The sequence below is a fragment of the Saccopteryx bilineata genome, chromosome 6 (genome assembly GCF_036850765.1).
Source record: "Saccopteryx bilineata isolate mSacBil1 chromosome 6, mSacBil1_pri_phased_curated, whole genome shotgun sequence".
Taxonomy (NCBI): Eukaryota; Metazoa; Chordata; class Mammalia; order Chiroptera; family Emballonuridae; genus Saccopteryx; species Saccopteryx bilineata.
In genome coordinates, this window is record NC_089495.1 from 89,244,294 (window position 1) to 89,316,382 (window position 72,089).

Genomic DNA, 72,089 nt, shown 5'->3' on the forward strand with positions numbered 1-72,089 from the left:
CTTTTTCGTCTGATTTTTGCTTAACTCATCTTGGCTTGTAAAACAATAACTGGCCCACCCGGCGTCTAGATGTTTGCCCAGGCTCCTTGAAGAAGCCGCAGGCATCCGGTGTTTGATTAGGGGCTTATCGGAAAGGCAAGGCCGCAAGCATCTGAGGCAATCAATTGTTGCACTCACCGGGTAAAATAGACACTGGAGACGTTTAGAGAGTTTAAACAGTTTTATGAAAAAGAAAAAGCCAAACCTGTGCAGGGGGTGAGCTCAGGTGACAGTCACCAGTCACACCGAGCGCCTACAATTTAGGGGTTTTTATAGCGTAGCAAGCAAGCGGTTCATACAGAAGTGAATTTTGCGTTTAGCACTTGGCTCCCCCAAATTAAATTTTAGTCAGACGTGCCTGCCTTAGTAACCAGTCATACAGTTGAAAGCCCTCAGCTGGAAAAGTCCCTATCTATCCTCCAGGATTGGGTTGCACTAATTATCCTGGGAGTTTACGACTTTCCTATCTCAAGGACTCATCTATTCCTAGCCATCCTGGGAGTCTAACAACTTCCATCTGTTCCTAGTCATCCTGGGAGTCTAACATCTTCCTTACCTCAAAGACCGGGAATAGGTTATGTCACATCAATCACCCTGAGAACTGTTACAACTCCCCTCCTCTCTGAAAATAGGTATAAAACTTGCCTGCTGAAGTGGCTCAGGGCTCTTGGCCATTTCCTTGCCTTGGGCCCGCTCGCAAGTGTAATAAACTTTTCTTTGTTTTACCCTGAGTCTAGAATTCAGTTGGTCCGTCCTTGATCAACATCTTTATACCTAACAATAACCCCATTTTATTTTCACCTCCTCTCTGTCCAAAGAATACAGTCAGTCTTTCTCTTTCTATTGCAAACACTTGTTTGCTCTCTCACTTAGGTCCTGGCCAGGTAGTTCATATGGTTAGAGCATCACCCCCACTTGCTGAGGTTGCAGGTTTCATCCCAAATCAAGTCATGTACAGGAAGCAGTGACAGCATGAACATCAAACAAAGTCGATGCTTCTCTGTCACTGTCTCCCTTCCTCTCTCTCAGAAATTTTTTTAAAGTGCTTACACTTGTAATCTAGAAAGCACTTATTGATATTTTCAGGAGTTAAAGGAATCAAAATTTTAAGAACAGAAAACTCTGACAACCTTCCAGAAAGAGAGAAAATATCTTTCATTTTGATACCATACTCATTTTAATGTGAATATGCTTTAGAAAGTACATATGCTTTAGGAAGTATAGTATATTATATGACTAGCTACTGCTGTTAAAACATGAATAAAATAAATTCTTAGAGTAGCAAAGCTGAAGCAAAATAAACAAGAATGCAAATTAAGCCTTAGTAAGTCACCCTTCCAGTCAAGATATTGGCTTGATATTCTACTACATATAAACTGAAATAATAATGCATATTTCATGTATTTGAGAAGTCAATTAAATAATATACTAATGTATGCAATACCTATAGAGCAGCTTATGTCTCATGATGCTACCTTGTAAATGGTAGGTGTTATTGCTATATAAACACAGTTTTAGAAAAAGTTGTTGCTGTATAAATACAAGTTTGAAAAAAAATAGTCTTGACAGAAGTTAATCCATGAGGAAAGATTAAGTGATAAATTTCCAACTAAGGAACTATTTTACTGGAGTAACTTTTTATAATAATTTTTTTTTCTTTCCTAAAATATGTGGCTAGATTGCTATATTTATGCCACATCAAACTGGGTCTGGATTTAGGTATCTTTGTTTTTTTAATTCCTTTTTGTAATTTATTAACTATATACCTTTAGAAAATTTCCTTAAGCTCTACTTAATTTTAAAATAAAAATAGTGAAAGTTTATATCTCACATAGTAGTTTTTACTAGGATCTAGTTGGTTAAAGTATGGCAAGAGTCCCCCATACTATGTCTGGCATGGAGGGAATGCTAAAATCTCTCAGCAGCTTCCTTTTCCTCCTCTCCTCACCCCCCCCATCCGCTTCTGCTCCTTTCTCTTAGTTTTCTTTTTTACTATTGATTCTATTGTTCTAACAGATGCTGAGTATTATTTCCACTAGGATTAATCTAACTATATTTTAGAGGAAAAGGATGTAGCATTGTTGAATGGTATTTGTCCCTGTGGTATCCATGTATTTAATTGCTGTAGTAGGAAGTGATTGTCATTTAGCTTGTTTTATTTTATGGGTTTTCCTTGTAATTTAACTAGCTACAAAAATAAGAACCTTCCTTGTACTGTCATTAGAATAATACTGTTTTATACAATTAGAGATATTTTGTTGGTGGTAATAGTGGTGTTAATGTTGATGATACTAGTGATCACCATGATGGCAGTTGTGGTGATGATGGCCTGGTAGTAATGGGAATTGAAAGATATGGTAATAAGTATTTTTCTAGCAACTCCAAGATTTGATTTGTAAAATGTTGAGTCAAACAGAATTTTTTTTGGTCCCAATAGTTGATTTCATTGCTTTAGAATAATTGTTATTAATAAACACATTTACTATTACAGTGATACTATTGCTCATTTAACAAAAAGAATGCTCCTTTTTAGACTTTGTAGATAACTTCACAAAATTAAAAGACTGCACGAAATTGCATAGAGTTATTGTAATTGCAAATGTATCACATTTCAGTCTCATATAATCAGTGGAGAATATAGCATGATGATACTGGGGGCATCCTGAGATTGTATTCTGAGTCCAAATGTTTTATTGTACATGAAAGACGGTTTCTACAATAATATAATTTAAAATGATTGTATATAATGTAAAATGTGATAGATTAAGGCTTTCTAGTTGTACTCTCTACCTTCAAATGATATGCTGAGTCATAGTTCTCTACATCACATTGTTATTTAGAAGAGAGGCACCCCTACAAGGGCAACGTGGTTGGAAATAGATTTGAAGAATATCCTTCCTCTGACTATAGTGTGTTCTCTATGAGGAATTAGGGAGATTCCAGAAGTCAAGTCCTTCTGAGTCTGATGCTTCCTGATATTTTTCCTTGAAAATGTATTTTTTTTTGTTAGTGTGATAAACTCTCATATTTATGTTGTTTATATCACAGAGTTTTCAACTGTTAAAGCTTGCGATCATTTTCTCTGTGGTTCTACTTTGTGATGCAGTTTCTCACTTATTCCTTGCTCGGGTCTCTTCACGTGATCTAATATACTTCCACTGCAACACCTCAACTGACTATTCCTTCTTAAAGCAGGTTTCACCAGATACAGGAACTGCCATAATCCACCTGCCTTTCTCTGTGTCTGAGACATTCTATTTCTCTTATTTCCTTAGCTCTTCAACCCACTGGTCAGATTTAGTCACTCAAGGTACCCTATCTGCAAATTGCCAAAGAACTTTGGTTTGAGAGCCTGGAATCTGCTAGCACAGAATGCATCACTACTCTTATCACTTCTCTTCATTAAACTACAAACAGTACTGTATTCACAGTCAGTCTGTATCATCCCTTCAGCTAGGCAAGTTGATGTTCTTTCCTTCACTAGTATTCTTTCCTATGAGTGAAAAAATCAGATATCTTTAAAATACATAGTTGTGTTCATACAAAATATACATAAGAATCATTTTTCATTGATTCCTTCTTCTGTATTTCCTTCAGGAAATTCATTTTGGAAATGATCTAAGTCAATTAACACAGCCCTGGCCAGTTAGCTCAATGGTAGAGTATCAGCCTGGTATGTGGAAGTCCTGGGTTCAATTCCCAGTCAGGGCACACAGGAGAAGTGCCCATCTGCTTCTCCAACCTTCCCCCTCTACTTTCTATCTCTCTCTTTTCCTCCCACAACAAAGGCTCCATTGGAGCAAAGTTGGCCTTGGCACTGAGGATGGCTCCATGGCCTCCGCCTCAGGTGCAAGAATGGCTCTAGTAGCAACGCCTCCTGGTGGGCTTGTCTGGTGGATGCCAGTCAGGTGCATGCGTTAGTCTGTCTCTCTGCCTCCCGGCTTCTCACTTCAGAAAAAAAAAAACATATGAAAGAACACAAATACAATAGATCAAGGTTTTCTAGATATAAAATGTGGAATCACAGTTCTCTACATCACATTGTCCTCTGAGGAAGAGGCATCACTTATTGCTGTTTATAATGAAAACCTTGTCATGTTTACATGAATAATTTAGAACCAAAGGGGGATATTTGCTTAGTTTCATTTAGCTTTATGCTTTGATTAGGGTTTAGCAAAACACCAAACCACAGTTGATAATATCTTTTTAACCCTGCATGTAACTTTTGCATAACACTAAATGTAATGTTCCTTTTAATTTTAAAAAAATATCTCCATTGTCTATGGGATACTATAACTTTACAATACTTTACCAAGTTAGAAGTATATCCATATCTAAAGAATCAACCAGACAGATATATAAAAGTCATTACTCTTAGTAGCTCCTACTAGGTTTTGCTGAGTCCTTTAAGTTTCATTTATTTTGTTTCATATAATCTTTGGCTATCCAAGATTCCTGGTTATAGATAATGTGTCTAATCCAGGAGGAATTCTCATATGTTATGCTAAATTAGAGAAGACTTTAGTTCCTTTTGGCTTCCCAAAATTACAGTTTTTCAAGAGATAGAAAATGTATTTGTGCTACTGTAATTTATCAGAAAATAAAACCTAATAATCTGGTTTTGCCAACAGAATCTCTGGATCAAACACATTGTTTTCTTGCTTATATTGACTTCCTCTCATAGAATAATGTTTAAATTTTTTTTATGAAAATAGGATCTCAGTCCAAAACAAACCCTTTCTTTTCAACAGCTAGCTACAGGTCTCTATAGTGAAAATTTGATGAAGTACTATACTAACAGAACTGTTTTCTCCATTTTTGCAAACATTTATTCCCAGGATGGTGAAAAAACGAGAAGGAAATAAAAGGTTTTGTAAATGTTGAAGAAAAATATATCCTACTAAATTTGTTAATAGGAAAAAATAGAACTATAAATGAGTCAAGAAAATAACTTACTTAAATTCATGTTAGCAGACCTTAGAACTTAAGACCTATACCATGTTTAATGATGACCTTTAGGCATATGTATATTTATTTGAAATTTGCTTATACTATCATGTTTTCAAAGGTAACAAGATTTAAAAAATAAAAAAACTCCATAATATTCTTGGGAGACTTCTCAGCAATGAATTTTTCAGCAAGGATATAAAAAGGCAGGCTTACTTCCCAATGGAAACGATTAAGTTTCCCTAAACTTGGGTTTATTTTCCTGTAATATAAGCCGTTGCATGTGTAGGAGTCACGTGTATCACTTTGTGTTATTCCGTGGGAATTAGCACTTTAAGAACCATACTGAATCCTGATATCCTAGTCATCGCTATTATGTGTAACGAGTTGTACTTGTTTCTGATTCAGATATCTCATGTTTTCTGCCAGAATTCAGGAAACTGAAGCAGGCTAACTTTTCAGCTTGTAAGCAGATAGAGTACAGTCTCAGACTCTTCTTTGTTCTTGATAAATATCTAAGGTTTAACTTATCAATTTAACTTATCAATTATTTATAATGATATATCCAGGAAATAGAAATAAAATATAGTTGACATAAAGTGACTATCATTTATTATATTTCTGTGTATTTGTGGAACAGTAAATTCAAAACTATCTCTTTGCAACCTGTGAGAAGCATTTTAAAATTATAATAAGATTCTTCCTTTTTTACTACTAAAGTACAGAATCACAGGCATATTCTGATGTAGTCAGAGGAATGGAATCTGATTTTTTTACATTCTCTTTTAGTAGTATATGACAGATATTATTAGCAGAGTGTTAGGTGGTATGCAGTTCATTCTTCCTAACTTGGTGATGCCAGGGAAGAGACAAAAATAAGAGAGAGAAACAACTGACCTGGTTAAAACTCTTTATAAACACATTTATTAAACTTCTTAATACTACTTATAAAACCATATTTACAGTTTATGGATTTATGGAACATGATCTTATGGAAAATAGTAGTGTCAGCTAAATAATTGTCAGACAATAACGTCAATACACTTTATGACTAAAAGAGTTTCTTTGAGAACCTGATGTATTATACACATGTAGGGCCAGTAGCCACGGCCACCATCACAGCTGCATTACCCATGCAGGTTGGCATTTAATTCGGACAGACAATAATGAATCAACGGAGCCAAGAACTGGTGGGAGCATACTTTATTCTAGACTCGTACTGACCAACGAGTAAAAAACAAACACATGGACACAAAAACCCACTCGTTTAGCATTCACAAAGCTACTGACACATTCGGGTTTTCAAAAGCCCCACCAGCCTTATTCACTTCTGTTCCCCATCTCCTTTTCTCTGCACAAACTTGCTTCTCCTTCAGCTCCCCGCCATCTTCCTGTCTGCCTCCTCTGCCACCATGTGGTCTCTCTGCCCTGCAACAGCCTGATCTCCTCTAAAATGTTGGAATCCATGGGAGTCCGAAAGACTAGAGTAACAGGCTTTATTGAAAGGAAGAAAGGAACCCTGCCGGGCACTCCTCCTGGGGGAGAAGAGCACCGGTTACAGACTAGGGGCGAGTTATATAGTGTTTGGGAGAGCCTGAGGGGATACTGAGGCAAAAGTCCTGGTATGTCCGGAATGCTCCTCCTTGGGGGGCTTCGAGCATGTGGGTGTTGAACCAAAAGTCCTGGTATGTCCTGAGCCCCTCCTTGGGGTGGGTTGTCAACTTTTTGGAATTCCTCTGTCTCAGGGTCAATAGTCCAGTAAGGGTGAGGTCTGACAGATAAGCGGAACATCAAGAGGGCAGTTTGGAATTCACGTATCTATCATAAAATGGCCTCCTAGCTCCTCCTTTTAAAATTTTTCAGTGTGAAAGCCCTTTTCCAGCACACATTAGCATAACCAAACCCCTTCCCAAGCATAAAGGCAATTAGCCCTATCACCTGGGCAATAGCTATTCATGTGGGCAGCACCATTTTTAACAATAAAAGTGAGCAAAACCAGAAAATACATATTTTACAAACTTATTTGCTCAACACTTCATTATTTAGAAACTTTATCTGTTATATCTGAAACAGGGCACATATTTCTGTGAGGAAAACAGAACTAAGGAGCTGTGATGGAAATCCGAAACTTCTGAATGCTTTGCCTATGATTCATAGTTATCTGTATCTTTTGATTGTTAGTATAGTTTGATACTGGGTGAAATTCTGGATATTTGTAAGTCTGACTAAAAATATCTCCTCAATACCCACTTTTTTTTTCTCATCAAATACCTGTAAGGTCGGTGGATAGAGGGCTAGTCACGTGGGAACTTAGGCTCCGGGAACTTTGGCTAGGACCACCCACAGTCAAGCGTGCCAAAAAGAAACTTCCTAGGACTCCTTGGAAACAAAGGCGATTGACTGTCAGCCAGTAAGATTTCTCTACGTCATATTAGCCCGACTGCCCTAGAGGGACTCTTTTTTTTAAATATACCCGCGCGGTCTCTCCATGTGTGATTTTTTCCTGACCTCCATCTTGCATGCCAGTGAGTATCGTCCAGGGAACGCTTTGTACTGAATAAAGCCTTTTGAAATTACCACACTTGGTGGCTCCGAGACCTGTTCCTTCCTTCTCGGTGGGTAAAAATACCTTACAATACCATTTTGTTTTCTTTCCTTCTCACCAAACCTCAATTTTATTTAGACAAAAAAAAGAAAAGAAAAATCTTTTTTCTGAACTTCCTTACCACCAGGTGTAGCCATGTAAAACTTAGCTGCCCAATAAGATCTCTTTAGAAGTCTGCTAAAGGTTCCTTAAAAAAAAACTTCCCCTACCCACACCCCTTTCTATATTGAATTAATGTAGTCAAACATCTGGAACTTTGGCTTCTATACTGCTACCCAGAGGCTGAAGCCAAGAAAGTTATTAATATTCTGGTTATGACAGATTTGTTATTTCACACTGTAAAGCCAGTAGCCATGGCCACCATCAACCACCTGGCCCATGTAGATTCGCATTTGATTCAGACAGACGGTAATGAAACAACAGAGCCAAGAACTGGTGGGCCATTAGCTTTAATCCTAGTTTGCACCTGGCAGGCAAGTAAAAACACACACTGGGCACCAAAACCCACTCATTCAATGCTCACAAAGCTACTGACTTATCCGAATTTCTTAGAATCAAAGTTGTCTACCTCACCAGCCTTATTCACCTCTGTTCCCCATCTCCTTCTCTCTGCACAAACTCTGCACTAACTGGCTTATCCTTCAGCACTCCACCATCTTGGCTGCTTCTCCTCTCCTCCACGTGGTCTTTCTCTGCTCTCTCTTCTAATGCTAATCTCAGGAACCTAGAGAAAGCTAGCTCCTGGTCTGCCCCATTTTATAGTATAGAAATCAAAACCTTTAATCCAATATACAAACAAGGAAGTCTCTGATACAAAGTCACTTAGGGTGGGAAAGGCTTAGTCTTAAAACTAAGCCTTAGACCAGGGGTCTCAAACTCACGGCCCGCCCACCAATTTTGTACGTCCCGCAGACTGGCCCGCAGTCTAATCCACGAAGTTTGATTAGTCTGCGGGCCACACAAAATTGGTGGGCGGGCCGCGAGTTTGAGACCCCTGCCTTAGACTATAAGGACCCTGCCTGCTTACAGCCTGTCCCCCAAACCCAGTGCAAACTATAAGCGAGCAAACCTATATATTATATTTACAAACTTATTTGACCAACACACACCATCAGCAAATGATATCAAAGTTTGTTTTAAGTTGAAAGAATAAATCCTTATTTGTTTAAAGTTCTACGAATAAGATTTCTGATCCTTAGGTCCGAATTCCTCCAGTCAGAGGTATGCATTTAGCTAATGTTGGATTCAGTTTTACTGAGAATATTGAAACAGGAGGGAATTTCCACTAATTCTCAACAACATTTATGTAGGGAATCACCCACCTAAATTTGAATCCTCTATGACTTGGATTGGGGAACTTTAGTTAAAAGCCTGAGTGAATGTCTCTTGTATGCAAACATCAAGAAAGTGTGAATGGATGACCTTTGTGCAAAAAGGAATGCATGTGAACAGGCTTTAGAAAATTAGCCTAAAGGTTCTGGATTGCCCCTTCCTTTGTGCTTGTCAATTAGCATAATAAAAGAATGTTTTGATCAATTTAGCCCTTTCTCCATGTCAGCAAATCAGCCATTAATCATTCTTCTCCTTGTCACCTGATCACCCTCCCTTGTAATCCTGTTGCCTCTGTTCTGCTTCCTGAAGGAATTATTCAATGTATTGACGAGGAAATGAGAGTTTGCCTTTCAAATATATGCCCAAACATTGAATAATCCACTAGGACATATCAGGCTCATGTTTCTCATAAATACAAGAATGAAAAACTTAACACATTTGTTTTGGGACCTGCCGAATTTACTAAATCTTACTAAGAATATATCTATATATATCTATATCTATTATATATATATAGATATATATATATAAAGATAATTTTTTGTCTTTTTTTAATTTTTTAACCTGTCTTTTTTATGAATTTAAAAAGCATAACTCAAAAAAAAGTAACATAAAAATATTTTTAATGCCAGAATAAATTTAATTTTGTTGTATTTATTTTGTTTAATTACTATAAAAGCACGCTTGGACTTTATATTTTTTCTTTAATATTTGACTTAATTATTATAGCACATTTCTCAGAAATTTAGGAATTTAAATGCACCCTGACTTCAAAAAGTTTGAGAGCCACTGTTTTAACCATTCAATTATTTTTGTTATTGTGAATGACATTATCTATTACATTTATGAGCATAATTAATTTAGGGGTAAATTTTGAAAAGACAAATTGTGAAAAGAATGGTAAGGAAGGCATTTGCATCACTACTTTAGACAATGTGGGTGTGGAGGGTGCCAGGTGATCTCATCTTAGTCCTAAAAACAATGTGGTCATGAGATAGTGCATGTAGTTATTTGTCATGGGATGTCAATAAAGGGATTATAAATATTTAAAAATGTAATTGGCTATATAATTCTATTTCCTAGACCTGAAAGACATTTAGATCAATAACTCTGAACTCTTAACTTATTCAAAGGAAAATGGTCAAATAATATATGTTTTTCTACCAATAATATTACTCATAATTTTTTGGGACTTTGAAAATTAATCAAAATTATTAAAATACATATAATATTAAATACTTAAAGGATTTATTTATTTATTTATTTATTTTAATTTTTTATAATTTTATTTTTTTAATGGGGTGACATCAATAAATCAGGATACATATATTCAAAGATAACAAGTCCAGGTTATCTTGTCGTTCAATTATGTTGCATACCCACCACCCAAAGTCAGATTGTCCTCTGTCACCTTCTATCTTGTTTTCTTTGTGCCCCTCCCACCCCCTATCCCTCTCCCATTCCCCCCTCCCCCCCCGTAACCACCACACTCTTATCAATGTCTCTTAGATTCACTATTATGTCCCACCTACGTATGGAATAATACAGTTCCTGTTTTTTTCTGATTTACTTATTTCGCTTCGTATCATGTTATCAAGATCCCACCATTTTGCTGTAAATGTTCCGATGTCATCATTTCTTATGGCTGAGTAGTATTCCATAGTGTATATGTGCCACATCTTCTTTATCCAGTCATCTATTGATGGGCTTTTTGGTTGTTTCCATGTCCTGGCCACTGTGAACAATGCTGCAATAAACATGGGGCTGCATGTGTCTTTACGTATCAATGTTTCTGAGTTTTGGGGATATATACCCAGTAGAGGGATTGCTGGGTCATAAGGTAGTTCTATTTTCAGTTTTTTGAGGAACAACCATACTTTCTTCCATAATGGTTGTACTACTTTACATTCCCACCAACAGTGTATGAGGGTTCCTTTTTCTCCACAGCCTCTCCAACATTTGCTATTACCTGACTTGCTAATAACAGCTAATCGAACAGGTGTGAGGTGGTATCTCATTGCCGTTTTGATTTGCATTTCTCTAATAGCTAAAGAAGATGAGCATCTTTTCATATATCTGTTGGCCATTTGTATTTCTTCCTGGGAGAAGTGTCTATTCATATCCTCTTCCCATTTTTTTATTGGATTGTTTGTTTGTTTGTTGTTGAGTTTTATGAGTTCTTTGTATATTTTGGATATTAGGCCCTTATCGGAGCTGTTGTTTGAAAATATCATTTCCCATTTAGTTGGCTTTCTGTTTATTTTGTTATCAGTTTCCCTTGCTGAGCAAAAACTTCTTAGTCTGATGTAGTCCCATTCATTAATTTTTGCCTTCACTTCTCTTGCCATTGGAGTCAAATTCATAAAATGCTCTTTAAAACCCAGGTCCATGAGTTGAGTACCTATGTCTTCTTCTATGTACTTAATTGTTTCAGGTCTTATGTTTAGATCTTTGATCCATTTTGAGTTAATTTTTGTACAGGGGGAGAGACTGTAGTCCAGTTTCATTCTTTTGCATGTGGCTTTCCAGTTTTCCCAGCACCATTTATTGAAGAGGCTTTCTTTTCTCCATTGTGTGTTGTTGGCCCCTTTATCAAAAATTATTTGACTATATATATGTGGTTTTATTTCTGGACTTTCTATTCTGTTCCATTGGTCTGAGTGTCTATTTTTCTGCCAATACCATGCTGTTTTGATTGTCGTGGCCCTATAATAGAGTTTGAAGTCAGGTATTGTTATGCCCCCAGCTTCATTCTTTTTCTTTAGGATTGCTTTGGCTATTCGGGGTTTTTTATAGTTCCATATAAATCTGATGATTTTTTGCTCTATTTCTTTAAAAAATGTCATTGGAATTTTGATGGGAATTGCATTAAATTTGTATATTGCTTTGGGTAATATAGCCATCTTGATTATATTTATTCTTCCTAGCCAAGAACAAGGTATATTCTTCCATCTCATTATATCTTTTTCGATTTCCCTTAACAATGGTTTATAGTTTTCATTATATAAGTCCTTTACATTCTTTGTTATGTTTATTCCTAAGTATTTTATTTTTTTTGTTGCAATCGTGAAGGGGATTATTCTTTTGAGTTCCTTCTCAGTTGTTTCATTGTTGGCATATAGAAAGGCTATTGACTTCTGTATGTTAATTTTGTATCCTGCGACCTTACTGTATTGGCTTATTGTTTCTAGTAGTCTTTTTGTGGATTCTTTGGGGTTTTCGATGTATAGGATCATATCATCTGCAAAAAGTGATACCTTTACTTCTTCTTTTCCGATATGGATGCCTTTTATTTCTTTGTCTTGTCTGATTGCTCTGGCTAGAACCTCTAGTACCACATTAAATAAGAGTGGAGAGAGTGGACAACCCTGTCTTGTTCCTGATTTAAGGGGGAAAGCCTTCAGTTTAGTGCCATTTAATATGATGTTAGCTGATGGTTTCTCATATATGGCCTTTATCATGTTGAGATATTTTCCTTCTATACCCATTTTGTTGAGAGTCTTAAACATAAAATTGTGTTGTATTTTATCGAAAGCCTTTTCTGCGTCTATTGATAAGATCATGTGGTTTTTGTTCTTTGTTTTGTTGATATGGTGTATTACATTAACCGTTTTACGTATGTTGAACCATCCTTGAGATTCTGGGATGAATCCCACTTGATCATGATGTATTATTTTTTTAATATGTTGTTGTATTCGATTTGCTAGTATTTTGTTTAGTATTTTAGCTTCTGTATTCATTAGAGATATTGGTCTGTAGTTTTCTTTTTTTGTGCCATCCTTGCCTGGTTTTGGTATGAGGGTTATGTTGGCCTCATCAAATGTGTTTGGAAGTATTGCTTCTTCTTCAATTTTTTGGAAGACTTTGAGTAGAATAGGAACCAAGTCTTCTTTGAATGTTTGATAAAATTCGCTGGTATAGCCGTCAGGGCCTGGACTTTTATTTTTGGGGAGGTTTTTAATGGTTTTTTTCTATTTCTTCTCTACTGATAGGTCTGTTTAGGCTTTCTGCTTCTTCTTGACTCAGTCTAGGAAGGTTGTATTGTTCTAGGAATTTATCCATTTCTTCTAGGTTGTTGAATTTAGTGGCATAAAGTTTTTCATAGTATTCTACAATAATTCTTTGTATAGCTACGGTGTCCGTGGTGATTTCTCCTCTTTCATTTTGGATTTTGTTTATATGAGTTCTTTCTCTTTTTTCCTTGGTAAGTCTTGCCAAGGGTTTGTCAATTTTGTTGATCTTTTCAAAGAACCAGCTCCTTGTTCTATTAATTTTTTCTATAGTTTTTCTGTTCTCTAATTCATTTATTTCTGCTCTGATTTTTATTATCTCCTTTCTTCGGCTGGTTTTGGGTTGTCTTTGTTCTTCTTTTTCTAGTTCCTTAAGGTGAGAAGTTAAGTGGTTCACTTGGGCTCTCTCTTGTTTGTTCATATATGCCTGAAGCGATATGAACTTCCCTCTTATCACTGCTTTTGCTGCATCCCATAGATTCTGATATGTCGTATTGTCATTTTCATTAGTCTGTATATATCTTTTGATCTCTGCACTTATTTCTTCTTTGACCCATTCATTTTTTAAAAGTATGTTGTTTAGTTTCCACATTTTTGTGGGATTTTTTTCCTCTTTTTTGCAGTTGAATTCTAGTTTCAAGGCTTTATGATCAGAAAATATGCTTGGTACAACTTCAATTTTTCTGAATTTGCTGATGTTGTTTTTGTGGCCCAACATATGGTCAATTCTTGAGAATGATCCATGTACACTGGAGAAAAATGTATACTCAGTCACTTTGGGATGAAATGTCCTGTAGATGTCTATCATATCCAGGTGCTCTAGTGTTTTGTTTAAGGCCACTATGTCTTTGTTGATTCTCTGTTTGGATGACCGATCTAGAACCGTCAGCGGTGTATTGAGGTCTCCAAGTATGATTGTATTTTTGTCAGTTTTTGTTTTAAGATCAATAAGTAGCTGTCTTATATATTTTGGTGCTCCTTGGTTTGGTGCATATATATTAAGAATTGTTATGTCTTCTTGATTCAGTGTCCCCTTAGCCATTATGAAATGGCCATTTTTGTCTCTAAGTACTTTTCCTGTCTTGTAGTCAGCATTATCCGATATGAGTATTGCTACACCTGCTTTTTTTTGGATGTTATTTGCTTGGAGTATTGTTTTCCAGCCTTTCACTTTGAATTTGTTTTTATCCTTGTTACTTAGATGAGTTTCCTGTAGGCAGCATACAGTTGGATTTTCTTTTTTAATCCATTCTGCTACTCTGTGCCTTTTTATTGGTGAGTTTAATCCATTTACATTTAGTGTAATTATTGATACTTGTGAGTTCCCTATTGCCATTTTATATCTTGCTTTATGTTAGTTTTGTGTCTTGTTTGATCCTTCTCTTTTGTTTTTCTATCTTTTGTTTTTATTTGGTTGTATTCCATACATCTTTCCTCTGTTGCTATCTTTTTTATCTCATGTGCTTCTGTGGTGGTTTTTTCAATGGTGGTTACCTTTGAGTAATGAAAAGGGTCCCTACCCTGTTCATTGTAGCGAACTATTTTGTGAGTACTTTTGCACTCCATCGTCCTTTGCTACTGTTAATCTCCGTCTTCTCCCCCTCTTTCTTTTTGTTGTTGTCACAGTTTAAATTTGGTTTTATTGTGTTCTTCTTGGAGCTTTTACTTGTGGCTCTGTTTTTTTTTTGTTCTTTGTATCTGATTGGAGAACCCCCTTTAGTAATTCCTGGAGTGGGGGTTTTCTGATGATAAATTCCCTCATCTTTTCTGTATCTGTGAATGTTTTTATTTCTCCTTCGTATTTGAAGGATAGCTTTGATGGGTATAGTATTCGTGGCTGAAAGTTCCTCTCTTTCAGGACTTTAAATATTGGGGTCCACTCTCTTCTAGCTTGTAGAGTTTCTGCTGAGAAATCTGATGATAATCTAATGGGCCTTCCTTTATATGTTGTATTCTTCTTTTCCCTGGCTGCCTTGAGAATTTTTTCTTTGCTGTTGGTTTGTGTCAATTTCATTATGATATGCCTTGGAGTAGGTTTGTTGGGGTTAAGAAAACTTGGAGTTCTGTTTGCTTCTTGAACTTGAGGCTTTAGTTCTTTCCACAGGCTTGGGAAGTTCTCATCAATTATTTGTTTAAGTATGTTCTCCATTCCATTTTCTCTCTCTTCTCCCTCTGATATACCTATTATTCTTATGTTATTCTTTTTGATGGAGTCAGATAATTCTTGTAGGGCTATCTCATTTTTTTTAATTTTTGAGTCTCTTTCTTCTTCTCTCTGTTGTGCCTCAAGTTGCTTGTCTTCTATTTCACTAATCCTCTCTTCTATCTGACCTGTTCTATTAGCTAAGCTTGTTACTTCGTTTTTCAGCTCGTGAATTGAGTTTTTCATCTCTGTTTGATTTGTTTTTATAGTTTCAATTTCCTTGGACATATATTCTTTGTGTTCATGGAGTTGTTTTCTGAGCTCCCTATATTGCCTTTCTGTGTTTTCTTGTATATCTCGGAGGATTTTTAGGATTTCTATCTTGAATTCTCTGTCATTTAGCTCCAAGGTTTCCAATATATTAAATTTTTTCTCCATAGATTTTTCCTCATCTAGCTGTGTTACCTCTCTTTCTTTGTATCCATGATATTCGATTTTCTCTTCCTTAATGGCATCTGAGGGTGGTTTTGTTGATAGTATTAATGAGATTTAATAAAGAATAAAAAGTTAAAAAAAAATAAAAAAATAACAAATCGAAAAGAGTTGTTTTTTTTTAAAAAAAATTAATAATGAAATAAAGAAAAATAAAATAAAATAAAAATTTTTAAAAAAAGGAAATTATTCCCCCCCTCTTTTTTTCCTCTCCTCTCCTCTCCCCTTTCTTGAGAAAATCTTGTGGTGGACTGTGAGTTATAACAAACAATGCCTGTGATAGAGGGCCTGAATTGGGGAAAAGTAATAAAGGGGCAAAAAAGAGAGAAAGAAAAAAAAAAAAAAAGAAAAAAAAAAAGGAAAAGAAAAAAAAAGAAAAAAGAAAAAAAAAAGAGCGTATGGACCCACAAAAAGCAAATAAGGAAAAAATTTGGGTCAAGAATAAAATGATTTGCTTTTAGGTGTTGGTTTTCTAAGAGTTATGATGAGAGGAATAAGAGGAAAACGGAAAAATGGGGGGACAAATTAAAAACTTACTATTGTATTTAGTGGAACAAGAACTAGATAATATGGAGAGCCAGGGATGGGAGCACTGCTAGTGAGTTAAAAAGGTGAAGTAAAAACCCCCCAAAATGCCACAAACATAGGTTTGAGTCCCAGATAAGATAATTTGTTTGTTATTGAGGTTTGAATGAGAGGAGATGTAAAGGAGAATGGAAGAAACTAATATAGAGGGAGAAAAGAAAGAGAGAGAGAGAAAAAAAGAGGGAACCACTAAAAGAAGAAAAAAGAAAGGAGAGAGAGAGAAAGAGTTAAGGGTTTTGGAGTGCAACCCTCATAGAGAGAAAGGAAGAGAAGAGAAATGATAATGGGAGATGTAACACTTATGGGTAGTGTAGTTCAAGGAGAGGAGAGAGTAAGACCGGTAGAGAGTTAATCGGCCAAATTGGAGGAGGAAAAAAAAGTATCAAGAATGAAGATAAGAGAAACAAACGAACAAATATAATAAAATGGGATAGGTTATAAAGTCTGCAGATTATTCTTGATTTTGAGAGGTTATCTTCTTGCTTTTTCTTTTCTCTCCCTCTTCCTGGTCGGTGACTCTGTACCCCGGGTTCTGCCCCTTTGGCACGCTCAGGTAGAGGTTTGCAGTTGATAAGTCTCTATGGCAATGTCATGTATTATGCTTTATTCTCGTTGGGAGTTGAGGCTCATTAGCATTTATAGGCTCCGACAGTGAGAGAGTCCGTGTTCCTGGAGCCTTTCTCCTAGTCTTTCCTTCCTCAATTAGTAGCCTGATAGTCCAGGTATGGGGTTGCTGCTGCCTCTGCCTGGATAGTAAGAGGCTCAAATTGCTGGCAACTCCCCACTCTATTTCCACTCAGCACAGGGCTCTGGGTAAGGCTCAGTCAGTCAGAGCTGCTAGCATAATCAGGTGTGCTTTCCGCCCACTCAAAGACCACTGGCTCTGCCACTCTGTCCGGTAACACAAGCGGGCGCCCACTTCCGGGGTGCTTGGAGGAAACTCTCACTCACTGTCTGCAACCAGGATATCCGGCCAGCAGTCTCACGCTCTGAGTGAAACCCCCAACCGCAGGGAAAAGTTGCAGCGTTGGAATTGAGTCTCGCTCCGTCCCCGTGTGCGGCTTTTGCAAGGCACTGGGGCAGCCCGAGATTCCGCTTTGGCCCACACAAAGGCCCCTGACTCTGCCCCTCTGTGCGATAACACGGGCGCGCACTGCCGAGGCACTCGGAGGAATCGCTCACTCCTTATCTGCGCGCGCACACCAGGATATGAGGCCGGCCGCGGTTCCCTCTGAGTAAAACCCTCACCAGCACGGAAAATCTCCACCGTTGGAAGTAGTTCTCACTCCCTCCCGTGCGTGGCTTTCCCAGGGCGCTGGGGCTGCCCAGAGACTCTGCCCTCAGCCCACAGAAAGGCCTCTGACCCTGCCTCTCCGTGGGGCAACACGGGCACCCACTTCCGCGGCTTAGGAAGAAATCTCTCTTCCACTAACTGCGCACCGACCAGGAGACCGGGTAAAATGGCCGCTCTGCTTGTCTTTCTTTGTTTGGGTTTGGCGCGAGTGTTAGCTTGTATTGCCCGGGTTGCCACAGGATCAGATTTTCCTCGGCTTGGATCTCTGAGCCACAGCCTGGTTCGGCCGTTTTTGCTGCGGCGGCCTGGATCTATTCACCCCCTTTGCCCGCCTCAGTTTCTATATTCACAGTTACCAGAGAAAGCCGCCCTGTTTAGGTTAGTGAGGAAGGCGGAGCATTTCTTACTCCCTATTTCCTTCGGGGTTTGGTTATATATTTAGCCAATTTTTCACTCAATCATACCTTTGGGTGTATTGCGAAGAATCTGGAAGCTCCAAGTATAGGTTTTTCTGTTTCTGGTTGAAGATCTTGTTGAGTTTTGGGGGAGATTTATCGGTATCGCTTCCTACTCCGCCATTACTCTGACGTCATCTCCTTAAAGGATTTATGAACAAAGAATAATAAAAAATCCCCAAAGAAAAATAATGCCACAGAATTAAAAATTGCATATAAATTATTTTTGGTATTAGCAAATGAGATATGTTTGGTGAGATTGACAGAGTATACTTAAATTACAGAATTCTAATGAATTTAGTTATTAAAAAAAATCTAAAGACAAATGTTTAAACTTCTGTTTAATATGATATTAAAATAGTTGCTCTACTAATGTACCAAGTTATAAATACCAGCTCGCTCTTTCAAGAGACCTTTTAAATTGACTCAAGAAGATACCTTTGATCTTTCTTTAAAAGTTACATGATCAATAAAATCTATGAGATTAAAGCAGGATAAAAAGGAAAACATGTTAGCAAAAAACACATAGTTGGACTCACACATTATTAATCTACTGAAGTTTGTTGAGATGATCAATGAACATCAGAAGGATGTTGAAGAGAAAAAGAAACAACTGCTGTTAAAAACTAATTATATAGTAGGCAGAGGACTGAGTATCCTTGCAAGAAAAATATCTCAGATAATTAGCTCCATTTTCTAGGCAAGAAAACAGGTTAAAAGATAAAATAAGTAGAATTCTGAAGATGGTTTATTAAATGGTAAAATTTAAACCAAGTTTGTGACTATTTGAGGCCAGCTCTCATGTTTCTTCCAATAAACAATAATTTTAATAAATTGAACTACAACAAACATGAAGTTAAAGAACCATGAACCTGGTTTCCCACATTTTATAACATCAGCAGAGACAAGAATTCACCTGTCCCCTTTCAAATTTCAAGGAACCTGGACAATGTCTGGGTGTCTAGCATTTTCCTCCTGAGTATACTGCTTAGAAAGTGGCACACACAATTTGGTATTATTTGTTCAATTATTATTCAATTCTAAATTTTTTATTGAATTATGAATTCTTTTATTTTTTATTTTATTCATTGGCCCATAAGTTGTTTAGGAGTATGCAGTCTAGTTTTCAAACAGATGGAATTTCTGCAACTATCTTTGTTGTTATTGTTTTGTTACTGCTTTTCTAAATGACTTTTTTTTTTATTGGATACGATCTATTAACAAACCACATTTTTAAATTTTGTGATATTTGTTCTATCACTTACCATATGGTCAATTATTTTGTATATATAGTACTTGTGAATGATAGAAATGCTGTATTTGACAAGTGCCGAATGCAGAATTGTATATGTGACCAAGTTTGTTAATCTCATTGACTAAATCCTTAACAATCAAACTACCATTTTATTTTTTTACTCTTTAATAAAAAAAGGAATACATTAAAAAAATATTCCACACCATTATGAAACTCTTCATTTGACTTTTGAGTTCTCTAAATTGTTCTTCAAATAATTTGAAGCTAATTTATTCAATTAGTCAAAGCTAATTAATTTAGGGTTGTTAATATTTTCAAGTGAATTAAAATTTCTATCATTATGCATCATGATATATCTCTGATAAAAATTTTAGTATTAAAGATTTTATTAATATATAACTATCACACTAAGTATTTTTGGTTATCACTGTATTGCTTCTCTGCTCCAAATTCATCTGTTTTGCCTGATTCGTGAAAATGAATATACGCCTTCTTAATGCTTATTTTTCTTTGTCAGTTGGCATTATGTTAAGCTTGGTTCATAGAGGTCTCTGGGGAGATACTGCAGGAAGAAATGGTTTTCTCCTTTTGCAGTCTCATACAACACGGGTGGCTTTTTCCTCAGCCTCTGGCTCCTATAATGCACATGCTTCTCAAGTGCCTAGCTCCTGCAAGACACAATGGTCAGCAAGACACAGTCACCAGGATCTCCCCACCACACCAGCATCTACCTTGCATTCTTATGTAGCAGAATTTCCCTGGTACACTAGCACAGTGGTCCCCAACTCCAGGCCATGTACCACTACCAGTCCATGGGCCATTTGGTACCGATCCGCAGAGAAAGAATAAATAACTTACATTATTTCCATTTTATTTATATTTAGGTCTGAACGATGTTTTATTTTTAAAAAATGACCAGATTCCCTCTGTTACATCCATCTAAGACTCACTCTTGATGCTTGTCTTGGTCACGTGATACGTTGCTGCTAAAATTAAACCCATAAACTAGCAAAATGAGTGAAAAACAAAATTCCATTGAAAGTTTTTTTGTGAAGTGGAAAAGGGCCAGTGAAGAGACAGAAGAAGAATCTACAACCTTGAAGAAAAAGAAGGCTTCATTTAACAGACAATAGCAGGAGTCCTACTTGAAGTATGGATTTATCGCAACTGGTGATTCTCGCACACCAAGGCTGCTCTGCATAATATGTGGTGACCTGCTAAGTAATGAGGCAATGAAGCCTTCAAAACTGTTTTGCCACTTGGAGACCAAGCACCCTACTTTAAAAGACAAGCCTTCTGAGTATTTAGAAAGAAAAAAGCATGAACAAGAAGGACAGAAACAATTACTGGTGGCCACTACATCAATAAATGCGAGTGCACTGAGAGCATCATACTTGGTGGCTAATCGTATTGCTAAGGCTAAGAAGCCATTCACCATTGGTGAAGAATTGATCCTTCCAGCCACTAAAGACATTTGTTGTGAACTTCTAGGAGAGGCTGCAGTTAAAAAGTTAGCACAGATGCCTCTTTCGGCTACCACTGTCACACGGTGCATTGAGGAAATAGCAGAGGACTTTGAATCACAATTGTTGGAAAGGATTAATAAATCACTGTGGTACGCTCTCCAGGTTGATGAATCTACAGATATTGACAACAAAGCAAAGCTACTTGTTTACGTGCGTTATCTTTATCAAGAGGATGTGCATGAGGATATGTTATGTGCACTATCATTGCCAACCAAATCCACAGCCGCAGAACTATTTAAATCACTGGATGACTATATATCAGGAAAATTGAAATGGTCTTTTTGTGTCACATATGCACAAATGGAGCTGCTCCCATGACTGGAAGGATGTCTGGTTTAACTATGGGGATTAAGGAGTTTGCACCTGAATGCAAGTCTAGGCATTGTGTCATTCACAGGGAAATGCTGGCTAGCTGCAATATACCACCGGAACCTAACAGCATATTGAATGATGTCGCTAAAGTTATTAACCACATCAAAGCACACGCCCTTCACTCATGCCTGTTAGCGCAGCTTTGTGAGGAAATGAACGCGGAGCACAGACACCTTCTCTTATACACAGAAATAAGATGGTTATCCCGAGGGAGGTCCCTGGCCAGAGTGTTTGAAATAGGAGAGCCGCTGCAGAGATTTCTCTCAGAAACAAAGTCACTGCTAGCAGCACATTTCAGTGACTAGGAATGGGTCGCAAAACTTGCTTACTTGTGCGACATATTTAACCTCCTCAATGAAGTCAATCAGTCACTTCAGGGGAACATGACAACTGTCTTCAAGTTGGCAGATAAAGTAGCTGCACTTAAAGCCAAACTGGATTTGTGGGGACAATGCGTGAACAGGGATATATTTGACATATTTTAAACATTTGCAGGAATTTTGGAAGAGACTAAGCCCAAGCCTTCATTGTCCCAGCTGGTGCACGATCACCTGTATTTGCTTTAACAAGGATTTGAATGCTACTTCCCAACCACAAAAGACCCACAAATTGGCAAGGAATGGATCTGTGATCCATTTGTCAACAAACCAGGTGAATCCAGCGTGTCTATGCAAGAAGAAGATCAACTACTGAAGATCGCAAATGATGGCGGCCTTAAAAATATGTTCGAGACTACAACTCTGCTGGTGTTCTGGATTAAAGTCATGGCAGAATACCTCGAGATCACCACAAAAGCACTGAAAACCCTGTTGCCGTTTCCGACATCCTATTTGTGTGAAGTGGGATTTTCTTTTTTATTTTATTTTATTTTTATTTTTAAACTTTTTTTTGTTGTTTTTTTTTAAAAGATTTTATTTATTCAATTTTCAGAGAAGAGAGAGAGAGAGAGAGAAAGGGGAGGAGCAGGAAGCATCAACTCCCATATGTGCCTTGACCAGGCAAGCCCAGGGTATCAAACAGGCGACTTCAGCGTTCCAGGTCGATGCTTTATCCCACTGCACCACCACAGGTCAGGCTTTTTTTTATTTTTTAATCCCTCTTTACTCCACTATACTGTGATAGTTATTAATTTTTGACAGTAAGCTTCCATTTTTTAATTATTGTATGATATCTCCTGATTGGACCCAAACCAATATGCCATCATATAAGTCATTTAAGAATGCCATAACAAAATACTATAAATTGGTGGCTTTGAAAAGTGGAGATTTCTTTTCCCACAGTTCTGGAGGTTGGAAGTCTGAGTTCAGGATGCAGCACGGCTCGGTTCTGGAGAGAGCCCCCTTCCCGGCTGCTTTCCCACCGTACCCTTACATGGAGGAGAGAGAGCTCTGGAGGTTGGAAGTCTGAGTTCAGGATGCAGCACAGCTCGGTTCTGGAGAGAGCCCCCTTCCAGGCTGCTTTCCCACTGTACCCTTACATGGGGGAGAGAGAGCTCTGGAGGTTGGAAGTCTGATTCAGGATGCAGCACGGCTGGGTTCTGGAGAGAGCCCTCTTCCCGGCTGCTTTCTCACCGTACCCTTACATGGAGGAGAGAGAGCTCTGGAGGTTGGAAGTCTGAGTTCAGGATGCAGCACAGCTCGGTTCTGGAAAGAGCCCCCTTCCAGGCTGCTTTCCCACTGTACCCTTACATGGGGGAGAGAGAGCTCTGGGGTTTCTTCTTGTTCTTATAATGATTCCAGCTTCTTTTTTTTAATATATGTATTAATTTTAGTGAGAGAGGAAGTGGGAGAGAGGGAGACAGAGATGGAGATAGGAACATCAATCTGTTCCTGTATGTGCTCTGACTGGGGAATAAATAAGCAACCTTGTACTTTGGGATGATTCTCTAACCCAGAAGTAGCCAACCTTTTTATACCTACCACCCATTTTTGTATCTCTGTTAGTAGTAAAATTTTCTAACCGTCCACCGGTTCCACAGTAATGGTGATTTATAAAGTAGGGAAGTAACTTTACTTTATAAAATTTATAAAGCAGAGTTACAGCAAGTTAAAGCATATAATAATAATTACTTACCAAGTACTTTATGTTGGATTTCTGCTAAGTTTGGCAGAATAAATGTTTATAAAATAACTTACTACAGTTAAATTTATCTTTTTATTTATACTTTGGTTGCTCTGTTACCGCCCCCCATGAAAGCTGGAACGCCCACTAGTGGGCGGTAGGGACCAGGTTGACTACCACTGCTGTAACCAACTGATCAACATGGCCAGAGCAGGGATCCAGTTTTTATCATATTAGGGTTCTTCTTTATGCATTCATTTAACTTTAGTTACATCCTTAAAAGTCTTATGTTCAGTGCATACACATAGGGGGATGTGGTTAGGACTTCAACCTGAGAATTGAGGGCAGGCATAGTTTAATTCATAGCACCATAATTCCTTTAATTCATATTTGTCTAGTGTGACATTTGAAAATAATTTAAATTGAGAACTTTATATACACTTTGAAGAGCTTTCATTTTATCTAGTCTAGCAATAGATCTTTACATATGTTTAAATATTTTGGGGTAGTGTAAATTTACCTGGAAACGTTTATGTGGGGATTCCTTTTGGCCTAATTTTAAATTTTATTATTCCAAAAAAATTTTTTTTCCTTTATGCGCTTGGTACTTAGGTACACTCAATCAGAGACCTGTCTTAACTAAATTGTAAGGTAGGGATATGGAACTATGCTAGTAATTTTAGTTCACCCACATTAGTGTCTGATTTTATTTAAGAATTCTCTGAAGAGGTTTATGGACACCAGAGCTAAATAAAGCAAGCATGATTCTATGTGACAAGAATTTACTCCAAGTTCGGCCAGTTCGCTCACTGATAGAGCATCGGCCTGGTGTGCGTATGTCCCGGGTTTGATTCCCGGTCAGGGTACATAGCAAAGTGCCCATCTGATTTTCCACCCTTCCCCCTCTCACTTCTCTCTCTTTCTCTCTCTTCTCCTCCCTCCTGAAGCCATGGCTCATTTAGAGCAAAATGGCCCCAGGCACTGAGGATGGCCCCATGTCCTCTGCATCAGGTGCTGAAAAATGGCTATGGTTGCAACTGAGCAAGGGCCCCAGATGGGCAGAGCATCACTCCCTTGGGTTTGTCTGGTGGATCCAGGTTGCGGAGCATGCAGGAGTCTGTCTCTGCCTCCCATCCTCTCACTAAGTAAAAATAATAATAAATCAAATTGAAAAAAAAATAATTTACTCCAGTTCAAACAATTAGGGGTTTCTTTTTGTTTATTTGTTTCTGTTTTTCAGATCTCCTTCATAGATCTGGAGTTAAATCTGGAATCTCTGGTCATAACCAAATCAGGATGTTAGATCCTGTGCTTCATACAAATGGCTCATTAAAGTCCAGATTCTAGACCATTAGGGAGTAACATGTACTTTCAAAGGGTATTTAGTTTTAGTGTTTGTTAATTCTTCCAGATTAGAGTCTTTCTTGAAGGTTTTACTCTGACAAATTTTTTCAATTTACTATCAAGTCATTCATGCTTCAAAAATATCTTTGTATTTTATCTCACTTTTTTTTTTTTTTTTTGTATTTTTCTGAAGCTGGAAACGGGGAGAGACAGTCAGACAGACTCCCGCATGCGCCCGACCGGGATCCACCCGGCATGCCCACCAGGGGCGATGCTCTGTCCCTCCGGAGCGTCACTCTGTTGTGACCAGAGCCACTCTAGCGCCTGGGGCAGAGGCCAAGGAGCCATCCCTAGCGCCCGGGCCATCTTTGCTCCAATGGAGCCTCGGCTGCGGGAGGGGAAGAGAGAGACAGAGAGGAAGGGGTGGGGAGGGGTGGAGAAGCAGATGGGCGCTTCTCCTGTGTGCCCTGGCCGGGAATCGAACCCGGGACTCCTGCACGCCAGGTTGACGCTCTACCACTGAGCCAAAGGGCCAGAGCCTTATCTCACATTTTAAATGTGCTGTAACACTAGGAATTTATCCTACTGCTTGTCCACATTTTATTCATTTATTTTCTGCAGGTAATCTGTATTTTATTATTTCTTCTACATCTCTGGTTTTTTGGGTTTATACTATCTCACCCTGATTTTTCTTGATGTCTTAAACATTTTTTACCATGTAAATATATTTTGAATACACCCAACTTAACTTATACCTTATATATTGCCACAGATTTTTAAACCAATATCTATCTGTCTATCTATCATCTATCTATCTATCTGTCATCTATCTATCTATCTCTATCTATACCTATATAAAGATATAGATAGATATAGATAGATATAGATATATCTATATATTTGAACTCTTAAGAGATTATAAACTGCTTTCTATACCAAATCTCATCTGGTTCATATTTGTTGCCTTGGGGATCAGTCAAGTATCTTACATGTTTATTGAACGAAATTGAATTTACAGCAATATTTGTCTATTTGTTTTTACCCCAAGGCTTCATTCTGAATAACCAGAACAAAGCAATGAATTCTTATAGTTGTGCTTTAAGATTTAATTTTAAAATATTGTAAAATAGAAAATATAAAAATACCCAGGGATATATTTATTCAACTACTAACTCTTCATAAACTACTATTAAAAACTGCATTTAGGGATACAATTAATCAAGTAGACTGAAGAAAGATCCACTATACTTTTATAGAATCTTTTTTATCTTCTGATATCTGCCTTTGAATATGAAATCCTAGGAAACAAATCATTAATTTTTCAAATAGGATCAAAAGACATTAAAACTGGAATGTGTGTGAGATACCTAATTCAACCCAACCATTTTAAAATTCAGTGAAGAGAGCATAAAGTATTTTGAATGCTATTCATCTATATTGAATACCATTTACTGGTATTCTAAAATATAATATATATATACACACATATATATATAATATATATATACACACACACACACACACATATATATAGATATATTTCTTTTTTTATTATTATTTTAGAGAAGAGAGAGAAAAGGAAGGAAGGGCAGGAAACATCAAGTCTTAGTAAGTACTTCTCATATGTTCCTTGACTGGGCAAGTTTGGAGTTTTGAACTTATGACTTCAGCATTCCAGGTCACTGCTTAATCTACTGTGCCACCACAGTGCAGGCTATATTTCTTGTATTTCAGTGTCAAATATGATTTTTGCTACTTATGTTGATTTTTTTCTGTTACATTGTTTCAAACAACCTGATCTATATGTGTTATTTAGTAGTACCCATATTCTTTTCAGTTTTAACCTATAGACACACTGCAAAAATGGTTCCATAAAAGATGGAAACATCTTCATTTCTTGAGTGTAAGGTTTGGATTCAGAGCGACTCTGGGTCAAATAAGTTTGTAAATATGATATATATGTTTGCTCACTTATAGTTTGCATTGGGTATGGGGGACAGGCTGTAAGCAGGCAGGGTCCTTATAGCCTAAGGCTTAGTTTTAAGACTAAGCCATTCCCACCCTTTTAATACTAAGATCTTTTTAAAACTAAGCTTTTCCCCAAACCCTTGACTGTTGCATGATGTGGGGTGGTGCACTCTCATGAGGAATCCCATTTTCCCTCAGATAAGTGACTTTGTATCAGAAACTAGCTTGTTTGTATATTGGATTAAAGGTTTTGATTTCTACACTATAAAACGGGGCAGACCGGGAACTTGCTTGCTCTTGGTTCCTGAGATTAGTATTAGAGAGGAGAGCAGACAGAGGCCACATGGAGGAGGAGAGAAGCAACCAAGATGGTGGAGTCCTGAAGGAGAAGCCATTTTGTGCAGAGAAAAGGAGATGGGGAACAGAAGTGAATAAGGCTGGTGAGGTAGAAACCTTTGATTCTAGAAAACTCGGACAAGTCAGTGGCTTTGGGAGTCCTGGATGGAAAGGGAAGTGTTTCCCCACTGTGTGTATTTCTTGCCCGCCAAGTGCAAGCTAGGATTAAAGCTAATGGCCCACCAGTTCTTGGCTCCGTTGTTTCATTACCATCTGTCCAATCAAATGCGAACCTGCATGGGCCAGGCAGCTGTGATGGTTACTGCCGCTATCGGCTTTATATTTGGCATAGTCTGTGGCAGGATTTGGTACAGTTTGGTACGGAGCCACCACCACCTTTGAGCGGTGGAGTAGAGGACTGGCTGCTGTTAGGGTTCCCTATGACTGTCCTTTTAGGAGCCATAGGCTGGCTGACTTTTACTTCCTCTAGGTAGTCAAGTTCGACTGTCTTCTCAGTGCTCCACCAGGGCCGTGGGCCGACCCGGCAGGGCTGATCCAAGGGCCTCACTAAACCATCCAAGCTAGTACTAAAGATGATGGCCCACCAGTTCTTGGCTCTGTTGTTTTATTGCCGTCTCTCCGAATCAAATTTGAACCTGCATGGGCCAGGCAGCTCTTATGGTGGCCTTGGTTACTGGCTTTACAGTGACTTTTAAAATCAGTGCCCCCTTTAAAACTAAAATTCCCGTTGCCCAATTTCTTACCCAGGCTCAAAGCAGCACATTTTCTACCCCCACTCTGAGGTTGTAGTTAATGGGCTTGCTATCTCTTGCTTAATGGCTTCCTGGCCTTCATTTTGAAATGTAGCAAAAAGTTTATCATTTCAAAAGTTAGAAAAAGCTTACATTGGAAAGGTACTTGACAATTAGAGAAGTTTAAGATCACAATAAAACCCAGGTTATAAACCCAGAGGTGCTTTCTTCTGATAGCAGTCTTCTAAGAGATCCCCTCCCCCCATTCCAAGGACAGTACAAACCAGTGGGAAGAGAGCAGATGGCTTGCTTGAAGTCTTGGCCTGCCCGGCCTGCCTGGGATTCTTTGGACCAGTGGAGACCTACTTTTGAGCTGGGAGATAAACAATTTGGAGAAACTGTGGTACCTTTCCAATCCACATACAAAAACATATGATTTTGTACCTATAGAGGCAATGACATCAGCCACTTTTTCCAAGACCCCTGATTAAACTAGAGGTTTAATCAGCCCCTACTCCAACCCTCCCTGGGGCTGACATAGCTTGGTCCATCATGGCACACTTGCACCCAAGCATTTTAACTAAACAATCCTTTTGGAATACGCCAGCCTTGTGTTTTCAGTTCGGCCTCCCGGGTGCCCACCCATAGACCCGGGAAGGGGCTCAGCCTGTCAGCCATCTTGTATGGGATAAGGCAATTGGCTGGAGATCTCTCCAGGTCAGATCTAGTCGGGGGTTTGTATGGACCTGCCAGTTGCCAAGAGAAGCTGAAAGAGGCTTTCCCCTTCCCCAGTAAACTGGCCCCCCGCAGCTTTAACTGAACAGTGAGCACTTCCTTAGTCTTAGATAAAAAAAGCTTACAAAGATGTTTTCTCCCTACCAAAGTGATTTTTATCTTTCTAACTTGTTTTTACTATTTATGTTTAAGTTCTTCACTTCTCACTTTTAATGCTTGTCTTGGTCTTTATTAGAGCCTTGGGCTCTGCTTTATATTATAAAATATAAAATATAAAAATACCCAAGGATGTATTTATTCAACTGCAAATCCTTCATAAACTACAAGAGAATGTTATGAATAAAATTTCAATTCAGTATACCCAAAAAGTGAACTAAGCTTCCATTTTAACCCTTTTCTTCTAAATGTTTAATTTCTTTTTCTAAAGGTACAAATTTTAAATTTTTTATCAATGATTTAATTTCCTAGATAGTTTCCATATTTTCCTTTATTATTTTTCCTGCAAATATTAGTTTTCTATTATTTTATAATCATGATCTATTATATTTACAGAGTAATTTGCTGGGTATGCTATAGTCTCCCACTATTAATATAATGTTTTGTATCACTCATATTTCCAATTTATATTTTGTTCATTGCCACATTGGTAAAACATAGCTACATGGTTTTATAGAACCTTAATATCTGCTCTTATTATCTAATACCATTATTCATATAGTTTATACATGTATAAAAACCAAGAACTTATATGTTAGGAATTTTAATACAGCCACCAACACAAGGAAATAAAATTCTTAATAATTAAGAGCATATATTTAGAGAAGCATAAGATTGTTTTTCCAGAAGAATAGAAAATTAAGTGTCTAGTCATATTATTTATAATTAAATGTGGGGTTTTTGCCAGTTGCAAGAAAAAGGTTATATAAATCTAAATGCTCTATAATAATTTTAAGTGCTTCATTTCTTTTATCAATAACTAGTTTATAGTAAGTTGGAGTTAGCTATTCAAAAGAATATGCTTACTTTATAAAGATGAAAAAATTGCTTTTCCCAAGGAAGGCTTTAGTCTCTCTACTCCCTAAATAGGTGCCTCTGTGCGTTCTAAAATATTCATAAATATTGTGCACCTTTTGCATTTGAGATTCCCAGAGAACCCCTTCTCCAGATGAAATCTTTCCACTGCCTCCATGGCTTGGACAAGCTTTAGAACTTTACTCTAGAGCTAAGTTCTGCAAGAATCACAGCTTAGCCCTGGCCGGTTGGCTCAGCGGTAGAGCGTCGGCCTGAATGGCCCGGGCACTGGGGATGGCTCCTTGGCCTCTGCCCCAGGCGCTAGAGTGGCTCTGGTCGCAGCAGAGCAGCGCCCCAGAGGGGCAGAGCATCGCCCCCTGGTGGGCAGAGCCTCGCCCCTGGTGGGCGTGCCGGGTGGATCCTGGTCGGGCGCATGCGGGAGTCTGTCTGACTGTCTCTTCCCATTTCCAGCTTCAGAAAAATACAAAAAAATAAAAAATAATTAAAAAAAAGAATCACAGCTTAAATTTTATATTTTACCTAATAGATTCTTAATCTAGAATCAAATTGCTTATACCAAATTTGTATGAGATTATTATTTCCATATTGCTTCCATCCTTATTAGCAATTAAGCAAAATATAACAATAAATATTAGACTCTCACTTTCTTTTTGGACCTTCCGATCTAAACAGCTGAATTTAACATAGGAGTCCATGAGATAAGGCTTTAACAAAATAAATAATTCCATAGAGTGAGTCTTCCCTTATGACATAGCAGCACTGATCTACCTGGAAGTCATATGGACAAGAGGCTAAAGGAAATAAACAAATACCCAAACACATTTGCAAAAAAATTAAGAGACAGGCAAAACCTGCAAACACCGTATTTGTTTAAGTCCTACTGAAAACATCTGAAATAAATAAACATGGAAAGACTGACAGAAAGTTACAAAGATGAAGTTAGTTAACTCAAGGAGAGAATAGGTGTCCTGGCATTTGAACTTGTCAAAAATATGAAATCAAACATATTTCTCCATGTTGAAAGTGAGAAAATTCTGTATAATATGAATCTAAGTATATCTAAGACAAAACAATGTTTAATACAAACTGTGCCAACCAGGATTCATTCAATAGACATAAAATTTGAATAGAGAAATTTTCATATAAAGTATTATTAGCTATAACAGAGGTGTAATTTTAAAGATAAAATAGAACTTAAAGACTATCTTAGATCTGAAGAACTCTTCCCAAAAGAGTCTTCCTCTCCAAGCTGGGATTCAAATCTCTTTGAAGAAGTTGTGGTTGCTTAGGCCAAAGCTGGTTAACAGTCACTGAGCAACTCAATACACTTAATAAAAATAGGAAGATTATAAGAGGAGAAGGTGAAAAGAAGATAAGTTCATTGTTATTTTATGTTTAATGTTTTATGTCAAAGAACAAATAAAATAAAAACCATATATACAAAATTTAATGATTAATATTACATATAAATAATTTGAAAAAAATTAGAGGTTAATAAGAGAAAAGTGAATGCAAATTAATTATATATTTATATATCCTAGGACATCTAAAAAATACAATATGTTGAAAGTGTTATCCTCTCCAAAAAAATATAGCTTGTTTTAAATCTTGCTAGACAGTATAATACAAAGAAAATAGTATACATACAAAAATAGTAAATATGCAAAACTTACATATACATGGAAATATCTGTGCATTATGTTTAGTATTTTAATTTTTATACTATAATTGAACAAAACCAAATAAATAACTCTTTTTAATAGATTTAAATGGTTGCAGATTATCATCTTTAAGGAGGTATATAGTTGTGTTCTTCATAAGATAGTTTCAATACACTATCATGCCACTGGCTTTTAGGTAATGCATTAGGTGATGAGATTTCATAACACATACCTACTGCTATATGGCCTTTGCCGGAGGGTAAGTCCCTTATTTGAATTTGACTTTATAAGTAGACTGCTGCCAGGAAGGGGCTAAACTTGGATTGAAGCATCATTCTAAAGAAGGAAAATAATAAAGACAGACTCAACTGTGTCCCATTCAACTGATAATTATGACATCTGGCAAAAATAGTGTCTCACTCTTAAAAGGTTCATATCATTACTACAATTATGATAATATCTTATACCATTCTATACATGTAGGTTATTAACAATCAAGAGGACTAGACATGTTAAAGAAAAAACTTTTTCTCTAAAGTTGGCCACAAAAGACTAAGCAGTTGAAACACAATGATTTTCAGGAAAGAATTGTAGAAAATTATCCAAGCAAGGCTATTTGTTTTTAAGACAGATAATTAATGAACTGATCATTCCAATGTGTTTTAGGATAGTAAAACATTCATTAATCAATCATATAACCAGAAGTTTATGGGATATTTAACATGGGATGAGTTCAAGATTTATTCAAAATAGTTAAGATAGATGAAATTCTCTTTCAACACAAAAGTTTCATTAAGATAGAAGAAACAGGTAATAAATGCTCATTTAATAATATACTTTTAGGTATGATAAGTATAATAATTAAACCCATTGTATCCATCAGTACTCTAAAGATTTGGATTCCACTCCCAAAAGAAGTCATTGAAAATTACCTAAAACACCTCCCTAGCCAGTATCTATATGACTCATATCCTCTCATTCCCTTACATAAAAATGAGGACATGTAACTGAGTCATAGTTAGTGAAGTGCACATCTACATGCAGTATGCCACCTCTAAGTTAGAGTCACACAAATGCCATGCAGTCCTTTAAGCTTTCCCTTCCAAAATGATCGCTAAATGTCTCCTGACACTCTTAGCAGTGATGTGTTAAACAGTGCTAAGGCTTCATCACCTGAACGCCAGAATTCATTATGAAGAGAAGACTACCCTGCCTCTTTGCCCTGGTACTATTTGGATTTCATGTGATGAGAAATAAACATCTATTGCATTACATTTCTAATACAGGTAAGTAGGTTGTATGTCAAAACAGCATTGCATTCACAATATGAAATATAAAATGGGATAAAGAATGACAGGAACTGGTGGTAGGTAGTTAAATACTGATGCTAAGGTAAACAATAATGATGTTTCTAAGAAGAACATATTTGAGCAGAGACATGAAGAGTGAAGCAACAACATAACATCTATTTTAAGCATATTCTTTACGAATATTCTGGGCAGGTAATCAGCACCTGAAATAGAATACATTTAAACAACTTTAAGAAAAAATAACAAAACAAAATGTCTAGTGCAGAGGATTAAAAGGGTATTTATTATGAGTTTGCTAGATGAGCAGAGCAAGACATAGTCCAAGTTAAGAACATGAAATTTTTGTTTAAGAAAAAAACTATTTGATTCATTTTGAACATGAATACTATGATATCATTTTAAATATCACTATATTACTCCAAGAGAGCAAGAGTGAATTAATTCAACCAGTTACATAGATATTACAGTTACCCAAGTGAGAATATTGCTGACTTTGCTTAGACTGGTAGTGATGAAAATAGTAAGTAAGGTTAAATATTGATATATTTTGAATTACTTATTGATCTATTGGTCCATTTATATTATTGATCTATTATTTGTGCAGTGAGTGGGAAATTAAAACAATCCAAGGTCATGTGTAGATTTTTTTAATTTGAACTATGATAATATGTAGATAGTCTTTATTAAGACACTGAAAATTTGTAAAACAGTTGAGATTAAAATAAAGGAAATCAAGATTCTGTTTTCAGAATTTGTGTTACCTCTGTTAATGTGTATTTCGGGTACACAGTACACAATACAAGAGGTAAAACCTGAACATATAAAATCAACATTGGCACATAATGTGTAAAATTAACAGTAGCAAGTTAGTGCTATTATTATAGACAGACATGGAAGAAAAGAGGTCATTTCAGGAGAAGGATTATGAACCAGCATAGTAGACTGAAAAGGAGCTGACAATGAAGTAAGCAAGAATCAAGGCAAATGAATGGATACCTGAAGCCAGGGCAAGAGTTTTCCAAGAATAAGGGAATTTGAGTGGATTGAGTAATATAGAGAAGCTAGCTAAGGTGATAAACAAGATTTTGCCATTGAATTTAGCAAGTTGAAAGTATGGATGGACCTGGAGAGTATTGTGCTAATTCAGATAAGCCAGTCAAAGAAATACAGGTACCATATGGTTTTACTTATATAGGAGATCTAATGAGCAAAATAAACTAAGAAACAAAATAGAAATAAACTAATAGATACAAAGAACAGACTGACAAATGTCAAGGGGAATGGGTTTGGGGGCTGGGTGTAAAGGGTAAAGAGACTAAGAAAGAAAAGTTCTTAGACACAGAAAACAGTTATGATTATGGGAGGGAGAAGGGCTGGCAATAAGTAAAAGGGGGTAAAACAAGGAAAAATAGTGATGACAGGAGACTTAACTCGGGGGATGGTAAATATGTGGTGCAGTGGACAGAAGTGGTACACCTGATACCTATGTAATTTTATTAACCAGTGTAACCCCAATAAATTCAATTAAAAAATAAAATTAGGAAAGAAAAATTTTTTTTACTGTATGTTAAATAGAAAATATTTTAAGGATTAAAAAAATAAGGTTTTGAGAATGTTTTAGAGTAAAAGTTTATCCTAGTTCTTGTGGATTTATGAGTGAATGGTAGATGAGATGATAAAAGTGAGTGAGTATAGATAGTACTAAGGAGTATTTTTGTAAACAAGTGCTGAGGAATGAGGCACCTGGAGAAGAGAACACAGAAACCAAGAGATTATTTTGTCGTTTTTAAGATGTGAGATGTACACGTTTGTATACTAATGGAAAGACGCTCTAGAGCAGAAGGAAAAAATGATGAGGCAGGAAAGAAAGGGGCAACTACACAAGCAAAGTTTTTGAATAGGAAAATGTAATAGGATATATCGCGGAAGTAACTGCCATGACTTTCCAATTGCAGTTCCTTCACTGAAACAGGAGGAAAGTCAGAATACGGGTGAAGAGTTAGGCATGACAGTAGACTTGGTGGGAAGAAGGTATGTATTTGTCTTCTGAGGTTGTTAAAGTTTCTATTGTGACCGAGAGGAATAGGAGAGAGATGTGGAGGTCTAAAAAGAGAAGAGAGAGATGTGGAATAGCCACCTGGGAAAGAGTAAAACAAATTTGCCTAAAAAATGTGGAAGAATAGCACACACAGCTGACTAGCCATTTGGAATCTGGTCTTGAGTTTAATACCAGCAAGTTTCAGTCAGCAAGACTGTTTTGCTCCTGATACATTTACTGAGTGGGAAAAGAGCTGTGTTTATAGTAAATAAATAAAGGATATGGACAGTAAGATGATGGATCAGAGTGTTTGACTCGGTTCCATCAGGAATGATTTGAAACACTGTGAAGTGGTGATGAGAGGAAAATGCTTTAAATTAAGATATTTTTGAGGTAGAGAAACTATTGGTCAGATCTTCAAAAACTGGAGCCTATTAAGCAATTGGTACATACAAGGATATTTTTCACAAGGCAGGCTAGAAACATAGTAGGGTAACCAGCTTGGCCCCTGTTGCCTTCAGACCCATGCCATGAAATGGTGAGTTTTCAATATTATTAATAGGAAGACAGATAAGAATGAATATGAATTCTTCCTGTCTTACCAAGGACATTTCTCTTAAAAAAAAAAAAAGGAAAAACTATTCAAGCTTTTAAATACTTCTCCTGAAATTGATTTTAGGGTCACATCCATCCTCCTGTTAAACTATAAAGCACATCAAGTAACATAGTCATGCCTGATAGGGTTTTTCACTAAGGCTGTGGTGGCAAACATCATTGTCTTTTGAGATTACTTCAGATATGACAGTCATTAACTTTGTATGTGTATCCAACATATTAATGTGACAGGATCAATGTATGATACTGGGGTTTGCAATGTACTCACTAAGGACAGAAAGCTCAAATATGCCTTTTCTTAGTCTTTAAGAATGATAATGATATGTATGTTCAATTCAAGATGTTTAGTAATCAAAATATCTCATATTTTTGTGTTATTAGTATTTGAGTATCTCTCTAAGAAATATTGTTATTTTTATAAGAGATATTGAATCATTAGTAGAATTTCATAAAAATCCAATAATGTTATTGGTTTTGTTTTATATTCATTATATTCATTGCTATTTCATTATATAGAATGAAAAATTAATCAATTGAGTCATAATCTTTAAATTCACTTGGATGTAGTCTGACATTCTCTATAATAAATCTGATGACTTTCTTCTGAAGCTTGCAAACTAGATTGGAGGAGGAAATAAAAACAAACAAATAAAGAAGTAGACAGTGTGTAAATACCACTGTACCAGACTGTGAAATTTGAGCACAGAAACATGAAAACAAGTATTATAAGCTTTCCAATTAAATAGGTATTTATGAAGAATAAAAAAATTGAATGAAATTTGGAAAATCAGTTATCAAATTTTAAAGATGAAAAAGGATAAATGGCCATATCATTAAATTATACTATCAAATTAAAGAAACAGAAAATGAAGAAAAACAGGTTAAGTGGAGAAACTGTGTTTCATGGATATAAAAATATTTTGAAAAACCTATATTTTTACTTTTATTTTTCTTACTGCTTCCCTTTCAACTTTGAAATTTATCTTGTATATAAGAAAATTAAAACAGAAAACAAAGAAATTTTTCTACTATCTCAGGAAATAAAAGCTAATTAATTATTGCAAATCACACTGAAAAATATGCTCTCAAAGATAGCAGTTCATTTATTTGAAAACCTTATTCTGTATATCATTCTTATACTCATGGTTCTTGCATTTCTCTACTATCAAAGATTCACATAACTTCAACATTCTTGAAAATAAGAATTTACTAGTTTATTTCTTTAAAAAAATAAAATCAGCAATAAGAAATAATAGAAGTTCACATATGCAATGAGTTGGTTAAACCATAGTAATTTTTGTCCCTTTTTAAAAATCTCATAGGACAAAAAGATGATAAATCAAATCTATACCAACAAAAGCATTTAATTTCAGCAAGTAATTTAAAAAATTCCCTAGCTAGTATAAAATGCTTCTTTGGGGAAGTGACTTTCAAACTACAAGAAGGAGTAGTACCACAGAGAGGCCATAGAGATTTCATTGTTAGTTATAAAATAAACAAATCCTTACAGAATGGATATGTTTTTATTCACTACTGTGCTTATAATGAGATTGAATTTAATTCCTTGTGTACTAATTGTATTAAACTGTGTATATAAAAGTAATGGAATAGGGGTGATTTGGGATTAGGAAATCAAAATTTGGGGGAAATAATATAAAATTAATATTAAGTTCTTGTATGTGCATTTCTTTGACTCTCTAAAGAAAGTGAAACAACAATAAGAACCTTTTAAACAGTAGTGAAAATAAAGTCAAACTGAAGTTACAAGTAACGATATATTTATTTTAATTATTTTATTTGTTTTGATTTTTATATTTATTTCATTTTGGTCTTAGTTTTAAATTTATCTAAAAAATATTCAAGTCAAATACAAATAAAATCCTTACTTAGAGTGTGGGCTTAATAAAATAAAGTCTCATTCTACAAGATCTAGTATACATACAAAGTGACATATAATAATCAATAGATACATTAGTGCTCTGTAATAAAAAAAATTAAGAAGAGGAGTCTGCATTATTAGAGAACCCATTGTATAGATTCCACAACTTCTTTATATTCAAATAAAATTTACTAGATAAAATCTAAGATGAGAAGGTTGTTAGATTTAGTTTTATAAGAAATTACTCTTTAAATCTCCTGATACTTAATGTCAATACAATATATTGTAAATAAACTGAGAATACCTATTATATCTAAAGGGTTATGTCTTTTAGTTTTTTGTATCCCTAACAGCAGTTTAAAGAATTATTGATTGAGATCTTAGTCATTTATACATAAGCATAAAGTTTGGAGTCCAAAATGATCTCCTTTGCCCTCTCAGAAAACTCTTCCTACAATAATTATTCCTTTATGTTCATAAATACCAGTTAAAAGCAAACTATCAATTACTCAACTTTAAAAATATCTACTGAATATTTTATGTTTACCAATATTTAAGAAAGCTATAAAGCATAAAGTAAAATTTCTTGTGGAACTAAATCTCACAACCTTTTTATTTATATGTATATTAATAGTTACTTTCTTTCATTAGGTTAAAAAAATGTATACAAATAAGAGGACCAGTGTTTTATAAGAAAGGTGGAGACATATAAATCTTTAAAACTGTTCTATAAGTCAATGTTTTTCCATATAAAAATTGAAAAATATTTTTAATTTGAATGTATTGGAGTAATACCGGTTAACAATCATACAGGTTTCAGGTGCACAATTCTACAACACATTTTTTACACCATATTGTGTGTTCCGCCCCCCAAGTCACGTTTTTGTCCATCAGCATCAACCCCTCTCCATACCCTCCTCAACTCTCCAACCCCCCCCATCTCCAGTAGTCTCCATACTATTATGTATACCCATGAGTTTTTCCTCTCTTTTTGTCCTTTTTTGCTCAATTCCTCCACTCCCTCACCTAACCTCCCCTCCAGCTGTCAGCTTGCTCTCTATGAGAGTCTGTCCTTATTTTGCATGTAAGATAATTATACATGCTGCAATTCTTTTTATGCTTCTTTGTAAATACAAATGCTGAAATTATTTTTACTTTAACTGCTTTCATAATAAATATTTTAATTTTTCATCTGTCTGTGCAATATGCTGCGTATGTGAACAAAATGGTCACACACACACCAGTTTCTTTTTAATGGTTTTATAAATAATACCACCAACACACACACACACACACACATGTGTATAAGAAAGTTTTTTTTATGGCTCTTGGTAAATGCAATTTTATTATTTAACTCTGGATACACTGGAAATGTAGCTGATTTAACCCCATATTTCCACTTCTCTAGTACCCATCCTCCCACCCTTGGAAGGACCTAGCTGTTGTTCAATGATGCATCATTGTGATTAGGTCCCCTGCACACAAAATTTCTGGGACATTTGGCTGCATGTCTAATTGCACTGGAGGCTTTTGGCAGAGATGACCAGATCAGTCCTTTGACCTGCAATGATGACCTCTTGGTTTTGGTAAACTTGGCTTGGGACACTCCTTGGAATTGAGCAACAATGTGGCTTCCATTATTGGCCATATTGCTAACTTCAAGAAAGATGTGCTGCTAAAGCAAACCAAAGTGGGGAGAATCCCCTGATTCTAAAAGATGGAATATGGAAGCCATTCAGGCAAACTTAATATCAGAGAATGAAGGTCTTAAACTCTTTGTAGTGACTTAGAGCACAAGTGTGAAACATCAGTGCTTCAAATAAAGCAGCAAACTGCTGCTTACTGACATCAACTACAACAGAAATGTATAAAAATTCTTATAGGGCCTGACCTGTGGTGGCTCAGTGGATAAAGCGTCGACCTGGAAATGCTGAGGTCACTGGTTTGAAACCCTGGGCTTGCCTAGTCAAGGCACATATGGGAGTTGATGCTTCCAGCTCCTCCCCTCTGTCTCTCCTCTCTCTCTCTCTCTCTATCTATCTATCTATCTATCTATCTATCTCTCTCTCCCTCTCTCTCCTCTCTAAAATGAATACATAAAATAAAAATTAAAAAAAAATTCTTATAGGAAGACAAATGGTGCGAAAGAGTTAGTTGCTGAAGCTACAGTTAACCACTCGGTAAATTCTGGAGCTTGCCTTGTATCATTGATTCCTGCATGACCTTCCCTGGCTTATGGTATCAACTATTAGATGTCAGCTTGCAACTGAAAAGACAAGGGCTTTGTTGAATTGATTTCATCACAACAAGAAATAAATAGGTTGTCCAATGAAATTCTAAGACTTGAAGCTGAATTTAGCCATCGGAGACATTTGCTCAGACTTCCATAGTATGAGGAGAAGACAGCTTTGATCACAATGAAATCTGTAAACTGTAAAATACTATAAAGGAACTTGAAAGAAAAAAATAAGGAAATTGATGGCCATCATCTTGAAGTAGCAGTATTATAGAATGTTCATCAACAGAAACTGGCAAAAATAAGTCATAAGCATGAAGGGACAATGAGTATGGAAAAAGATTAAAGAACTGGAAAATTTGTTACAACCGATGGGTTAGGAATCGGAGTAACCAATAAATCTAAAATCTAAAAATGAAAAATCTACCAAGATCAAAGAACTGAAGGTTAGAATTGAATATATAAATTAAAAAAAGTATCTTCTGCAGAAAATGAGAGAGATATTTAAGTGAGAGAACAAAATGAAATAAATGAGAATAAACTTATTGACAAACTTAAAGGAAGTTCTGGACTCATGAAAGAATTGGATAAGTGTACTCCAACCTTAAGGAAAAATGAAATTATACAGCAAACCATAGACAGAAAAGACACAAGTCTTGCATCCATGAATGAAGAAAAGAGTCATCTCAAAGAACTGAAATGAGTGAGAGAATAATAGAGTCTAACTGCACCTAGAGTTGACCCTAAAACATTATACACTATCGAAAAACTAGAATTTGAGGTATCTCAACTGAATGTAATAAAAGGTAGTCTTATGGAGGAAATAAAACATCATCAAAAGATAGTGAAACATCAAAAAGAGAGGAAGCTGCAGCAACTTCAATCTTTACAAGAGCAGAAATAGGAAATGGGTGATCTTCAAAACCAGCATGAACAAATGAATATTAAACACACTCAGCTCTTTTCAGTGTAAGATGAGAATTTTCAAAATACAATTGGAACAAATCAAAACCCAGTTGTTTGGAAAAAACCAGTACATTCAAGCATATCATTCTGATATTTTTCAAGTAACAAAAGTTCAGGTCTGAATATAGAAAATATAAGTGAAAATCATGGATTTATCTAGAGCAGAAACTAAGAGATTACTGAAAAAAAAATGAGAATTAGAGATTAAACTTCTAACTGAAAAAAATATTTCTTTAGCTGAAAAGATCGATTAGTTGTTCAAAGACGAGATTGGTAAAACTAACTCAGATTATCCAGCAAAATGATTTAGAGATATGAGGTCTTCATGCTAGAATATTTTCAGCTTTTTACATCCAGTGGCAATTACAAATGCATGGTTTGGAAAGTGAACCAGCATTTGCTATTTTTAAATGAAAAGACTATAAAAAATAGCAATCCAAAAAAAATATTATGAAATAATAGATAACATTGTTGACAAAGACAAAGAACTTGTATAGCTGTAAAACAAAAATTTAAATAAAATCTGTCACTAGACTGGGAAATAACAGTCATGATATATTTAGAGAAAAAGACATTGAAATTTATGCATTAAAAATATATAGATAACACATAGACACAGACAACAGTATAGGATAGCCAGAGGGAAAGGGGGGGTAGGTAGAGGTTGGCAAAGTGCAATAAATGGAGATGAAAGACTTTGTTCAGAACGACAGGCACACAATGCAGCATGCAGATAATGTTTGCTGAGTTGTACACTTGAAACTTGTATGGTTTTGTGACGTAATGTCATTCCAATAAATTCAATTTAAAAAGTAATTAGAAAAGAAAACTTCTCTAAAAAAAGAAATCAATGCATTAAGGCAAAATGTCAGACTTTATTGACAATTTTGCCAACATTCAGAATTGGTATGAAGTTAGAGATGTTAATATGAATCAGTTTGAGAAACTTCTTCAGGAGCAGAGTAAATTAAAACAAGATAAGATAATGCAAGATTTGAAACAATAGGTGATGACCGTGGTATGAAATCTGCAGAATACATCAAACCCTACTACAGAAACAACTTCAGTAACTTCAGACACAGGTTTTAACTGGCAGTGATAACGATCATAAACTACAGATGAACTACACTGAACTGAGTCAAAATTTTAAAGGGAATACAATCAAATTCAAAAATTTGGAGAAGGAATTAACACAAATTCAGGTCAGCATAAGACAAATTTGCAATGCCAAGAATGCTTGACTTTATTTCACTATACCCCTCCACTGGGTCAATATTTCAGAGACTACAGACTCTCTTAAGGCAATTAAATCTGATATACTTAATGAGTCTTCTAAATTGCTTCAGGAAGAGTTAGAAGAGCTCAGAAGGCAGTCCAGAAGGAAAACTGACATTACAGGGACATCTGCATATAGAAAATCCTGGCTAGGATCTGAAGGAAGAACTAATTAAAATTTTTAAGAAATAAAATGAGGTGCCTGACCTGTGGTGGCGCAGTGGATAAAGCGTCGACCTGGAAATGCTGAGGTCGCCGGTTCGAAACCCTGGGTTTGCCTGGTCAAGGCACATATGGGAGTTGATGCTTCCAGCTCCTCCCCCCCTTCTCTCTCTCTGTCTCTCCTCTCTCTCTCTCTCTCTCTCTCTGTCTCTCCCTCTCCTCTCTAAAATGAATAAAAAAAAAAAAATACCATTACCGTTAAAAAAAAAAAAAAGAAAAGAAATAAAATGAGGTTCAACAGTGCTGGGCAAATGAGTTTGTAAGATTTGTATTTTTTGAGTCTGCTCACTTGCAGTGTTAAAAAAAATGATGCTGAGCAGCGCCAGGTATGTGACCTGTGAAATTACAAATTACCTTCCTGCTTGGGAAGGGCCATTTTCCTGCCAATGTTTGCTGGAGGAGAGGTTTTTGCACCAGAAAGTTTGTGTAGAGAAGGGAGGAAGCCATGTTTGGAGAGTGAGCCCCACTGAGGCTGGTGGAACGTTTGATTCTAGGAGAAACCAGTGAAGATTCTTCTGGTTGTGGAACCGGAGGAAGTGTTTTCCCTGTGTGTTTGCTCGTCGGCCAATACAAGACTTTAATAAAAGGATGGACCACCATTATCCATTGTTTCTTTAGCGTCTGTTTGAATCTAATGGGAACCTGCATAGGAATGGCCATGACGGCAGCAACTACTGGCCATAAAAACAGGAAACTTTGCATGATGTACAAAATAAATTTATAAACTCACTAAGTAGCACAGAAGGAAAGGTCTATAGAACTGTAATGAGAAACTTCTTTATAGGATACTTTCAAACACCAACAAATGAACTTCATCAAGTGTTATGATCAATGGAAAGAACTCACGGTGTCAAAGCAACAAAAAGAAGCAGTTGTTCAATAAAGATCAAGGCAGTGTTACCAGTTGGATGACTGGATGGCTTAGTTCAAAAAAGTGTCCCCAGCACACCTCTAAGAACAAAGCAGAAATCTGTGCTTAATATTTCTTTTTCAGGCCCTGGCCGGTTGGCTCAGCGGTAGAGCATCGGCCTGGCGTGCGGGGGACCCGGGTTCGATTCCCGGCCAGGGCACACAGGAGAAGCGCCCATTTGCTTCTTCTCCACCCCCACCCCCCTCCTTCCTCTCTGTCTCTCTCTTCCCCTCCCGCAGCCAAGGCTCCATTGGAGCAAAGATGGCCTGGGCGCTGGGGATGGCTCCTTGGCCTCTGCCCCAGGCGCTAGAGTGGCTCTGGTCGCGGCAGAGCGACGCCCCGGAGGGGCAGAGCATCGCCCCTGGTGGGCAAAGCGTCGCCCCTGGTGGGCGTGCGGGGTGGATCCCGGTCGGGCGCATGCGGGAGTCTGTCTGTCTCTCCCCGTTTCCAGCTTAAGAAAAATACAAAAATATATATATATATATTTCTTTTTCAGAACTTTTTGTTAAATACCTAGAAATAGAATTTCATTCAGCTTTTCAACCAGCTAAATCCTCTGCTTGTGATATAAAGCCTGTAGATTCACTAAAAAAGAAAAAGTTAGCTAAAAATTTAATATCAAGTCTTAAAACTACCCTAGGATCCACACCTAAAAAAACAAAAAACAAAAAACAAACAAAAAAACTTGCATCCCTGTGCCACAACTGTATATCTTATAAAGCCACCTGGACTTGGAACTGCCAGGGCTGGGTATCTTCTTTTAAATGCTGTTACTCATGATTTACCCAGAACTTTTGCTACAGTCACCTGACAAGAGTGCTCAAGTTTAGCTGAAAGACCTTTCAAGAACAATCGATGATTCTCAAGCTAGAAATGAGATAGCACTTTAAAGCAGAGGCCTTTTGGAAAAAATAATATATTTTCGTGCAGTTTTACTTTGTTTAATAAAAGTATTCTTAATATGTAAAAAAGAAAGTGTAGCTAATTCAAATTTCTAATTAATGTTTCATTAGTAGAAAAGGTAAAGGATCATATAAAATATGAAGAAAATGGATTTATTTTTTATTTTACTTAGTCACATCTATCTTATTAGGTATTAGCTTTGTATTTAAACCTTGATATCCTAGATTCAGAATTATTAAGATTAAAGTATAATTAGCTATTTAAATCAATTATGTCATTCAATTCTATTAATTCTGTTACTAAAATATATTGCATAATTTATCCTAATATTATTCATTATAACACATAATAAAGTCTAGTATGTCTATAAATGGAAACATATAATTCAGAAAGATACTGCACCAACTTTTCACTCTCACATTTGCATTGTTTACTATTATGTATAATAATGGAAATAAATTTAACTTAAATCATGTGCATAAGATATTTCCAGTTTCTAGAGATTTTCAATTGTTTCAGAAATTGTGACTGGCATATTAGATGGGTTTAATTAAACACTGTTAAAGTACAGTGTGCCATTTGGATGCTTTTTTTTCTATAAACAAGAAGAGCAATAGTATTTTTGAAATGAAATATCTTAAAACAGGTAAATTTCCCAATAACATTTTAACCCTGTAAATCAAATTAAGTGTAGACAAAACACAAATACAGAAATCACTCGTGTGTGTGTGTGTGTGTGTATGAGACCAAGACAGAGAGATACAGAGACAAAGAGAGACAGTTAGGGACAGACAGACTGGAAGGGACAGAGATGAGAAGCATCAGTTCTTCATTGCGGCACCTTAGTTTCTCATTGATTGCTTTCTCATACGATATGTGCCTTTACCAGGGGGCTACAGCAGATCGAGTGACCCCTTACTCAAACCAGCGATGTTGGGCTCAAGCTGGTGATCTCATGGTTTGAACCTGGGTCCTCCACATCCCATTCTGATGCTCTATCCACTGCGCCACCACTTGGTCAGGCAGAAATCATTCATTTTACTGATTTTATTCCACAGAATGCAAACCATTTGTAACCTTATTACTTATTAAAGGTTGGTTTTAAACTAAACTCAGAAAAATATTTTAAACTATTTCTTAAATGGAAAGACATTTTTAAATACTTTAAACCAAAATCACTTTAAATCTATACTGCTAAACACAACTGGGTCTTTGGTTTCCTTTGCTTTTCCATAGTCCATTTATTTTTTCATTTTTCTTGCTACTATTTCTTACCTTCTCTTTAATCAAATAAAAGCTTTCTTTCCTTATTCTCATTTTACCTGTTGAGCTTTCTTATGTTCCCCTGAGAATATAGATAATAAAAGAACTCCCACGGCCTTCTACATATCTATTCAAACATGGCATCTGGATAACATATCCCGCCTTTCTACCTGCTACTATATATTAAATATATGTTTCTAATTAATGTTTGTTTCCCTGTTCTTCTAAATAGATGCCTTCCTCTCAGGAAGATCACTTTATTATTTATCTTCTCTCTCCAAGATCCACACTTCTTCCCTTTCTACTATATCATACTCATCAAAAGTAGTAACATTATTTCTCCAAACTGAAAATAAAGAAGTCACATTCCTTTAATATACCTCTATTTGCTTTTATTCCATTTTTTCCTTTTTTATACCTCTCATTTATTTCTGAACATTACTTAGTCAAGCTCCTCACAACTCTTCTGTCCTGATGTCTACACTGGGATATCCAAATACCATATATCTTCATTTGACTCAATAAATTATTCTCAGCTGCAATTGATATAGTTGATTATTCTCTTTCTTTTCATATAACTCTATCAATTGGCTTCCAGGATATTATTATAATATACAGAAATAATTATAATGATTAAAGAATCAGAAAACTGATAGTTTCTCAAATGGTATTGGATAGGTCTCTCCTAAATTTCAGATCTATATATGAAATTTGCTGTTGACAAGTAACACCAAAATGGTCCAATAATTAAAACTCAGTTGTTTTTTGTTGGTTTGTTTTTCACATTTTGAATCATTTTCAAGCCAGCAGTTAGCAAACTTTTTCTTTTAAAGAGAAAAATAGTAAATATTTTTGACCCTGCAGGCAAGCAGTCTCTCTCATAATTGCTCAACTAGGATGCTGCAGAAACAGTGACTGACAACACATAAATGAACGAGTCCTGCTGTGTTCCAATGAAATTTTATTAATGAAAATGGATATCAGCCTAGATTTGGTCTACAAGCCATAGTTTGCCAACTCCAATCTTAGATCATACAGAATATTTAGCTGAATGGAAAAAAGAATCAACCTTCTGCAAGGACAGAAAATTTAAATATCTATAGTGGGAATTTGCTCAAACCCCTTGTTCCCATTTCTCCTAGCATCCATCTCTTTCCACACTCACTTGACTCCATTATACTGGACTACTTGTATGCCCGATGTGTATGTCCCACATCATCATTCTAGGAACACAGACCGGAACTGTGGCTTTCATGTTGCATTTCTTTTTCTTTCTTAATTCCTCTTCCCAGTATTTGCTTACATATATAGATTTTTATCTGTTTAGAATCTAAAATATGCACTCATCTCTTCATCCTTTTGCCACATTCCTGGGATATATTTAATCAATTGATTATTATAAAACCTTTGCACCTTCTAATTCACCACCCTGCCTTTATGTTTATTTTTATTTTTTTAATTTTTTACAGAGACAGAGAGTGAGTCAGAGGGATAGACAGGGACAGACAGACAGGAACAGAGAGAGATGAGAAGCATCAATTATTAGTTTTTCATTGTGCGTTGCAACACCTTAGTTGTTCATTGATTGCTTTCTCATATGTGCCTTGACCACGGGCCTTCAGCAGACTGAGAAACCCCTTGCTGGAGCCAGTGACCTTGGGTTCAAGCTGGTGGGCTTTTGCTCAACCCAGATGAGCCTGCGCTCAAGTTGGTGACCTCGGGGTCTCAAACCTGGATCCTCTGCATCCCAGTTCGAGGCTCTATCCACTGCACCACCGCCTGGTCAGGCCCATTGCCTTTATGTTTAATATCTTAACTTCTTGAATCTTCAAAATTTTTTATGATCTGGTTACTGTCCTCTGTCAAGTTTAGATATCAGGTCCACATAACACTCATAGAAAATCATACTAACTTACTTACAGTTTCCAAAATACGTTCTTTCTTAAACCAAGGCATTTGTTCTAAATACTTCTGGGAATTCTTGCCCCAAATTTTCTTCAGGATCTGGATAAGACTTCAATACAATAAACAGCTCCAAGAAGCTTATACAATTTGACCTGTTGTATCCTCTGTCAAAGAGAATTTCATACTATGTTAAAATTAACTTTTTATTGTCCTTCTCATCCACTTATTTATAAGACCTCTGATGGCTGGAGCCCATATTGTTATGTATATGTTTAACAACATCTGAGTTCAAGAGTTCAATGGTTATTTGATTCTTAAAATTAATCAGTTATACTTTGAAGCACTCTTTTATGGAGTTGTAAGGATTGACATGATTGGGTGAAGCTAACTTACAACTAATGTCAAGAATGAATGGATAAGCAGGCAGTAAAGCATCTCATATTATATCAGATGATGGTACATTTTTAAAATAAAAAATTCTGACAGACATATCAATCAATATGCAAGGGATTTCATAAAATCTCTAACTTTCAGTATCATATTGATGACTTTCTGTATGAAATGTTTTATTTTTTTCATAAGTGTCAGGAGCCGATCAGCAGCTGCTGCTTGACACAGTCACAGCAAAGAAGAAAAGGCTTGCTAGTTGACACAGTCACAGCAATGAAGAAGAGGCACAACACTTTCCCCTAATTTTTTGGATTTATCTGAATTTTCTTCCCCCCCCTTTATTCGGGTGTGTGCACTATCATTTATGGCACAGGGATAATAGCACCGTGCTTTCCCTGCAGATTGCTTTCCCTACAGATTTGCAGTAATTTCTCTGGAAATGAGAGAGAAGGTATAAATTCCACAGAAAAGCCTATATATCCCCCCTTGCCTAGGCTTGTAGACATAAAAGACTGGCTATGATATCCCTCTTAAGGGGCTAAGTCTGTAGGAAATCTCCCTTCTAGAAATCATATTAGGGAAATATAGATTGTAACTTTGAATAGATAGGAAACAAAGACTAAACACAAAATCACCTTTCAGCCTTTACCCAATCTATTGCTTAACCCCCTAACCTTTTCATATTAGAGAAGAATAGAAAAACTTTCCATTCTTCTCACATACTAGCCTTCAGGTAGTGTAACGTTCTGAAAAAAAATAGTTACAACATAATTAGTAAATGAAAATAGTAGACAAATATAATTTTTACTAGACAATAGGCTGCTAAGTAAGATAGAATCAATAGGGTCTTTTTAGAAGCTTGTGCCAATATTGTTGTTGCTGCTGCTCAAGTTGTTGTATAACTGTACTTAGTGGCTTACCACCTGATTCATAGTTTAAGGAAATGTATTAACCCTTTTCTGGAATATTTACTCTTATTAAAGCAAAAACAACTATTCATCAATGTATTCTGCATACCATGTGATTATAACTTAGTGTATAAAAATAAAGCTATACTAGCCATTGGTAGAAATGCCTGGCAGATGTGCTAAAAAGAATTCAGCTCTATCACTTATTTCGTGCCGATGCTGTCCATTCCTGTGGGACCCCTGAATCCACCCCAGGGTGGGACCCTGGCACATAAGGCATTTTCTTTTGTGAATGTGAATGCATGGAATGCAGTAATGCCATGCATCTGGACTTATTTACATGATGCAACTTTCTGATGGTTCCCTCATTTGACCATATTATAAACTTATCTAGAAAAACTTATGAAAAGAGTATTATCAGAGAAAGAATTTGAAGATAAAAGTTGATTTAGATATTTAGATAAGTAGAAATTAATTTTGTTATCAATCAAGAATAGTCTTGGGATAAGGTTCTGTCTATACATTAATAAAATATTTAAGAACCTGGAGTATTCTTTTTTTTTTTTTTTGTATTTTTCTGAAGTTGGAAACAGGGAGGCAGTCAGACAGATTCCCGCATGTGCCTGACTGGGATCCACCCGGCATGCCCACCAGGGGGTGATGCTCTGCCCATCTGGGGCGTTGCTCTGCCACAACCAGAGCCATTCCAGTGCCTAAGGCAGAGGCCACAGAGCCATCCTCAGCGCCTGGGCCAACTTTGCTCCAATGAAGCCTTGGCTATGGGAGGGGAAGAGAGAGACAGAAAGGAAGGAGAAGGGGTAAGGTGGAGAAGCAGATGGGTGCTTCTCCTCTGTGCCCTGGCTGGGAATCAAACCTGGGACTCCTGCACGCCAGGCCGACACTCTACCACTGAGCCAACTGGCCAGGGCCTGGAATATTCATTTTTAATTTTACAAAGAACATATAGATTCAGAAAATCAAACATTGAGATGCAAAAATACAAATAAAATACATTTGGCATTTGTGTGTGTGTGTGTGTGTGTGTGTGTGTGACAGAGACAGAGAAACAGAGAAGAACAGATAGGGACAGACAGACAGAAAGGTAGAGAGATGAGGAGTATCAATTCTTTGGTGCAGCTCCTTAGTCTCCTTAGTTGTTCATTGATTGCTTTCTCATATGTGCCTCTACCCATGGGATGGGGGCGCTGCAGCACAGTGATTAACCATTTGCTTAGGCCAGTGACCGTTGGGCTCAAGCCAGCGACCTTGGGGTTTCAAACCTGGGTCTTCCACATCCCAATTCGATGCTCTATCCACTACGCCACCACCTGGTCAGGCTATATTTGGCATTTTTATTTATATTTATCCAATGGATAGTCTTCTGTTCACAAAAAGAAAACCTTTTACAAATAATGTGGGGGGTAACTATAGCATAAATGGCATAAATGGCTATACACTATAAATACAAACTCAAAACATGATTTTATTCATCTAGATTAAAAACATTAGATAGATCAGTAAGCAGACCACAAATTAATCTAAGACTAAAATTAACCAGCCAAGGTACCTATGGTTTTAATAGGAACCAAAATCAGTTTTTTAAATTCAAAAATATTTATAAACTTTTGGGAATTCACATTACTTATAGAATCAACTATTTGCTTTCCCCCAGTACATGTTCTTTCTTTTCTCATAGTAAGATAAATACAAATTTTTCGGCAGGTATAACAACATAAAAAGTATTTATTGAGTTTACTCCTATAACTTGCTGTTGTCCTGTGACAAAACTCTGCCCAAGAACAAATAAGCATGTGTCATACAGCTGTTTGGGTGGGCCTATAATAATTAGCGTGCATGCAATTATTTCTTCTCCTTTTTCTTTTCCTTCCTTCCTTCCTTCCTTCCTTCCTTCCTTCCTTCCTTCCTTCCTTCCTTCCTTTATTTTTTACCTTACTGAGAGGACAGGAGGCAAAGAAAGACTCCCACACACACCCCAACCGGGATCCACCTGCAAGCCCATTAGGGGGTGATGCTCTACCCATCTGGGGCTGTTGCTCCATTGCAACCTGAGCCATTTTTTAGAGCCAAGGTGGAGTCCATGTAGCCATCCTCAGTGCCCTGGGCCTACTCACTCTAATTGAGCCTTGGCTGTAGAAGAGGAGGAGAAGAGAAAGAAAGAGAGGGAGAGAAAAAAGCAAGAGGGGGAGGGGTAGAGAAACAGATGAGCACTTTTCCTGTGTGCCCTGACCTGGAATCAAACCTGGGACATCCACATGCTGGGCCTATGCTCAACCACTGAGCAAATGGCCAGTGCTCCGTTCCTTTTTCTTAATTCGTATTATTGCTATTTTCCCCCTTCCCCCTTCTCTTCCTTCCCCTTCTCTTCTTTCTCTTTTTCTTCAATTCCCCCACTTTTTGTTTTAGGATTTTAGGAAAATGACAATGAAAATCTATCATGATGAATAAATGCAATATTTTGAGAACCTTGCTAGCTACCGCAATGTACCTGATCACAAAACAGCCTTCTGCCTCCCTTCATAGGTAACTATTATCCTTACCTTTAAAATAATAATATTTTTCTTTCTTTCTTTACAGTTTAAACTGCTTTGAAGTTTAAACTGTTTTTTTTTCTTTTTTTTTTTTACTTGAATTTATTGGGTTGATATTGGTTCAAAAAATCATACAAGTTTAAGTGTGCAATTTAACAAAATATCTGCACACTGCATCATGCACACCCATCACACCAAGCAAAGTCTCTTTCTGTCCCCATTCCCTCTCCTTTGCTCACCCTTCACCTGTCCCTCGCCCTCATTACCCTCTGGCTATACCACACTGTTATTTGTGTCTATATGTTGTATGTGTGTGTGTGTGTGTTTGTGTGTTTTATATATATATATATTTTTTTTGTTATGGTTTTATTTTTCTTAAATTTATTAAGACTTATTTTGTGTCCTAACATGGTACTGTATACACTTGAGAAGAATGTATATTCTGCTGCTTTGGGATGAAATGTTCTTTAAGTATCAATTAAATCCACCCAATCAGGTGTGTTGTTTAAGGTTGCTTTGCATTGTCGGTTTTTTGTTTTGAAGATATATCCATTGATATTAGTGGGGTACTAAAATTCCCTAGCATGACTGCATTGATGCTGAACTTTCCCTTAATGTCTGCCCAGATTTTCTTTATATATTTAGGGGCTGCTATATTGAGTGCTAACATGTTTCAAGGATTATATATGCTTGTTGGATCAATCCCTTTAGTATTATGTAATGACCTTCTTTATCACTTGTTATGGTCTTTGTTTTGAAGTTTTGAAGTCTATTTTGTATGATATAAATATTGCTACCTTAGCTTTCTTTGCTTATCTGTTTCAATTGAAATTGGTTTTGCTATCCCTTCAACTTTAGGCCCTGTGTATCTTTTGTTCTGAGCTGGGTCTCTTATAGACCGTATATGTATGGGTCATGGTGGTTTTGTTGTTGTTGTTGTTGTTTTAATCCATTCAGCTACCCTATGTCTTTTGCTTGAAACATTTAATGTGTTTATATTTAAGGTTATTATTAGTAGGTACTTATTTATTGTAATTTTATTCTTTATACCTATGTTCCTCTTTCTCTCTATTTCTTCTTCGTACACAGACCCTGTAACATTTCTTGCAATGCAGGTTTATTGATAATAAACACATTTAGCTTGTTCTAGTCTGGAAAGCTCCTTATTTTGCCTTCAATTTTAAATGATAGCTTTGCTGGATAAAGTAATCTTGGTTGTAGTTCCTTGCTTTTCATCACTCTGAATATTTTTTGTCAGTCCTTTCTGGCCTGAATTGTTTCTATGGAGAAATCATCTGACAGCCTTATGAGAACACCCCTTGTAGGTAACTCTTTTTCTCTTGCTGCTTTCACGATTCTCTCTTTGTCTTTAACCTTTGCCATTTTAAATATGATTTGTGCTCCAATTCCTCTCCAATATTAGTTTTTGTTAAATTTTTAAGATAATGTCAATATGATAAATGAGTAATGTTTTAATTTTTTTATCTCTCATTATAAACTGTTGGCTAATTTTTTCACAGGTGTATTGGCCAGTTGGATGTTTTCTTTAGGAAAATATGTTTAAGTAATTTGTATTTTTTCCTTAGTTTTTTTTTTTGTATTTTCATGTTAATTAATACAGGTTCTTTATACAATTTTGATTGTATGTTCTTAATTTACATTTTGCAATATTTTCTCTCCATCTATGTCATGTCATATTTTGTGGTGCCTTTTGAGAAAGATAAGTCAATACTTTTAAAGTAGTTGATTTACCAATATTTTTGTCATAGCTATTTATTTTTGTGTCTTGATTTATAAAACATTTTTATTTCTCAATGCAAGATTTTATATGTCTCCTAAATTATCCTGCAAAACTTTTATAGCTTTTTACTTTAAATTTAGAACACTAATCTACCTTATATCTAAATACCTTATTGTTTTTAATAAATTTCTTTAATTCTTTTTCCTCTTTTTTATTTAAAATCTATCATCTATTTAGAATTATGGTATTTTTTTTACTGCTCTTCAAAAAATTTTCTTGCCTTACTACACTGACTAGGACTCCAGTGTGGTGTTAAATACACTTGTTCTATTTATAATATCTTAATACTTTAAAATATTTTTTCATTTGCATTCAAAAAAAATTTTGAGATTGGAAAGAATTGCCTAGTATGCCAACAAGTATTAAGCTTTATTTATCTTTAATAAGTTTCTCCTTCAGTACTATAGTGATAACAACTATTAATAAAATAGTTCTGTATGGACTGTCATTTTCCTACTCATGAGGTGAGACTGAGTTTCATTTAAAATAGTTTTATGATAAAATGGAGCAATGGTTACAGTGGTCCAATATTAAATATACACCCACAGAGTATTAGTGGCTATGAAAAAAATGCACCAACTTTTAAGATCAATTTCCTAATTTTTGGTATGTTCAAAAATTATGCAAAAAACACCTGTGAAATATAATAAAAGAATTGATAGTCTTCCAAAGAAAGATTTCTGCACATTTTTAGCAATGAATATGCATATAGCCCCCTCTCCCCATGTACATTGAGAAAATATGATTAACAACTAGTGTCATAACAAATTACTTGAACTGATTTTTTTGTGATTCTGAGGTGATAATAATAAAAAAAAATTTACTAATTCATCAGTATACTGGACTACTACTTAGTCCAGTAAGATAGTAATACTTGGAGAGAAGTATTTCTTCTGTTAAAACAGCAAATAAAAACCAAGCTGTATATACAACATTAAAAATCTGTATCTCCTATGATTGCATATGCATTCCAAGTTTATAAACTAATTTGGGTAAACTTTTTGTTTTGATCTGAAACAGAGAAGGAATGTTCATATACTTTCTTAGTGTTCTAGAAAAATGTTATTTTATTCTTAAGATTCTGAAATGTTTCCTACAAGAAACAAGTATCTATAGCAATTTGCAACTGGATTTGATGGTTTTTTGAAATTATATCTTCAGATAATAAAAGTTTTAAAATGAGTATGTTAATTTTAAATAGATTTGACTATCTGGTTGTGTTAAAGAGGAAGGGAAAGGAATTAAAGAAAAGACAAAAGTAACCAAATTATGTAGTTCCTTTATAAGTTTATAGAAAATAGATATTTAAAAATATATGTGAAAACATAAAAATTATAATTCCATGCCCAATGTACACCAAGTATATATTAATAAAGACTGAAATATGTACATATATATTTCAGTCCCACCTATTTTATATTGCAGAAAAAGTACAAATGCATAATTAATAGAACAGTGGTTAATATGTTCCTGTAGTTATTTACATTGCATAACTACATCTAGACAGATTATTTAGAGTAGTGTATAATTATAAAAGTAAATGAGCTTTTATAATGTTACAATCAAATGAGCTATGTATTATGTAACTTTCCTGAAAAGTTTTCACTATATACTTATTTCAAAGAAGATAATTCAATAAATTTTTCCTGAGAAGCCATTTGACTATTATATATTATAAAAAGAATATGGAAATGTATAATAAATTTCTGCTATAGAAAGAGAAAATTTCAATGTTTCCAGTATATTATACTCTAATATTTAATTACAATTTAATCTGAAGTTTAAAACTATCACTAATTGTACCAAGAAAAGTAATTGAGTCCGACCAGGTTGTAGCACAGTGGATAGAGCGTTGGACAGAGACATGAAGAATCTAGGTTCGGAACCCCGAGGTTGCTGGCTTGAACGCGGGTTCATCTGGCTTGAGCAAGGTTCGCCAGCTTGAGCTCAACATCGCTGGCTTAAGCAAGGAGTCACTCGATCTGCTGTAGCCCCCAGTCAAGGCACATATGAGAAAGCAATCAATGAATAACTAAGGTGTCACAACAAAGAATTGATGCTTCTCATCTCTCTTCCCTCCTGTCTGTCTGTCCTTATCTGCCCCTCTCTCTGTCTCTGTCACACAAAAAAAAGAAAAAAAAGTAATTGAAATTTTTAGTGAGAAATTTATAAGGAGACTCTATCTTCTTTATTTTAAAAAGGTGAAAGTAGTACAAATAACCTGTAGAAAATTAGAAATGCAAATATATCAAGGGTATACAGGAAACAATTACCCACAGTCCTATTTCAGAAATGACACTGGTAATATAGCATAGCATTATCTTCAGTTTATTTCATATATATTAATATGATTATATATGTATATAGGATACACATGTGTGTATTATGTATATATATTTATTCACATATATGTATATATTCATATATATTTTACTATCATAAATATATTTTCAAGTCATATATGTCTCAATGCCACATCACTTTGAGAGCTGTATAGTATTTTATCTAGGAATGCATAATTTTTATTTTTTACAAAATATTTATTTTTCAAAACACTTGTGAAAGTAAGCATGATTCCAAGAATAATGGTTTGGAGTATTTACAAGAGAACTACATGGAAAATAACAACTTAATATAGGTCCCAGCTTTGCTTTTCTTAGTACATTTCATCAATTCTAAGAAAAACTTTTATTTTAATTGCTCTGAATTGAAGATGTAGCTGAAACTCCTGTCGCCCAGGAAGGTGTCCACTCCCACAATGTATACTACAACTTGTGTAGGAAGTTTGTAGGCAGGTCTGGAGCAGAATAACAGAGCTGCTTGAAGAGTGCTGTACCAACAGCACTGCAGAGTACAGCAAATGATGTCATGTTATAAGACACAGATTTTTAAAATTATGAGTTGAAAAGTAGTTTAGAAGATATGGGTACTAAATGTGAAAATTATCTTAGGTAAGTTGTTTAATTAGCTTGTATTTTCTTTTTTATGTGATATGTGATAAAAATCTAAAATAACTCAAATTTTTTTGTAAATATTTTTTTAAATTACAAAAGCATTGTGAAACAACAATTTGGCAGCACCATGTTTTCCTTAGTGATATATAAAATAGTTTATCTGATGATCAGTAGTGTCTTGGGCTCAATGAATTCTGGGTAATTATATTGTCTAGGACATTTCGTTAATCTAAATGAGCAGTTGACTATATGACACAAGTCAGAATTATTTTGTCAGCCTCCTTTGATCGAGGAGTTAAAATTTTGGCACTCAAGAGATTCACATTTCACTGAGAGTTTTCGTCACATTTCCATTAATCTTAGACTAAAAGTGTCCTCAATACTCTTACATCTGAAACACACACACATAAACATACCCACGTGCACACTGATATACATGGGCACATGTATACATATATCTCTTGTATTTATACTTTTTTGTATTTAATTGACTCTGTTTCTCATTTCTCATTTACTCATCAAAACAGAAGTAACTTCAGTATGTAAATAAATGTGAATGATCTCATTTAGTTCATTAGTAACTAACAGCTTTTATAGCATTTCAGATTAATCATTCTGAGTTTCAAAACAGTTATTGTTATTATATAATTTTTTTAGAAGTTTAAAACAATTTTTTTATCGATTTTAGAGAGAGGAAGGAAAAGAGTGAGAGACAGGAACATTGATCTGTTTCTGTATGTGCCCTGACCTGGGTTGGAACAGGCAATCCCTACTTCAGGTAGATGCTTCAAGCAATGGAGCTAACCAGCCAGGGCTATATCTTTATTTAGTTTTCCAATCACTCTTGTTTTTTTCCTTATACCTTTTGTCTACATATCTCATATCTCAATCACAGTTTAGGAATTTTCTTCCTTTTCTGCTCCTTCCATGTTGATGTCCCATTGAGCTATCTTCAGTTCTTTTTCCTTCTCACATGACATTCTCTTCTTTACACTCTCCTGCATGCCCATTGCTTCAGTAAACCCCATAGAAGAGTGGCTTATAGATCTGCATTTTCTCTTCTGCAATCTAAGATTTCCAACAATTTTCTAGACAGCTAATTCTAGAAGACTCATGAGTCTCTCTATTTTCATTTTCATATCTATTTTTGATTTTATATTCTTAAGACAATTCTGTCTTTCACTCTGGACAAGGGGAACTATTTTCTCCCACACATACTTTCAAAGATGCTACCTCTCAGAAAAACACACATAAAACTACTGGAAGGCAAATTGAGCACCTCTGCCAATTGGGAGAGTAGAATGCTGGTATAAGTACTGGTACAGGGCAACCTGTTATCCTAAATATTTTGTTTTGTGAGTAACATGACTAGGATTGCATGCTTCTCCACAATTTTTTATTGTCTGATTTATTGAAATAATTATACAGAAGTCTTATTTTGAAGCTTTGTGGGTGTGACATGTCAATTTAATATGCTTCTTCAGGGTATAGGCAAAACTTCTGTTCAGAATACCAAAGCCCACAGTGTTTTCTTCTTGCACACAATGTGCTATAGATCTAAAGTAACAAATATACAGACTTTTACCTTAGTCTGTTGCTTTTTAAAAAATTTTCAAGTTTGTATAAACAGAATTATATAATAGTTATTCTTTCTCTTTTATATCATTCAAGTTTAGTGGGATTTTAATGCATAGCAAACTGGGTTTTAGTACCATATTTATTTTCATTATTATAATTGTTGACTGAATTATTTTTGCCTGCTTGCTATATGAAGATTAAGAGTGGTGTTAAAATCTTCAACTTTGTTAACCTGCTTATTTATTCATGTAGCTTTGTTCAAATATGTTTTATATATTTAGAGATATTACCAGGTGCCTATGTATTTAAAATCTGTGCATCTTCATTGAAATTTTAAACTTTACCAATATAAGCCACCCTATTTATTATCCCCTTTAATCTATGCTATTTGATGCGAATGTAGTGATAGCATATTTCTTTTAGTTACTTTCTCAAGGTTTATATTTTTTTATTTATTTATCAATACATATAAAGTTTATGTATATATTTTACATGTCAATTGTTACCAGGAATTAGTTTTTAAATCCAAATTGCAGCAATTGCCTTGTACATAAATCATTTAATCTATACATGCTTAATGTAATTTCTGATGTTTGATTTAAATCTTTTTATTTGTTTTGTAATTGTCTTACTTGTTTTATGTTTTGATTTATTTAAAAGTGACATAATTTGGAATTGTATTTTTGAATTTACTATCTAATTTTATATTTCATTTTTGTTATATTGTGTAATACATTATTTCCAAAATTTTAGTGAGGATTGAAGAACAGGTTCTATTTTGGCTCACTGCAAGCCATATTCTGCCATGCTTGTTATTTGTATATTGTCTTTAGTTGTTTTTACTTTAGTATGGCAGAGTTGAATGGTTGTGAAAAGGACTATATAGCATATAAGATGTATATATTTTCTGTCTGGCATATTGTAGAAAAAATTTCCTTGCCTCTTCCATAGAAAATAAAATATCAAATTCTAATATGACTGCTTTCCCATACAAGACTTTTTTAGGGAAACATATAGTCACCTTCTTGAAACACCTAAGAATTAAAATAGATGAAACAATAGTTTTCAAGGCACTGAACATAAGGCAAGAAAGAACAATGATTCCCTGAAAGATGAAAAAAAAATGAGATAATCCTATGCTTATGGTAATTTACTGCCTCAAGAGAGTTTCCAGACTGTGAAGCAGAGTAGGTGAACTCAGGCAAAGACTACAGTTCAAAATATTTCTCCAACCAGTCTTTTAACTAATGATTCTGCCTGCTCTTGCCCCCGTTAGGAAACTTCCTTCCTCCTCCACATCTCCCCCAAACAACTTTTTAAAAGACAGCTTTCAAACTCCCTAGTGGTTATCTCAAAAGTCACTTGGTTTAGTTGGTTGGTTTTGTGTTAATTAGTATTGTTGCTTACTTTTACCGTTTTTGTCAGTCCCTAGAAACCACATTTTTATCACTTTAATTTCTCTTGGGTTGCTAGTGTGAGTGGTACTCCGTAGTCTGTGTAAATGACCTTCATAGAATAACTGGAACCTCTTTTTTAGTTTCTTGTTCACCTGCAATAAAATACAATTAGTTCTCTCTTGCCTCAGCTCTTAAAATAACTATTGTCATATCTTACTATTATTATCTTCCTGTCTAGCATATTAATTTTCTTATTATTATTGTGCCCTGAGTGTTTTATCTAGTACAAAATTTGATCATGACAATTTTTCTGCTCAAAATTATTTAAGAAAGAATACTATGGCATGAGTAAATTTATTTGTATAGAAAACCAATCTTATCATGACCTTTCAGGGTCTAGATCTATACAGGAGAATGACTATTATGGTAAAATGAAAACTCACCTGTATATGCTCTGAAGGTGTTTTATGATTTTTAAACCTCACAAACCTATGATGTAACATAAAAATTCAAAACATCAAAATGTAAAATCACTGCATAGTAACTAATTATCAACATGAACTTGAATATCTAGTTTACGATATTTAAATATACTATGTGTAAAAAAATGAACCCCAAATAATAATATCCATTACTTTAGGTCATTGTTGTTTAGAATAGCCTTATTTACTTAGTCTAATAAATTAAGGCTTCACTGTATTAAATGCAAAAGCAGCAGTATGCCTACATTTCTAATCACTTTATTTTAAAGCTGTTTTCTAAACACATAAAAGAAACAGCAACAGCATCAATTCATCACGTATATTTTCAACTATGAAATTACATTTTATGGAAAATAATACTATAGCAAAACAATGTTTTCTCCTCTGCACTTGAGTTTATGGACTGTCTTATACTATTAACCTCAAAAAACTGTCTTGTTACCAATGAAAGAGATTGATGATACTTGATATAGAAACAGAAAATTAGTTACAGATACGAGACTAAAAGTATCCATATTTATAAAAAACTTTTTCAAAACCTCAATCCAAGCATTGTTAAATGGATAGGAAATGACTTTTTCTCAAATGGACACAGAATGCTCACATAATTACTTTTATATAAGTAAATTAAAACATTCTTCAAATCCTAAAAAAAAGTAGGTTAAACCAATATAAATAGTGCAAATTTGCTGTTAGTTTATCTTTGGTCCATTTCTATCTGGATCTTCCAACTGTATAAAAAAAAAAACACTTGCATGAAATCAGCATTACTTTACTTAAATTGGGTTTTCTGAAGAACACTAAGGAACAGAAGGATACATTTAAGGTTATACCATGGAGACATTTTTGCATTCATTTCAGTGTTCTTTATGATAAAAGGCATATAAGCAACTATCTATATAAAATATGTAATGCCTTTGAAAAATCTTTTAAATAACTCTTAGATGGGTTTTTAAATACATCTATGAATATTTTTAATGCTACAATTTGAATATAGAATTTTAGTTACACACCTTTTTTTTTTATATTTGTACCTTTTCATTTATGTTTTAATGCCACTAAACATGCCAAGGAAGTCCTAAAACAGCTTCTAATTTTGAAAACATTATTTCAAATCAACAACTATATTAAAACATATTATTTGAGTTATTTCTGTGATGGAGATAGAAGTAACAAAAATGTTACCAAATCAGAAACTGTCATAAAAAGAAATGAAAAATAATAGTGACAGAAAATAGGAAATTGCTCAAGAACAATGAAATTTAAACAGATAAACCAGCCAATTACACAACTCAGTTAAAAAATGTATCACAGCCCTGGCCGGTTGGCTCAGCGGTAGAGCGTCAGCCTGGCGTGCGGGGGACCCGGGTTCGATTCCTGGCCAGGGCACATAGGAGAAGCGCCCATTTGCTTCTCCACCCCCCACCTCCTTCCTCTCTGTCTCTCTCTTCCCCTCCCGCAGCCAAGGCTCCATTGGAGCAAAGATGGCCCAGGTGCTGGGGATGGCTCCTTGGCCTCTGCCCCAGGCGCTAGAGTGGCTCTGGTCACGGCAGAGCGACACCCCGGAGGGGCAGAGCATCGCCCCCTGGTGGGCAGAGCGTCGCCCCTGGTGGGCGTGCCGGGTGGATCCCGGTCAGGCGCATGCGGGAGTCTGTCTGACTGTCTCTCCCCATTTTCAGCTTCAGAAAAATAATAATTAAAAAAAAATGTATCACATTGCTAATTTTTATTTTGTCCAACTGTTACCTACTCACTCAAGCTGTCATTATCTACTTCTGAATGTTTCTATTGATCACATTGTGCAAAACTTACATGCTTAAGTTTATGAAAAGTTAGCATTTCAATGTTTGGAAAGCTAATCATTGTATTCCTAGTCCCTACAGATAAACATCACCACATTTCTGTTTCCTCATCTCTTTTAACCACTATCTAGCTCATATGTTTTTATGATGAACCATACAGTTTAAATTAAAAGATTATTGATGAATTAATGGTTTGTTTAAAATATTATTTTATGTTTGTCTCTATATTTTCCCTGAAATATATGAAAATGATTCAAAGGTATTGAAATAAAAGAAATAGAAGTTAGAGATTACCTTTGAAGAAAGTACTTTCTTTTTATATGTATGTTATATGAGCAACAAAGCACCCAGAAAAGAGAGAAGAAAGCCCAAGATTTAGGCAATGTTAGGGCAGGGAATGGATATAGCATTTTCTTGTTTAGCAAACCTTCAAAAAGTACCGAACACTTTATTTGACAACGTTCTAGAATACAATTACTCTCCCTAGTAGTTTACAACAGTTCTAGTATAATTGCCACACCACATGTTTTAACAGGTTTTATGATTTTGAAGGAAAGAACAGGATCTAGAAGGAGAAACAGAGCACAGCAATTAGAATAGTGTCTTCTCATCCTTTTTCTTCTGATGATGATGTCCCTGTACCCTACATGTTGAGATGAAAAATACTCCATACTCCAATCTCATTTTGCTTTATTAGCTCTTGTGTGTCAGCCCCCAAACTACTTCACATAATTTCCCTGGTAAAGTAACAGCCTTAAATATGGCAGCCTTGACCTAGAGATTGTCTTGTTCAAGTTCTTTAGTATCCAGAGTAATAATTTTGGTTGGACACATAGGAAGATCCAGAAACTCAATATTCTGTAAAAATAGACATGGGGAAGGAATTGTCATTACATATCTATGAAGCTGTAGTAATCTCTTGAATTCTCACAATCCTCAAAGAAGAACTGTTATGACCTTCATGTCAAGACAGGAGCAAGTCATTTAAGGAACAAGGTAGTAGTCTTTTTTACTTCAGGGTACAGAGTTTACAGATTAGTATTATTGTTCTTCTTCGTTTTAATTTTGCTACAAAACTAACGTTCTTTGTATTATACTATGAGGGATTCTTGCTAATAAAAACAAACTATAAAGTAATTTGAGCCATTTTTCAAGGAGTCAAAAATTCAACATGAAGGAGTTCTAGTTAATGGGAAGTTTGCATTTTATTTCATCTGGATAAGTTTTATGTGCAAGGGTGTGATAAGATGGCAATAAAGATATAAGGAGAGTAAATAAACATTAAGAAAACCAATACAATGACAGGACCTTTTAAATGTTTTAAAATAATGTATCCCAAAGTTAAGAAAGTAGAAAAAAAATTGTAAACATCAAAAACTGAGTAAGACATAAATGAGGCATAACTTTCATCAATAAGAACCCAGTTCTTGATTTAAATAAATTATTCAGTTGATAAGGACTGTTTAGATGCAGTGGACACCAAAAAGAATTTAAGCAGATTTTTTTAAATTGGAATGACATTGGCTAACAAGGCAGTTATTTTTAAAAAAGAAGAGATGTTAAATATGAGGGTTTGAAGAGGACCAAGATAAGACACAAACCTAGAAACTTTCCATAGACACTTCTGACTCAGTGTTTTATCAGTACCTTACTTAGAAACTGTAAAAGTTAAAATAACTATAATAAGATATTGCCATTTTAGTGCATGAAAATGTGCATATTTATGCATGATAATGACTCTACTACATTTAAGATGTTAGGAGTTTTTTGAATAAACAAAGAAAGCCTAGAAAAATCATTATTTTAGAGGTATAGGCAGTTTCTGCCCTCTCAGAAGTAATGGCTTAAATTACTTCTACAGAAGATTATCATATTGTTAAGAACATAAAAAATATGCCAATAAAATATTATAAGTGTAATATAAACTTTTCTATCAAAGGCAAGAAGAAAGAGAATCATGATCAGATAAGCTGAAAAGTTTGGAAAATTTTGGTAAAAAATGTATATTCATATTAAATAAAAATGATGCACAGTTAATTTCATAAGTTCTATTATTTACAATTAATATATTAATTATTTTTAATGCTCATGTAAAAGCAAAACATAATTTTTCATTATTTCTTGGAAGGAATCTTAGCTCAGTTGATCCAATGTAGCACTTTGGAACAATAGGTTGATTTCTCAATTGGTTAAAGTATATGATAGGGAAAAGAAGTGGCACACATTTTAGGGCTATTATGAATATGTTTATGCTTGCTATTATTTAAAATTATACTTTGTAAATAACTGTAGGTATAATAATAAATACCTGCTCAGATTTTATTGCTCATCTTCTATCTAGTTTAGAGTCCATTCTTTTTTTAAAATAAAATCTTTATTGAGTTTATTGGGGTGACATTGGTTAATAGAATTATATAGGTTTCAGGTCTACAGTTTTATAATACATCATCTGTATATTGTATTGTGCGTTCACCATCCCAACTCAAGTTTTCTTCCATCATCATTTATCCTTCCTTTACCCTCTTCTACCTCTCCCCACTCTCCTTTCTCTGGTATTTGCCATACTGTTGTCTTGTACATCAGTGGTCCCCAACTCCCAGGGACACGAACCGGTAATGGTCCATGGGCCATTTGGTACTGGTCCGCAGAGAAAGAATAAATAACTTACATTATTTCCGTTTTATTTATATTTAAGTCTGAACAATGTTTTATTTTTTAAAAATGATCAGATTCCCTCTGTTACATCTGTCTAAGACTCACTCTTGACGCTTGTCTCGGTCACGTGACAAATTTATTCATCGCACCCTAAAGGCCGGTCCGTGAAAATATTTTCTGACATTAAACCAGTCCATGGCCCAAAAAAGGTTGGGGACCACTGTTGTACATGAGTATTTTTTTGCTTAATCCCTTCTTCTTTTTCACCCATCCCTGAACACCTTCCTTCCCCTCTGACAACTGTCAGTCTCTTCTCTCTTTTCTCTATGAGAGTGTTTCCATTTTGTTAGTTTATTGTGTACATTATATTGCACATATAAGTGAACTCACGTGATTCTTGTCTTTTTCTGACTGGCTTGTTTCACTGAGCATAATACTCTTTGTTCTCTTTATGAAGAGGTAACACATTCTACAGTATTTACTACATAGTATTTGGACTATAGTTCAACAAAAGACTGCAACACATCCTGGTTGTAAATATTTATTCTGTGTGCTTTAAACATATGATTTCAAAAGACATCAAAAGCTGACAAATATAAGAGCCAATAATAGTAACAACTTTTTGCCCATCTGTTTAGGTCATTTTTATACCTTTGTTTCATTTTTACAACAGTGAAAACAATATAAAAATAATTAAAAGTAGTTTGACATTGTGACTAACATTTTTATTAAACCATTATATATGCAATTTACAATCAACAGAACTAATTTTGAATGTCAAATTAAGAAGTCTTAATGAATACTATAACATGTCTAAGATAATTCCTGACTGTAATTAATACCATGTCTATTTTATAGTGTGATTATATTAGTGCATTCAAAACATTCTAATTTATTTTTGTAACTGGGATATATAAAAAAAACTTTTTCATTTAGTATTTATGTACAATATCTCTGTGACTTTTTATTTCTAATTGTTTTCCATACTAAGTAAATTAGAATCAGAAAATCACATACAATTAATAACAATGATCTTTAAAAAAATTTTAGTAAAGTATGTTGATCCATTTGTACTAATGCTGAAGAATACTCCTTTGAGATACAAATATTAATTTTTAAATATCTAAGCAGAAAGCACTATGCATATCTCATTTTCCAGCCTTTCCATAACTCATCAGGCTTATGGTACATAACCCTGGCCTTATTATGCTAACAATTCCTTCAGAGACCCTTCTCTGTGATGGATGTATAACTATGTAGAAAATACTGGAAGTGCAGACTAGAGAAGTATTATTCCAGTCTCAGGCCAATGAAGAATAAAAGAAAAAAATGAATATATTTTAATATTAATAAAAAACTTCATTTGTAGAAGAGACTGTCCTTTTGAATATTTATTTTAAGAGAAATGAAATGTCCAGGGTTGAAACAGGAGAACACAGTCTTACAATTCTTGTTGGCAATTTGGAATTCGAATTAGAGCATGCACATCATTCATAAAGTCCAGAAGCATTAAATGACAAAGTAAAGTAGCATCAACAGAGACATAATAGTCAAACAGGGAGTCTTGGCCAGCAGTTCTGTTATTTATGGAATATTCATCGAAATACATTTGATGTTAGTTTAAAACAAAACAAAAAAAATCCAACCTTTATGGATTCTAAAATTTTTATTTTTTCCTAAAAGTTTTTTGAAGAATAACTTAAATCTAAGTCTATTAAGACAAGACCCAATCCAATGATTTATGATACCTATTATCTAAATTAAGTAAAATTTTAATTCCATACATCAAAAGGTTGTTTGTTTATTAAATTAGCAGTAGTTCTTAATTTTTATTTTATTTATTGGTTTATTTCTTGATATAGACACCTTTTGTATTCTAGAAAAGCCTGTAGAACATTTCTTCAAACACTGTCTTTAAATACAACAGATACAATGAAAGTATTACAAAGGAAGTGAATTATAAAAAAAATTAATTACCAACATAGTTACAATTTTTAACTCGCATCTCTGTGTCTTAACATATTAAAGATATTTCAGAGATTCTGAGTATCATGATTTAAAAGCAGTGATAAATATTAAAGATATATATATATATATATTGGTGAGAATGACAGAGAGAGAGAGAGAGAGAGACAGATAGGGACAGACAGACAGGAAGGGAGACAGAAGAGAAGCATTAATTATTCACTGAGGCACTTTAGTTGTTCATTGATTGCTTTCTCATATGTGCCTTGACTGGGGGCTCCTGTCCAGTTAGTGTCCCCTTGCTCGAGCCAGCGACCTTGGGCTTAAGCCAGTGACCTTGGGCTTCAAGCCAGTGACCATGAGGTCATGTATATAAACCCATGCTCAAACCAGCAACCCAGCACTCAAGCTAGTAAGCCTGTACTCAAGCAGAATGAGCTTGTGTTCAAGCCACGGACCTCAGGTTTGTAACCTGGGTCCTCTGCATCTCAGTCTGATATCTATTCACTGTGCTACCACCTGGTCAGGCTTAAAGATAAATATTAAAGATACTTTAACATATCTGTATAAGCATTATTATTAAAATACATGTAAATTTTAGTTTACAATTCAACAAACAACTAATACAAGTGTGATTTTAGCTTTCATTCATAATTGAAGATAATGTAAAATCTCAATTAGAAATTAAGATTCAAATATTTTCTTTCCCTAATTTGTTTCACACACATTGGATATCATACATTATTGTCTTTCATGAAAACTAGGTTAAGAATCCCTTAAGATGTAAGCTGGCATAGCTACTGTGGAAAACAGTATGGAGGTTCCTCAGAAAATTAAAGAGACTTGCCACATGACTCAGCAACCCCTCTTCTGGGTATTTACCTAAAAATTTTGAAAACATTTTTTCAAAGATATATGTACCCCTTTGTTCAGTGCAGCATTATGCACAGTGGCCAAAATATGGAAACAACCAAAGTGTCCTTTCATAGGTGATTGGAAAAGATGTCTTATATAAATACTATGGAATACTATTCAGCCGTAAAAAAAGATGAAATACTGCCATTTGCAACAACATGGGTAAACTTGAGAGTCAGGCTAAGTGTAGTCAGACAGAAAATGTTGAGAACGATATGAGTTCACTCATATGTGAGTTATAAAACTAAAACTAATAGACATAGACAATAGTGTGGTGGTTACCATAGGAGGAGAGGGTTTAGTAAAGGGTAAATGGTGCCAAACATATGGTGATAGAAGATGAGTCGACTTTGGATGGTGGGCACAGAATACAATATTCAGATCATATATCACAGAATTGTATACTTAAAACCTGTATGATCTTATTAACCAGTGTCATTGCAGTTAATATGATAAAAATAAAATTAAATAAATTTTTTAAAAAAGAATCTCTTTCTTGGGTTAAGAGTTTTAGTGTCTAAAGCAATAATAAACAAACTTTTTCTATAAAGGGCCAGGTAGTAAATATTTAGACTCCCTATACCATAGTGTGTCTGTTGTAGTTTATCAGCTCTGTAGTGAGAAAGCAGATATAAACAATATGTATATATAAATGGATGAGACTTGTTCTAATAAAACTTTAATTTTCAAAAAACAGTTGATCTGCAGAAGAGCCACAGTTTGCCAATAACTGATGTAAACTGTGTAAATAAAATCATGTCTTGAGGTCACTAGCATAATGTATGAACTTAATCTATTCTAGCCTTTATATTTTTTTAATAAAAATTAATGATTGGTTTTTGTTCATGTCTATTCATAATAAATTTGAAGTAAATATACTTAAAAACTATAAGAAGAGGGTAATCTATAGTCAAGAACATACAGGTTAATGAACATATTAATTTAATTCATTCTATCAGAAAATGTTTACTGCCTTAACTAAAATTTTGTGCTTAAAATATACAAATAGCAAGAAAAATAAGAAATATGATTTCCTTTTGCATTCTTTTTTTAATGCTTATGCACTCCCATATTGTAAAGATCTAGAGTTTTTTTTTTCAACTTAATCCTTTTATTCTTATACATTAAAAGTGGCTGAACATAATGTCAACATCCAGGATTTGGAAAAGCTGGGTTAAAACAAGAATATTTCATTAGTTTATTTATCTATATAATGTAATTTATAATAATTTTTAAGTCTGAGCGATCTCATGAGGATTATGAAAGTAGTAAACAAAAATAACTGCAAAATATTTGTAGAAGTTAACATATTATTAGTTTTTCAATTATTGACCACTTTAGACTTGGAAGATGACATTGAAATGATTGATTCTCATTGATACATAAAGACATGTAGCCCCATGTTCATTGCAGCACTGTTCACAGTGGCCAAGACATGGAAACAACCAAAAAGCCCTTCAATAGAAGACTGGATAAAGAAGATGTGGCACATATACACTATGGAATACTACTCAGCCATAAGAAATGATGACATCAGATCATTCACAGCAAAATGGTGGGATCTTGATAACATTATACGGAGTGAAATAAGTAAATCAGAAAAAAACAAGAACTACATGATTCCATACATTGGTGGAACATAAAAATGAGACTAAGAGACATGGACAAGAGAGTGGTGGTTACCAGGGGTGGGGGGAGGGAGGACATAGGAGGGAGGGAGGGAGAGAGTCAGGGGGAGGGGGAGGGGCACAGAGAAAACTATATAGAGGGTGACGGAGGACAGTCTGACTCTGGGTGAGGGGTATGCAACATGATTTAATGACAAGATAACCTAGACATGTTTTCTTTGAATATATGTACCCTGAATTATTAATGTCATCCCATTAACATTAATAAAAATTTATATTAAAAAAAAAGAAATGATTGATTCTAACAATACAATTCAAAGAGGAAACTGATACTGACTCAACTTACAAAACTAAAATTGACTCAGTATATTTTATGATGGTGATATGTTCATTACTTTCAATAGACATATTAAGTATTTTTAAAATATTTTTACTTAGGTTATAATTATGTTAAAATTATTATTTGTATTCAAAATTTTGAAGGTATTAGTACTATTTAATATTTTCCATAATACAAATAAGCTATTAAAAATGAAAGCAATTTTAAGTAATAGGTAAGCCTAAAAAATTGCTACATAAGTCAATTTTTTAAAAGATTGAAAATGAAATTTCTACAAAGACATGTTTAATAAACTCTTAAATAATCAAATGACTAAACTTCCACTGTTATCTTTCATCATTAAATTTAGGGAACCTAACTAGATTGAACAACTTACCCTACCCAATTTTTAAGTTAAATTTTAAAATTTTAAATGCATTAATTCTATGAAAAAAGAATTAAAGTTTTGGTCCAATATCATTTCCTGTTAAAAGTTAGAGTAATTAGAGTTTTAATTTATCAAAATGTCATTTCAAAAATGGAAAAGGTTATGTGGTTTAATTATGTTCATGTTATTTTACCATAAGATTTTATTTTTCATCTATTAATTTATAGGCCAATGGTGAAGTCAGTGAAATGAACATAACTATGCAGAGTTTTCCAATATTACATCAAAACTGGCTTACACACTGAGCAAAGAATTCTTAAAGGTTAATAACACTCTTCTAAGATTACAAATTTTGAACTTTAGTAGACTGTTAATTAAAAGGAACAGTTTGTCATTGGTAGAATGTTTTCATTATGGCATACAAATGTGAAAATGCAAACCATAAAACCCAGTTTGGGAACAGATTATACTCAATAAGCTCCTTTTAGATGAAAAGACACATCATTATGAGAGACTTCAAAAAGATCTAGAGATCTCTCTGGGCTTAAATTTAAATATTTTAATTATTAATTTTATCTGAAATTGTTTCAAAATGTTAATAGATGAGCTAATGCAGCTCACATATACAAAGAAACATTTGAAATAATACTTAGTTGTATCCAGTATTAAAAGATCAAGTAGATATAATAACTAAACTACTTCTGCATACTGTGACATTTTCAAATATTGGGGACAATTCACAACTGCTCCTGTATCCATTTGCTAAAAGTTATAGTTTAGTTACATTGTTTTATGAAATATCAAACAAGTCTCCTATTTCTCAGTCATTTGCCCCAATTACACACAGAAGTGTGAGTGTCTGCAATTTTGAGAATACAGTGTGAAGCAACTCCTCAGAAATTTTTAAAATTTTTCTTCTATAATGGGTAAATAACAGCTTTTGTGTAAATGTAATAAAAATGTGATTAATATGTAGAGGGGTCACTGCTAAAGGTGTCAAAGTCTGATTGTATGTCTTGACATTTAAGCATTATGAACATTTGGGATAAATCACTTATTAATCTAGTTATTTGTTATATGTTTTTAATGTCTTGCATGTCACATGTCACTTTATTGTTGTGATTGTAGCGATAGTGATACCTAACATGAGCTGGTTTGAGGAAAAGTAAATTATATGTGACACCTTGCATCATTATTTCTCAGTGTACATTATTTTTACACAAGTCATCTGCTTTGTAATTGCTGACACTGGATAAAACAGAAAAGGAGAAACACAAGAAATAAACAACAATATATTAAATATTAAGTTCACACATACATTTTTTTTAACTTTACTAAATTTATTGGAGTGACATTGGTTAACAAGATTATGTAATTTTCAAGTGCATCATTTTATAATACATTATCTGTGTGTTGCATTTTGTTCACCACCTGAAGTCAAGTCTTCCTTAACTGAAAATTTGACTCCCTTTACTTTCTTCTTCTTCCCACCCTGCTTCCCCTCCGGTAATCACCATACATTGTCTGTGTCTATGATTTTTTGTTTGTTTTGTTTGTTGCTTTCTCTTTTATATTCCACATATGATTGAAATTATATGGTTCTTGTTATGTTCCATCTGACTTATTTCACTTAGCATGATACTCTCAAGATCCATCCATGTTGTCACAAATGGCAGTATTTTATCTTTTTATGGCTGAGTAGTATTCCATTGTAAATATGCACCATATCCAATCATCTATCAAAGAACTCCCAGGTTGTTTCCATGACTTGGCCACTGTGAATAATGCTGCACTATATAAAAAGGTACATATATCTCTATGAATAATTTTTTCAAATTTTTTGGTTGATTCCCAGAAGAGGGATTGCTGGATCATATGCTAGCTCATTCTTAATTTTTTAAGGAACCTCCATACTGTTTTCAAAGTGGCTGTACCCATTTACACTCTTACCAGCTGTGTATGACGATTCCATTTTCTCTACAACCTCTCCAGTTTAGTTCATAGTGTATATGTTGTAGTGATTGTAGTGTAAATTACATTTTTTTCATTATTTTCTTTCTTTCTTTTTTTTTTTTTTTTTTGTATTTTTCCGAAGCTGGAAGCGGGAGAGACAGTCAGACAGACTACTGCATGCACCCGACTGGGATCCACCCGGCACGCCCACCAGGGGGCGACGCTCTGCCCACCAGGGGGCGATGCTCTGCCCCTCCGGGGCGTCGCTCTGTTGCGACCAGAGCCACTCCAGCGCCTGGGGCAGAGGCCAAGGAGCCATCCCCAGCGCCCGGGCCATCTTTTGCTCCAATGGAGCCTCGCTGCGGGAGGGGAAGAGAGAGACAGAGAGGAAGGAGAGGGGGAGGGGTGGAGAAGCAAATGCGTGCTTCTCCTCTGTGCCCTGGCCGAGAATCAAACTCGGGATCCCTTGCACACCAGGCCAATGCTCTACCACTGAGCCAACCGGCCAGGGCTTCATTATTTTCTTTTTCAGTATTTTCTAAGTTATCAGAGTTAAATCATGCTGAGACTTTAATATTGGAGTTCAAGTTGATTAATGACAAAGTACTTCATAAACGCAAACACAATTTCATATTATCAGAACTAAATGTGTTTATACTTTTTAAAATTTTTATTTTATTTTTATTAATTTTAGAGAGAGAGGACGAGAAAGAGAAACATAAATTTGCTATTCCACTTATTTATGCATTCCATGGTTGATTCTTGTATGTGCTCTGACCAGGATCGAACCCTCAACCTTGGTGAATTGAGAGAGAGCTCTAACCAACTAAGCAACCTAGCCAGGGCTAAATGTCTCTTTACTTGATCAAGTAAATACTTAGGAATAAACAAAAAACCTTGATGAGGAAATTGTATTAATATTAAGAGTTCCTTTTCAGCTAAGACAGTGATAAACATATTCTAAACAGCCTGCATCAATGTGAAATAGGAGACTTTGAAGACAGCTGGTATGGGATGTTTCTCAGAAGAAAATATCTTAGATCAACTTTGACTTGGTTAGATATGCAAGGAGTGCTATGGGTTCAGTTAGCTCAATAAAGTAAGAAGTTTAATTTATCATCCAGAGACAAATTACAAGACTATCTCTTAAATTCTCATTAGTGTTCAAGGTTACAATTTCCTTCTCTTTTCTTTAAGCCACCATGCAAAATTGCCCTCTCCTCAAAGTGAATCAAAATTAAGCACACACAGATGTGTCTCTTGGTATTTCCTAGTTGATAATATTTAAAGGAGGAATAATGCTGTATCTTTGTTGAATCATAAAAGGGAGTAATCATCTGGAGCTAATTGAAACAAAGTCTACACTACAGAGAAAATAAAAATGAACTTGTTTTCTTCCATCACAGATTCCAATGTTTACACTGCTTCTTCATTAGCAAAAACACACACCCTACACCTGCTGCTTTTCCTTTTTCCGTTGAACCACTACCTAATTAACTACCATTAAAATTTACACCTGTGGTGGCTTTAGCTGTTGCCTCTGCTCTAAATTGTGATTTTTAACACTTCATTTTACCTATAATACATGAATGATCACTTTCCCTAACAGACTCAGTCTTTCAGAGAGCTGTTCTCAGTATTTGCTTGCATTCAAAGTTGCTCTTAAATTCACCACAGCTGGGAACTCTGAAGAGGTGATTGGTTTTTTGTGTGTGTGTTTTTTTTTTTTGGAATAAGACATGAACAGGTGGTACTCCCACCTGCTGCAAGACTGAATGTTTGTTGGCTCCAAACAGTTCTTGGACCTGATATTTGAAGTGTTTTCTTGCATTAGTGTAGCAGAGAAAGAGAAAACAGGCCATGGCCTCTTTTGTTACAAATGGTCTCATTATAGACATTCTCTGGTTGGTAATTGCCAGCCTACTGAAATAAATGGGTA

The 72,089-nt window shown here is 35.1% G+C and overlaps 2 pseudogenes; both read left to right on the top strand.

Annotated features, from left to right (window-relative positions):
- Nucleotides 1-21,506: 21,506 nt before the first annotated feature.
- LOC136309331 (thyroid receptor-interacting protein 11-like) lies at nucleotides 21,507-40,402 on the top strand (annotated as a pseudogene).
- Nucleotides 40,403-40,669: 267 nt separating this feature from the next.
- LOC136309332 (thyroid receptor-interacting protein 11-like) lies at nucleotides 40,670-41,439 on the top strand (annotated as a pseudogene).
- Nucleotides 41,440-72,089: the final 30,650 nt, after the last annotated feature.